At 47.3% G+C, this 71,027-nt stretch overlaps 3 protein-coding genes across 7 annotated transcripts in view; all 3 read left to right on the plus strand.

Annotated features, from left to right (window-relative positions):
• Positions 1-735: 735 nt before the first annotated feature.
• Positions 736-28,930, plus strand: FCAMR (Fc alpha and mu receptor). 2 transcript variants are annotated; one of them, XM_054477497.1, is made up of 9 exons: positions 736-849; positions 16,630-16,763; positions 19,186-19,254; positions 19,725-19,785; positions 20,980-21,123; positions 24,288-24,626; positions 25,616-26,453; positions 27,077-27,195; positions 28,193-28,930. In XM_054477497.1, the coding sequence occupies exons 1-9, from the start codon at positions 792-794 to the stop codon at positions 28,351-28,353; spliced, it is 1,923 nt and encodes a 640-aa protein (XP_054333472.1). In that variant the 5' UTR covers positions 736-791; the 3' UTR covers positions 28,354-28,930. The 2 variants fall into 2 exon arrangements, with proteins under 2 accessions (XP_054333472.1, XP_054333566.1); XM_054477591.1 differs by lacking the exon at positions 736-849 and adding an exon at positions 16,498-16,546 and having other exon boundaries at positions 28,193-28,911.
• Positions 28,931-40,454: 11,524 nt separating this feature from the next.
• PIGR (polymeric immunoglobulin receptor) lies at positions 40,455-58,388 on the plus strand. Its single transcript, XM_054477729.2, has 11 exons — positions 40,455-40,585; positions 46,336-46,431; positions 47,462-47,806; positions 49,190-49,846; positions 51,094-51,426; positions 52,170-52,496; positions 53,746-53,926; positions 54,327-54,448; positions 55,103-55,234; positions 55,350-55,408; positions 56,496-58,388. The coding sequence occupies exons 2-11, from the start codon at positions 46,389-46,391 to the stop codon at positions 56,589-56,591; spliced, it is 2,295 nt and encodes a 764-aa protein (XP_054333704.1). The 5' UTR covers positions 40,455-40,585; positions 46,336-46,388; the 3' UTR covers positions 56,592-58,388.
• Positions 58,389-66,307: 7,919 nt separating this feature from the next.
• FCMR (Fc mu receptor) overlaps positions 66,308-71,027 on the plus strand; it is a 17,785-nt gene continuing 13,065 nt past the window's right edge. For 3 of the 4 annotated variants that reach the window (XM_054478036.2, XM_054478109.2, XM_054478134.2), the window contains exon 1: positions 66,314-66,447. In XM_054478036.2, coding sequence (XP_054334011.1) covers positions 66,411-66,447 — 37 coding nt within the window. In that variant the 5' untranslated portion in view covers positions 66,314-66,410. Of the gene's footprint in view, positions 66,448-71,027 lie in introns of all 4 variants that reach the window. The other variant, XM_054477858.2, reaches the window with a different exon arrangement.

The raw sequence follows: 71,027 nt of genomic DNA on the forward strand, positions 1-71,027 counted from the left end.
AAACTACGTGGCTGGTATTTACACATAACTAATATGAAGGAAATTTGCTAAAGCAAAAAAAATCCACATTCTCTCTTGATTAACACAATTAGCTTAAGATTTTCCCTGTTCCATGTATTTGCCCATACGGATACCTAATGTTCACACAGTTATAACAAAGTTCTGAGGTTCTGTTTTTTTTTGCATTTTATAGTGGACTAATATTTTGATACATTAATCAAGGCTTCCATTTTTATTTTGGCTTCTGCTGTTGTGTTTCACATCTTAGCTCTGCCTAGACTGTCTCTGGAGGGTTGTTACAACAGAACCAAATAATAAAGCAATCAAATGTTGGGTTATGAATTTCACAATTGAGATCCAGGCCAAAGACAAAGGCATCTGGAAGTAAATGAACAGTCAGAGCCAGCTTTCCTCACCCCTAAAGCCTTGATAAAGTTGCCAACTAGGGCAGAGCTGTAGAGAATCAGAAAGAAGAGCAAGAGCATACCCTGGGGTCCATTCCCCACCCGGCCTGCACCCCCAGAACCCCACGGATATGGCCCAAACTCTCACCATGAAAAGAGCCTAGGGAAATGACAAGTGTCACAGAGGTTCTTCTACTTAGCACCATATGAGAGCAGCAAAGGCTACAGGTGACCCAGCTAGGACCTGAGGACCCAAGACAATCTCTCAGAACTCCCCGCAGCGCCAGGGTGATGTGATGATGCAGATGGAATGTGGCTAAGTCAGAGGCTGGCCTGAAAAACTTCTGTATTAGGGAACAGAGGACAATCCAGGTCCCGCATGGATCAATGGTCAAAGAGAAAGAAGTCAATAGACATCCCATCCTGGTGATGCCCGTCGGAGCAGGTAATGACAAACTACTAGGTACTACCCCAGGGAAAATGCAAGCAGTTGGGAATAGGGCGTGGCAACAGGACTTTGAATTGCCTGAGATTACCCAGAATCAGCATAACAGGACACACACTGGGGTGGACCACTAGTCAAAATGGGGCTTGAAAAGGAATGTAAATGTTACTATAGAAAATTAAAGAAAGTTACATTTTTGCTAGAACTGATTATGTACTCTAAGATTCACACTTGCTACAATTATATAAAATGTTTTCCATGTCTGAGAACACATTACTATTTTAGTTGACAATATCTCCATCAAGTGACAACACTGTATTTTATTTAGTCATTCTCCTATTGTTGAAAATTAAGATTGTTTCAATTGTTAAGTAAATATAAATACTACAACAAAATAATTATTCTGCAACATTTATTTGCCACCTACAATTATGCCAGACTCCAGACTAAGCATGCTGATTCAGAGGTGAAAAAAACACAATGTCCCATTGTCTGGTGGGAGAGTCAAATGTGTCTAATGATCATCACCATGTAACATGAATGTGATTATAAAAAGCATAGCTAACTTGTGCCTATTTTAAAATTATTTCCTTAGGATAAATTCCAAATACTGAGATTTTTGGATTATGTAGACAGATTGCTTTCTTTTCTTTTCTGTTGTATTGTATTGTATCGTATCGTGTCGTATCGTATCGTATCGTATCGTATCGTATCGTTTTTGAGATGGAGTCTCACTCCGTTGCCCAGGCTGGAGTGCAATGGCGCAAACTCGGCTCACTGCAACCTCCACTTCCCAGGTTCAAGTGATTCTCCTGCCTCAGGCTCCTGAGTAGCTGGGATTACAGGCATGCGCCACCACGCCGGGCTAATTTTTGTATTTTTAGTAGAGACGGGGTTTCACCATGTTGTTCAGGCTGGTCTCAAACTCCTGACCTCATGATCCGCCTGCTTGGGTCTCCCAAAGTGCTGGGATTACAGGCGTGAGCCACTGCGCTCAGATGACAAATTGCTTTCTTAAGGCATCAGTTTAATCTGCAATGAATAACAGTTTCTGTTATATAACCATGTAACATTCCTTGACTCATATGTGCTGGAAATATTTCCCAAGTCTTTTGTTTTCCTTTTTATATATTGTTGAGGGGCAAATTTTTAAAAAGTATTTTAATTTCTCTTTTCCTATGTTCTTTCTTATATGATTTTAAAACTTAGAAAATTACTCCTTTAGAGATAGGATACATATTTACTTCCATTTTCTGCTAGTTTTTAAAATAATTTGGTTTTTCTTCAATTGTTTAATCCATCTGGAATTTTTTTAGCAATTAATCAGAGCAATTTATTTTCTAAATTGCTAGCTAAGACTATTTTTCCTTTAATATTATTTGATGACATTTATCAAATACACAATTCTCACTGTAAAATAATAATATGTTTTCAGATATTAACCTGGTAAATCCTAGACTCTGATTAGCCTGTGACCCCCAAACGTTGAACTGATGGCATCCAGAGCTTCATGGGGAGGGGAGAACCATCAAATATAGGGGAGCTCTTATTTCATTTTCTAGGCTATCTTAAGAACGTTGAAAAAAAAAGTGAGAGGATTTTCAGCTAGCCAGAGAACTAATCATAGAACAGATTATTGACCATTGATCAGAGAAGAACATGAAATATGATGTTAGTGAAGCCCTCACCATAGAGGAAGGAAGAAGTTCCTTCTAATGCTGGGATTAGGATCTGGGTGAGTGAGGGGGAAAAGAGGGGCAAAGAGTGACCTGAAATGTTGTGGCTCCCTTTCTCACCCCAGGATGGAATATTAACAAGAGGTGTTATAGGGCAGGAGGGTGCATCCTGGATAAAACCACCCCCAAGATAAATTTGGGAGAGTCTAAGAACTTCAGGAGCTGCTGTCCTTCACAGACTGGGCAGAGCGTGAGGAAACCATAGACCTTGTGGAGAAACCCTCCACTGTGGGGGATGCTGCATCCAACATGATCCAAGAAAGGGGAACTAGCAATCACAGGCACGTGCTGAGGGCAGTCTTCAAGGGTCCCCACACAACAGCATATTGGAGAGAAAGCAATCTAGAGTTTTCTGGCACCCCACTGAGATGCATGATAGCTGAGAGAGTAGAAAAGACCCAAGTTCCTAAGGAAGCTCAGAGTATGGAGCTCTTGTCACCAGAGGCAATGGCAAGGACCCGTGTGTGTGCGTGGTGGGGGGCAGATGCCACTATGATGCCCATGGACCAGATCAAACCAGTGGCATCTTCATCACCAAGCAGAATGAGGGGCATTTCAGCAGAGGGTAGGAAGGACCAAGGACATCTGAGCAATACCACTGCACCCAGACACCATCCTGAGAAGGGGTAGGAGAGATCCCTTCAAGCTGTCTAGAATCTGAGCTTTGAATTAGCTGCTTTACCTAAAACAGATCTGAGCAATAGAGATTAACTTTCTATTAATTGGTACATTTAAAATGTCTTGGCAATGTCACCTCATCCCTGCTACCAACAGAAATTAGCACCCACACTAAACAATTATAAGACAAAAATTTTACTTTTATTTTTCCATATCTGAGTAATATGTCAATTTTGAAAGCACCAAACACACACACACACACACACACACACACACACACACAAAGAGAGAGAGAGAGAGTTAGGCCCTTTCTGAGCTTTTAGTTCCTTTATTGATTTAAAATGCATCCTTAAAGTCAGAACAAAGCTTTACATGTGTTTGGGGTATGTTGTGTTCAAAGACAATGTAGAAAGAGACTTTTTTCTTTTAGTAGGCATAGCTGGAAATTCATTCTTCTTTGTGCCAGAGGAATTCAGAACTCTTTCATGTATTGTTAACCTTGCACGAGGTGTGATGGCCACCATAGGTGACATAGGAAGCTTCATGCTGAGAGTAAATGTAGAAAAGTAGAACATTTTGGAAAACTCAGATTTATTCTTGGGAAAATCCTTGCAAATCCTGTTGTTCCCTTGCATTCCCCAGGGGTGACCATATGTTTGCCTGGGACAATCCCGATTTACACCTGCTGCCCCCGAACAATTATTAGAAGTGCCCCTTCATAGTGTCCTGATCTGAGGTCCCTGGTCACTCTAGTCATGGAGTCTTTCTGGCACAAGGTGGCAGCAGCTGCCACCTTGTACAGTTGAAAACGTACTGTAGCTTGTGGGCCCTTCCAGTATCTGAGACAGAGAAAAGGGTCCATTCATTAACCCAGGACAGGCTTCCAAATACAGCACCAAACTATGGAATGAGAGTACCTTAGAATGCAAGGACTTAGAATACAGGATCATCTGGCCACCCCCGCCATGAGGCAGGCCACACAACCCTTTCGGCAGCTATGGGAAAAGCCGTTCTCTGGATGGGTATTCTCTCAGCTGGTGAAGTTAGGCTTTTGTTCACAAATTTCAAGCAGCTCCTGGAGAGAAGGGAAGGGTCTGCTCCCTGCAGTTTCTGAGATCCTCACCTGCAAAGACCCTCATCCTTGTGCTGAATGTGCAGACTGCTTGGATATGTTCCTGGCCCATCAAGAAGGTGCTTGTTTTCCAGATGATTCTTCAATTGTCAGCTCTTCTCTCTCTTTATTTTTTTTTTTCTTGTTATGGGTTGAAATGTGCCAAAAAAGATATGGTGAAGTCCTAACCCCTAGTCCCTCAGAATGACCTTATTTGGAAATAAGATCATTGAAGATGTAATTAAGATAAGGTGACAGGGAGTACGGCAGGCCCTTAATCCCATATGATATCCTTATAAGAAAAGGAGTAGACAGAGACACATGGGGAAGATGGCCATGTGAAGCCAGAGGCAGAGACTGGATTGATGTTGCCATAAGCCAAGGAATGCCTGGAGATACCAGATGGTGGAAGAGGCAAGGATGGATCCTCCCCTAGATGCTTCAGAGGAACCATGGCCTTGCCAGCACCTTGATTTCAGACTTCTAGCTCCAGAGCTGTGAGAATAGATTTCTGCTGTTTTAAGCCACCCAGTTTATAGTGCTTAGTTATGACAGCCCTAGGAAACCAATGTGCTTCCCTCTCACACTTTCCGACCCCCATGCATTACTTATCCATTGCTGCATACCAAGACTACCATAGAGTCAGCAGCCTAGGACAACACACATTTCTCTCCTGCTTTCTTTTGGTCAACAGTCCTGGCACAGCTTTGGGTCCTCTGCAAGCCTTCAGTCAAGGTGTCAGCCAGGTCTGGGTTTGCATCTGAGAGCTCAACTGGGGAAAAATCCACTTCCAAGTTCACGTGATGATTGGTAGGATTCATGTCCCGGTGGATGACCAGACTGAAAGCCCCAGTTTCTTGCTGCCTGTGGGCCAAAGGCTGCCCTCCATTCCTTGCCACATGACTCTCTCCACTGAGCAGCTCACAACATGACAGCCAGCTTCAACAAAGCCAGCAAGGGACAGAATCTCCTTGCAAGAGATGGGCGTTACAATCTTCTCATTCTGTATTTAACCACAGAAGTGACTTCTCATCACCTTTGCTGTATTCTACTGGTTAAATGTAAGTCACAGGTCTCACCAACACCCAAGAAAGGGACTACACAGGGGCATAAACACCAGGAGGTGGGGACCACAGGAGCCACACCCCACAAGGAGGAAGGACAGCAAATTCCTCAGGGATTAGATTTTCAGGCTGAACTTCCAGGGGCTCAAGTCTCTCTGCTCTCTCCCCAGTCACTGTCTCCCCACACATCCAAGAGATGAAAGATTATTTTTTCCTCCCCTTTCAGAAACTAAGTGCAACTTCTCATTGCTCTGTGGAGTGACCCTTTTCCCAACTTTCCTCCTCTTTCCCTGGGACAGAGGCAGAGTGGAAAAGCTAAAACAGGCTGACCCAAGGCAAGGACAGGCTGTGTTCTGCCAGAGTCTGACGAGTGTTATCTTGCTTTGCAGGGCAGGGGAGGGAATGAACCACTGCTTATGCTCATCCACTTTTTCCTTGCCTCTGCTGGTCCGCTGCTGGGCTCCGGAGTCAGTCCCATTTTAGGGAACCCATAGTGCTCTCATAATAATCCTTGTCTCTCCATTTCCCCACCATCCTTTGCAGTTAAGTTGGGTCCATGTGACTAATTCAGGCTAATTAACAGTGGAAGTTTGGTGTGACAATTCTGGGATGAAGCCAGTGTACCCCCTCCCTCCCTTCCTTCCCTGACTCAGTAAATTTGGAGGCCAAGTGTTGAGAGGGCAGTGCCTCAAGACAGAGGGAGCTTGGTCCCTGAGAGGTGGTTTGGAGAGCCCTTGCCACCCGCCATGGGACTTCATTTGAGTGAGAAGTAAAGTCTGCGGTGCTAAGCCATTGAGATGTTAGGATTTGTCTACAGCATCAGCCCAGCGACAGGTAGCACAGCTTATCACATCTGTTTGAATTTCTTTATCAGCCCCCAGGCAAGCTGTTGCAAAGAAAAGCTCAGCTAAGCACAACTAAATCATCTCAAACCTGCACTGGGATAGAGAGATCTGCCAGGGCCATTTTTCATAGTGACACTGGTTCTTGGCTCTGTTCTTTACCCCCTTACATGCTATGTGACCTTAGAGAAATTATTTAGCCTCTGTGTCACAGTTTCCAGACCTGTAGTATAGGGTTCTACTAGTAATTTCTCATGAGAGTAAATGAGTAAAACCATTTAGATCAGTGGACTTGTTCCTGGCTCATCATTGCTTTCTCAGCTGGGGTGCAGGGGCACACTCTGTAAAGCCCAACTCCAACACTGTTAGCACAGGCCTCTGGGGCTTCTCCTCAGCCCACCTGTTACCAAAACAAGTCTCAATTTCATTTTGTCTTTCCCCAATTCCTTCTCTTTCAGGCTGTTACCTTCCTTTCCTTAACACTAGAGGGTGCTTCAGGTCAGGCGCCATCTAAAAACAGATTCTCACTCTGAGTCCAGTCAGAAGCTGGTGAGTGCTGGACAGTTGGCCAAACTTGGAGCGTATCACTTAGAACTGGGAGATGGGTTTCTCACCATCAGAATGGCCAGCTAACCTTAAGGTCACATAGCACATTCTCCAATTCCAGAATGATCCCAGATTGCTTCCTTAGAGCCCTATTCTTTCCCTTCCTAATACCCACCAATACTTCTAAATCACTTATATTGTATATACTTCTTGCTATGCTAATTGGCTTAATGTTCCTCTCCCCCAGCAGACTATCAATCAAGGGATTTGTCTGTTTTGTTCACTATCCCTTTCTAGCACCCAGCAAAGTGCCTGGTGCATAGTACCTTCTTGATAAATACTTGAAGACTCATTAAATTAATCCCCATATCTTTTCTCATTCTCTACCCCACCATCCCCTTGCTCCCCAACACCAGAGTAATCAACCTGACCTTGTGCTACTTATCACTGCCGTCCCAAACTTATCACCTTTGGTTATTGTCACTGTTTCTTAAAAGGTTTTCATTTTTCCAAATGTTTTCCTTCCAGTACCTTTTGTCTACCGCCACTAACCTGCTCAAAAAACCATTACCTACAGGCTCAATTCCCAGATGCTTTCAAGACACACTGACAAACAAATTCATCTAGAAGGAACAACTCAGATGGTGAGATGAGGCTGAACTTCCCTGAGGCTCCAGAATTCTTATCCATATGATAGGGATAGTAATACCGTCTGACTTATGGGTCATTGCAATGCATAAATAAGATCATGGCAGGCATGGGCATTGGCAGAAAATAGAAAATGTAATAAAGGATGGCTATTTGCATCAATAATATTCAATGATTTTAGTTCAAAGGAATGAGAAATGTTTAGATTGATAAAATAAAAACTTTAGCTGAATTAAATTTGAAGGAGTTTCACTGAGCAATGAGCGATTTGTGAATTGAGCAGCCTCCTGAGCCAGAATAGGCTCAGAGATTCCAGCACAGCCACATGGTGGAAGCCACATGGAGCAAGGGGATGGTGGGGTAGAGAATGAGAAAAGATAGGGGGATTAATTTAATGAGTCTTCAAGTATTTATCAAGAAGGTACTATGCACCAGGCACTTTGCTGGGTGCTAGAAAGGGATAGTGAACAAAACAGACAAATCCCTTGATTGATAGTCTGCTGGGGGAGAGGAACATTAAGCCAATTAGCATAGCAAGAAGTATATACAATATAAGTGATTTAGAAGTATTGGTGGGTATTAGGAAGGGAAAGAATAGGGCTCTAAGGAAGCAATCTGGGATCATTCTGGAATAGGAGAATGTGCTATGTGACCTTAAGGTTAGCTGGCCATTCTGATGGTGAGAAACCCATCTCCCAGTTCTAAGTGATACGCTCCAAGTTTGGCCAACTGTCCAGCACTCAGCTTCTGACTGGACTCAGAGTGAGAATCTGTTTTTAGATGGCGCCTGACTTGAAGCACCCTCTAGTGTTAAGGAAAGGAAGATAACAGCCTGAAAGAGAGGGAATTGGGGAAAGACAAAAGACAGAAATTGGGAAAAGGGGAAAGACAGAAAAAGGAAAGTGACATACAAGGAAACGGAAGTGAGTTACAGAAACAACTGGATTGGTTACAGCTCAGCGTTTGCCTTATTTGAACATGGTTCAAACAGTTGGCTACATTTAATTGGCCAAAAGTCGGTAATTAGCACAAGTGTAGGCTACTGTCTGTTTACACTTCCGCTTGTTAGAGTTCACAATGTACAGAGAAACCCTTAGGCCAAACTTAAAATACGTAAGGAGGCAGCTTTAGGCTAAACTTGATTTAACAAGGTGAACAAACAGAAGACTCTGGAGAACTATTTCAAAGGCTACTGAGAGAAGCAGGAGTAGATTTAATCCTGTATTTCTCCTTTCAGAAGATGTAAGTAGTGACAATAGGCAGGAATTAAAAGAAATTAGATTTTTCTCAATTAGAATTTCTTAAAAATTAGAAATATTTGAAAATGGAATTAACTTGAGTGAGTTCCCTGTCCCTGGAGATAACCAAACTAAGACTGAATGCCTACTTTTAAAAGAAGTCTCTGAAGATACTGTGTATTGAGTAGAGACTTGAATTAGGTCACTTCTAAGGTCTCCTACTTTGTGATACTATGATAATTTACGATTCCATGAGAACCCTTTCCTAATGTCTTTGGGCCATTAATTTCTCTCACTCTTTAGAGATTTTATTTTTTTGAATATGTGAGACCTGCTTTGGTATTTGAGTTTTCCTGTTCCTTCCCAATTAGGTACTAAATTTTTTGAGGACAGTAACCGTGTATATATGTCTTACTACATTCCCTAACATTCCTAGCATTGTAGTCTGTGGGTGCCTGATAAAGATTTGTTAAAGAGAAAGGAAGGGCTTCCTTTTAGAGAGGAAAACTCCAATGCCAAAGTAGGTGGAACTGCAAGATCCCTTTCTCTTCTCTCTTTCAATATGAAGCTCAGCTTCATGAATTGAACAGTTAGGGAGGAGATGACCCCAGGAACACTGGGGATCCTACGTGTCAGCTTTTGAAACACAGAGTGGAACTTCATCATTTCCTAGGGCATTCTTGTGTAGGATCCATTTTAAAAAGTGAGTGAAAGATTAAGGGTAATGATCTCTGAAGATAGTAAGATATTTTGCCTTCTTAATTAAGCAGTTTTGTCAATGTAGTGCTTAAACAGCACTTATTTATAACTTAAACAAACTTAAATCAAGATGAAATTCTTCATCATTATGGAGCCTGTCCCATTGCAGCAAATCTGGAGATTTGCTTCTTTCAGTATTTGGTAGGAATATGGTCCTTGAGTACCCCCTTGTTACTGGCTTCTGTGTGATTTCAGGAAAGTTGGGCAAGGCACACAACAATCTCTCTATAAAGGAAGGTTGGCTCTGCCCTTTCTATTTCATGGACACTTACAGGCTTAAGTTTAAAGATAATGGAGACATTTGGAGGGCACTCAGACTCTGAAACTTGGCTGGGAACGTGTGAGCAGACGAACTCCAAATGTTGTATTCCCAGATTCTTTTAAATCTGATCCTGCAGGATTTGCCCATCTGTTCCTATTAAGAGTTAACTACTCTCTCCCTTCCTCACTCTCCCTCCCCCACCTTACTTGAAGACAATACACAGGCCTCTCTCCATCATCTCTGTTCCTTGTAAGTAGGCTTATAACTAGGGGTATGTCATAGCATAACCCAATTGAGTATGTGCTGGGTCTGATAATGGAAGAAAAGACCTCAAATGAGCTGCTAGTCCTAGCCAGCCTACACCAGCAAAAATCAGAGGAGTTCATGCAGGACTGGATCCTGAAGATGCTGGATCAAGGAGCTGGGAGCATCAGGTAGGACAGGGAAGAGTTTACTGATTTGGGATCACTCTCCAGAGATACAGGATTTGACACTCTAGCAGGGACCCCAGGAGGTGATGTGACCTTCTTGCTCAAATGGCTTCTGAAAGCAGGGAGAAACTGATGGCCCAAGCTTGATGTGATTGAAATGCCAGCACTACCCCAGTAGACAGTAGATGTAGAAATAAAAAAGCTCAGGGAAGTTAGCATGCTAGAGTGGACACACCATGAGGCTGGAAGGCCTACCAGATGATTCCGTTCTGTGAGAAGGGCCAGAGACTATACCATTTACAAAACCCAAAAGAAATGATCTAGTGAGAAGGACAATAGCATGACTGAAAAGATCAGCTGGGAATCTCCTCAGTAAGCCAGGATTGATGATTGGAAAAGTAGGTAGAGAATTTTTTTTTTTTTTTTTTTTTTTTTTTTTGAGACAGAGTCTTGCTCTGTCACCCAGGCTGGAGTGCAGTGGTGCAATCTCAGCTCACTGCAACCTCCACCTCTCTGGTTCAAGCGATTCCCCTGCCTCAGCCTCCTGAGTAGCTGGGATTACAGGCGCACACCACCATGCCTGGCTAATTTTTTCTGTATTTTTAGTAGACATGGGGTTTTACCATGTTGGCCAGACTGGTCTTGAACTCCTGACCTCAGGCAATCCTCCCCTCTTGGCCTACCAAAGTGCTGGGATTACAGGCATGAGCCACCATGCCCAAACAGGTAGAGAATTTGACTCAATGATACCAATGGTGATGATAGGCCCAGAGCTAAAGAAGCCAGGTGGTGGCACTTAACTGCAGAAGCCAGGTGGATGAAGTTATTACAATGAGCAATGGGTTGGACTGGCAGCCAAGAAGGCCTGATCCACAGAGTTACGGAGATGATTAAAGGAACACAGTGCCCCTAGAGGCAAAATAGATACTCAACCGACAAGAGTGTTTCTTAGCTTAGACCACTAGAAGAAGTCAAGGATAGATAACAAGGAGTCTGAAAGCAGTAGCCCCAATACAATGTCATGATCCTTTGGCCTTTTCTGGATCTGAACCAGTTTTCAGACTTGGACTCAGTCAGGTCTCTGGGAGAAAGAACCCTGCAACACCCCAGCAAACATACAAAGTAACGATTCCATAAGCCCTTCCCAAAGGGACCCAGGATCATTTACCTGGGTAACTGTACCAAGCTGGCATGTTGCCCAGAGAATCAAAGCATCCTCATGGCTACTGTTCTAACTAGTGGGGCATGTGGGAGCAAGGTAATAAGTAAAGTCCTGGCCAAGGTCCAGCTTACACCCAGTGGTAATTTCTCCAGTCTCTGAATGTGTAATTGGGATTCATATACTTGCTACTTGGATCATTGGATCCTAGGCCTGTGGGCTCAGAACTATCACAGTAGGACCAAGTGAAGCATCTGAAACTGCCCCATCCCCAGCCAAGATAGTGAATATAAAACAATATCATGTGTTGGGGGTAATTCTGGATATTAGTATCACCCATGAGAATCGAAAGGATACAAGAATGGCAGTTCCCATGATATCTCAATTTAATTCAATAGTTGTCCCCTGCAGAAACCAAGTGGACCCTGCAGGATGACAGTAAAGGACCACACACTCAACCAAAGAGTAACCCCATTTTCAGCCACCGTGTCTGTCTACCTGCTACAAGCGGATTGGCAAAGCCTCAGGTACATGGCATGCAGCCTTGATTTGGTGAATGCATTCTTTGCTATTCCCTTCAGAGAAGAGAGTTAGAAACCAGCTGCATCTATACAGGTGAATAACAATACGTATTTATAGTTTTGCCCCAGGGTTATGTTAACTTCCCTGTCCTCTGTCATAATATAGTCCAAAGGAATCAACATCATCTAGATATCCTAAAAAATGTCACCTTGACCCATTATTTGATGCTCTCATGCTAGTCAGGCCACATGAACAAGAAGTGGCTATATTTTGGAGGCCTTCGTAAGACATGTGGATCAGAGGATGGAGGCGAACCTATGAAGACTCAGGGACCTGTCACATGGTAATATTTTTAGGAGTCCAGTGATAAAGATCCTGCCAAGAAACCCCATCCAAAGTAAAAGACAAGGTATTACATCTTGTACCTCCTACCACAGTGAAGGAAACAACACATCTGATAGTCCTCTTTGGTTCTGGAGACAGCATATTCCACAGCTGGAAATACTGCTCTGGCCTATACACCTAGCGGTATGAAAGGCTTCTACCTTTGAGTGGGGCCCAGAGCAGGAAAAGCCTCTGCAGCAGGCCCAGGCTTAGCTGTAAGCAGCCCTGCACTCACTAGTGTTAGAGGTCTAGGTGGTGGGAAAAGATGCTGTGCAGAGCTTATGGCAAGCCCTAGTGGAATAATCACTACCTAGTCACGTGGTCCCCTAAGACTCTTTTGCAAGGCCATGGCATCTGCAGGAGAGCATCACGTGCCTTTTGAAAAACAACTCCTGGTGTGATACTGAGTCCTAGTTGAGACACAGTACCTGAACACAGGATACCAAATGAGTATGCATCTGGAACTACCCATCATGAGCTAAGAGTTATTATACCCACCAAGTCATAAGGTCAGGCAATTCATCATGACTTATAAGTGCTTTAGCTGGGATCAAGCACAAGGACCTGAAAGCACAGCAAGCTGCATAAGCAGGCAGCCCAGACCCTCATAATAACTACCACTGTTGCACAAGTGCCCCTCCCCGGGCTCATAAGGGGCCACAAAAGAGCATACTTGGTAGCTAATGGCAGACAGGTGAAAAACCCAAGCTTGGTTTATAGATGAGTTGGTTTGGTTCAAGTCGAAAGTGGATAGCAGGTGTACTACAAGGAATGATCTTAAAAGACAGAGTCAGGAGAAAGTCCATCCAAGGGACAGAGCTTGGACAGTGCACCTGGTCATCTATTTTGTGTGAAAGGAAAAATGGCCTGATGTTAGAATACATACAGAGTGAAAGGTGGGGGTAGTGGAACATGGAGGGACAAGGGAGCAGGCAGGAAGTGTGAAGATCTTTGTATCATGTGCTAAAGCTCAGCAGAGAGAAGCCACCATGGAAGAACCACTAACTGCCAAGTTGACAGAATGGCTTGGCCTTCTGACATCAGCCAGCTTCAGCCATCAGCCACCCTGGTGCTAATGCAGTGGACACATTAAGGAAGGTGCACAGTCAGAAGGATAGAGGCTATGCATGGGCCCAGCAAGCAGTATAGGCTCCCACTAATCAACGCTGAGTTAGTTACTGTTGCTATCAAACATTCAACCTACCAACAACAGAGATGAACACCGAGCCCCTGCAAATAGCACCATTCTTCGAGGACACAGAGACCAATAGCCTCCTTAGTGGCAAGTTAACTTTTTTGGGGCCCCTTCCATCCTTCAAGGACCAGAGATTCATTATCACAGAAGAATGTGTATTCAAGATAGCATCCTAACCAAATAATCTTAACCAGTAAGAAACACATTCATTTCCATTTCCCGACTCAAGTCACTCCAGAAAGATTATGCTAAGAGGTGCTGATCATGTTTTCCAACAGCAATTCATACGAACATTCTAGAATGAGCTAGAGCTAAAGTCTTAGGCTAATGTGCTCCCATCTATGAAATAATCTCCTGGGATTCTTTACTCTGTGCTTTTGCCAACAGTCTGTACATGAACTTAAACTGTCTCAGCACTCAACTAACTGCCTTTGGAAAGCCTCCTGTGTTTAGGGGTTGAATATTTTTGAACTGCAAGCTTTGCTATCGGGTAAATGGTGGTTGAGGTTATAAAAGCTTGCTAAATGCCATTATAAAATGATTATTTGTGCTATACAAATACTTTCTTCCGTTGTCATTTGGAGGAGTGACAAGTCTCATAGTTCACCTTCCTTTGTGAATTTCTAAGTAAGTAATCAAGAACTTGTACGAAGGCAGATGTTTTTAAATAATGTTTTCTTCAATACTTGGTATTCTACCTGAGCTAGGAGGGACAATGTGACTTTCCAGCAGACAACAAGGGTATAAAAATCTTACAAAGTGGGTACAGTGAGCAGAAAGCTACCACAGCATATAAGGAGGAAGATAAGTCTTGACTACCAAGGAAAGGGACAGGATTGGGTGAGCCACGTGGGAACCTAAAGTACCTCTGTCCACTGCTCTTCATTACACATTAGAAAGCACATTTTGGAGAAGAAAGAGATCCATATGGATTGTTTTACAGCACAAGTAGCTTTCTTGGGTTAGCTTTCTGTTTGCTGGTTTTTACTCTCATGTGTGTATGTTTAACAAACAACGTCATGTGCTAACTGGGGGATTGGAGATGGGAGCTGGAGGACAGGGAATGGACAAAGCTCTTCCAGATTTGATGTCTGGTCAAAGCCTGATTCCAGAGTCTAGAGCCTAAAATCAGAAGGTTATAGTGTCATATATATATGTAAAGGAACCCCTGGGGCTTTGTGCTGGATAAGAAAATTCAATTGTACCCCCAAGAGAAGCAGCCAGTATGGAGTTTTCTCCTCCATAAAGCTTCAGAGAGGGACATCATGGCTCTGAGAAAGTGCTCTGGAAACTGGACCAGTGCATTACAATTAATTGTACTTTACTATAATTTTTGGTTTCTGTAATCAAAAATTCTTCAAAGTGTTCAGAAGTAGATAAAACAGAAAAATATGACCTTAAGGATGCAAATGGCAGCAACATTTACAAAATGGTAAAAATTTGACAAATGTTTACTTAAGAATATAAATTTAATTCAGAAGTGTCCCTAGACAAATTGATGAATTTTTTATCTTTCAAATGCCAAAATAATGGAAAGGAAAAGGAAGGGAGGGAGGGAGGGAGGGAGGGGACCCTTGAATAGATGAAAACCGTCGAAGGGATTTTTTTTTGAGAGTTCGATCATGATAAAACACCTGCTTCCTTTGCTACAAGCCAAGCTAATAATATTCTCAGCTAATGTTTAATGAAAATTAACTGCATGCTAAGAACTTTGAATTATATGGATTATCACATTTGATCCACATAATAACTTTATGAGATAGGTGCTATTTTCTCCTGTTTAACAGATTAGGAAAACTAGGTTTAAAGAGAAAAAGTAACCCGATCCATGTCATTTTCCCAGTGAAAAGTAGAACTGAGATCTTAACTGAGAGGAGGGGGGAGTCTGACTCCAGAGTCTATGTGATCAAACATGACACTATACTGCTCCAGGAGGAGGGGAAGGGGAGAATCTAGCCAGTCATTAGATACCTCTCTACCACCTACATGAAGGTCACTCATTTCTAGAAACCAGTCTCGGAAGGCAAGGCCACTGTATACAGTTCTTCAGGTTGTGCACTGCTCAAGAGCGTCATTACTAAGGAGATACCATTCACATTGTAGATGTATTTTAACTAATATGAGAGGCTATAGATGGAGGTGAAGATCTGGAGCTCTAGCACTGGAAGCTGCTGACCAAGTGCTGGGAGAGCAGCACACACAGCTCTGCACACAGTTACCAGCACACACTATGCACAATTGTCCTGTCACAGCCAAACTCCAAGTACCCCATAGAGTTGTTTCTCTTCCTCTTCTATTGCTTTCAATGACTCAATTTCTACCCTCAACCTGCCTTCAAATTTGGAAGGGGAAATGCATGGAGAATACATGCTGCCATCTATGGCTACGGCAAATTACACAACAATATACCAACTGAATTTATTCTTAAGGAAGAGTTGCCCTTTCTAATTGGCTCAGAGGTGCCATATTATCATATCTATCAGGAGTCCTAGTGAAGGTCCCTAATTACAGCTTGCAGCACCCCCCATCCCCTTGTGCCCATTCATTGTTGAGTGCTTCAGCTGTACAAGTCATTTTAATGTCAGTTTGAGACCAACAGAGATTGGAAGATCACATCTTTTACAAGGAAAAAAAAACCCATAAACTATTTTCCAAAGGGAAATATTGGGGTATTTTTCAAGTGTGTCATCTATTTGGGTAAGCCACACTTCTCAGTGTCCTCTTTCCATGAAGATCGTCTCATTTACTGTATTATGCTTTGTCAGGGATGTGAATTAGTAACCACCAGCTCATGCAACTCTGAAGTCAGAGACCCAAGCTGCCCAAAGTTCTTCTCTATGAGAGTTGGAGGGGCCAGGTCAGCTGGAGGGCACCAGCTGCCAGCCAAATGGCAGGGGAATTCCTCTCCTGAATTTTGAATTTTCCCTGCCCTCCTGCCCAAGTTGTTGCATCACTTGTCTGGGAGATTCCTGAATGGGCTGGTAAGCTGGGGCACCCTAAATAGTCTGAGACCCCTGAAGGGGGCACAAGAGGAGGAAGGACATGGACCAGTGTTTTCTTTCTTGAAGCTACTGTTACCACCCCTGGAAAAGTTCTTCAGGAATAAGTGACAGTAAGAACGACAAGGGATTAGGACTGGTTTCCTCTTATAAATAATAAAATCCAAAGGGAAGCCACTTGAGGTGAGTGGCAGAGCTACGCCTTGCACCCCGACCTTCCGTTGCTAGCTCCAGCTGCTTTCCAAAATACCACCTTGACTTCTCAGCCTCCAGGTTTAAAGAAGAGCAACTAGAAGACGTCCAAACACCTGCATCTCATAAGGAGAAGAAAAGTCCACCTGGATCTTGTTTCTGGACTGAGATGGATGGAGAGGCCACAGTGAAGCCCGGAGAACAAAAGGTGAAATGAGGCTTTCTCCTGGAGGTTGGGAACTTGCCTCTGAATGTGGGGGGTGAACTGCAGCCATAGCTGTCACACATGCTCCTCAGTGCCCTTCCCAGAGCAGGTGGGCTCCTTCCCAGGAGGCCAGGTAAGGGTTCTAGAGTCCAGAACATAGGGGCTCCCTCTCAGCTCCCTATTATTCTGCTCACACCCACCAGAGTGCATGGTTCCTTAGAAATCCTGGGTAATTTAGAACCAAAAAAACGTTAGAAAGAGAAGAAACACAGAGAACATGCAGTCAAAGCTCTTCTTTTTTAGAGGAGAGGAACACAACATTGGCCAAGTTATTGCAGCAACCTGAGGCTGCTGCAGCCCCTCCTCAGTCCTGGTTCTGTGCTCTCTCCTCTATACCACACTGACTCCTTCCCTTCTTATCTGCTGCCCAGGGGATGTGGGGAGGGGATAGGAGTGAACTGGGGCTCGGAGGGCCAGTAGGCATCTGGGAAGTCATGCAGCAGCCTGTGCTGAAGCTGAGGTGAGGTGCATGCACTTCCCAGCAGGACTAGAGGGACAAGAGAGTCCCCTCATGTGGTCTCATCCCCTAAAATGCAGTGTGCAGTAACAGAAGCCTGTGGCCCCAGGCTACTGAATTATGGCCCCCTGTCTCCTGGAGAAAGGATTTCTGAAGGTCATTGGCAGAGAGGGTGACTTGGAGACATTCCGTTGAATATTATCCTTCCAGCCTCCAATCAAAGCTGATAATTCCCTGGAAACATTTTATCTCATACTCCTGCTTCCTCATTGCCCCACGGAGCCAGCTTTTCTTCCTGAAGTCCAGAGATTGCTGCACCGGTGACTTCAGAGGAACTGGATGGTATGATGCAGAGACTTTGGCCCCAACATGTGCTGCATCAGCACTTAGTGCTTTAGAAAAATTCATCCGGGGGAGTCTAGGTGCCAGCCCCAGAATCAGCCAGGACTTGGTGAATATTAATCAAATTATGAGTTAGGTGCAGGAACACCCTGGGAGAGTCTCCAGGTGGTGACAGGAAGCTTTGTCAGGCAGGGAAAGGTCTGAGACTGCCATCGCAGTGCCCAAGCTAGGGGACTTGCTAGAGGGAAGGCACAGAAAGATGCATAAAGAGCCTATGGACTTTTAAAGATCTGGCCATTCTTGGGGCTCAAACTGGATAGAGCAAGGAAAGGCCTTAGTGGAGAGACCTGGGCAGAGCCAAGCTGAGGGGACAACTTGCCAAGTCTAGTTGCAGGAAAACAAGCTCAGGGCCACCCCATGGACTCTCTTCTCTTCTTTTGTCTTCTCTCTTCCCTTTTCCCTTCTTTCACCTCCTACCTCTCCTTTTCTCTCCCTGTTCTCCTACTTCCTCTGCCTTCTCTTTTCCCCTATTCCCTCTTTTCCTCTTTGTGATTCCCTCCTGCACAGCCTGTGTCCCAAACTGGCCAGTGGTTTTGCATGGCTTAAACTGTTTGGGGAGTGAGGGGGTTTCTGCCTATGGGCCAAACCATTAACTGTTAGCGCCTGTCCTTAACAGTAGTGAGGAACGTATTAGAGTAGAAAGAAAAACTCAATGGCTAACTTTAGTTTGCTTTTTAAAAAATCTATAGGTTCCAGAAACAGAAGCAATAGACAGATTCAAAGAGTAGATTTTTAATCCATCAAAAGGCATCCATGAATACCCTCTGGGGAATACAAGAGAAGTATAGTGTACAATCTCTGCTTTTTTGTTGTTGTTGTTGTTGAGACAGAGTCTTGCTCTGTCACCCAAGAGGGAGTGCAGTGGCACGGGCTCACTGCAACCTCTGCCTTCTGGGTTCAAGCAATTCTACTGCCTCAGTCTCCTCAGTAGCTGAGATTACAGGCACGTGCCACCACATCAGGCTAATTTTTGTATTTTTAGTAAAGATGGGGTTTCACCATGTTGGTCAGGCTGGTCTTGAACTCCTAACCTCGTGATCCACCCCGCCTCGGCCTCCCAAAGTGCTGGGATTACAGGCATGAGCCCCTGCGCCCGGCCACAATCTCTGTCTTTTTCATCAGCAAGCGGTAAAAGACCATTGAGTAGTGATCAGTGTGATGTCCATTAAGAGAGGAGGGTTACTGTTCACAATAGCTGTGCATTTCACATCTACAATGTGCTAGATCCCCTTTCAGAGCATGATGGTGGAGGGATGAAATACAAAGCCGTCCCCTCTGGAAACTCCCCAGGCCAGTGGGAGAGACCAGAATGGGGTGAAGGTCAGTGTGGATGGGGGGACAGAGAGGGCTTTCTAGAAGTTGTGGAGAAGAAACAGAATAGCACCCTAGTGCAGAGAGCTACTTGGTCTGAGATTTAATTTTTAACTCCTTGTTACTAACCAGAGGCATACTAACAGTGAAACAGAAATCTTCCCTTGAAAAAACCAATTCCCCTTCTGCAAACAGGAAGTGGTGAGGAGAGGAACAGAAGTGGACTACTCCAGGCTCATTGCTGGCACTTTACCACAATCTCACGTAAGTTGTGTCACAACAACCCCATGCAGATTCCTTCATTCTCCTGAAGAGGAATCAAATCCCTGAGGCTAACCTTCCAAGGTCCCACAATTCCAACTAGAGTTTGGACTTCAAACATGGCCTTTCCACTACACGGTGCTCCCCACAAACTCAGAGCTCCAGGCTGGCAAGTGGGTGCCCAGGCTAGAATCCTACAGAGGGAGTTTCACCTCTTCTGAACACAGAACCCTCAAGGGTAAGGGACATTTTGGCCTCGTGGACGTGACCAAAATGTGCATGCTTAGGAGTGTGAGGATAAAGTCATGCTTTCTCCGGGAGGGAAGTGCTTGTCTTACTCTCAGATATCTGCAACCCAGCCCCTGCGCCGAGCGAATCGAGATCCCAAAGCGAGAAGATGCTTGTTCTCTCAAGTCCCACCACCCTCACCCAGCTTCTCTCAGGCCTCTTTTCATTTAGAATGTTTTTTGCAGGTTGCCAACAGGAGGGCAGGATGGAAAATGCCCCTCTTCCTCATACTATGCCTGCTACAAGGTGAGTCCCAAACCCAGCCCAGGTTCAGGGCTTACAAAACCAGACCTGAGTCTTCCAGGCTCCCCTAAAAGTCCTCACAGGCTGGTATGGTAAAACTGTCCAGGTATAAACCATGCTCAGATGACAAATGGCTCCATCTCCACGCTGTAGTAGATTTTATTTTGATGGTAATAGGGAACCATTGAGGAATATAGTGAGTATGCGCCAAGAGTACCCAGTACCTCGAATCTAGTCCCAAGTAGATGCTTAATAAATAATGACTGAATAAATTAATGAATGAATGGGAATTCCATCATAATACCAAAAAAAGGATGAACAACTGGCTTAAAAACAAATCAGAGTTTTAATGAATCAAAGGTAGCCAATAAGGTCGGACGCATTGGCTCACACCTGTACTCCCAGCACTTTGGGAGGCCGAGGCAGGCAGATCACAAGGTCATGAGTTCGAGACCAGCCAGAGCAACATGGTGAAACCCTGTCTCTACTAAAAATACAAAAATTAGCCAGGCCTGGTGGCACGCACCTGTAGTTCCAGCTACTTGGGAGGCTGAGACAGAAGAATCGCTTGAACCCTGGAGGCAGAGGTTGCAGTGAGCTGAGATTGCGCCACTGCACTCCAGCCTGGGCAACAGAGCGAGACTCCATCTCAAAACAAAAACAAAAACAAAAAATGTAGCCAATATTTGAGTAAGCACTCTGCGTGATAAAATCACACCACCTCTTTAATCTCCTTCTGTCCCTTTTAAAATTTTTCAGTAAATGACAACTCAGGCAGGCCCATGATTTTTCTGCTAAGTAATGTCCTACATTAATTGCTTTAAGTCTCAAACATTCTAAATCTGATCATTTGAAGTTTCCAGTTAAATACTTTGGTCAGCAATTTAATCTTCATTTAAAGGTATACTCCCTCTTCTCCTCAAGGCCTGCAGTCCAGAAAGGGGGTGTGGTTGCTGCCTTCCCTCTCCTCCACCCCTCTCTCCTCCCCATCTAGGCAGCTGCTGCTTGAGACCCCAGCAAGGTGGTAGCAGTGGGAGGGAGAAGCTGCAGGAGGGCAGGCAGCTCTTACTTGATGGATGGCCTGGAGCTATCTGGCCTGGCAGGGGTTTGGAACTGGCTGTTTGCTTCTTCCTCTGTGGGTGCCTTTGTGGACACATGGATGGCCTCCTGATGACCCATCTCCTCCCTTTGCTGCAGGTTCTTCTTTCGCCCTTCCACAAAAAAGACCCCATCCGAGATGGCTGTGGGAGGGCTCTCTCCCCTCCAGGACCCATCTCCGGGCCATGGGAACACTCACGTCTTCCTCGCCCCTTTGCTGGCGGGAGGAGAGCTCCTTTGCAGGTACAACCCCTACTCTCCCTTTGTTTGACCATGGACCTCAGACCTCTCAGGTTCTCTCAGACCAAGTCAGGCTCCCTACAGCTATAGGCAGCCCTAGCCTCTCCTAATGGAAGCCATAGCAATAGACAATTGCTGAGTAACAATGAGGGGATGACAGCCAGGGCACCCACCTCCATGGATGGGCAGAGAGTTGGCATCAGGGCCCCCAGGTGGGCACACATTTACCCTAAAATGCTGGCCTGGTCTTGAATTCTTACGGTAGTTAATATAAAATTTCCCAAACCTTAATAATTATATATAACAAAGAGCTACTGATCAGTGATCTATCAAATGAATCCTTAAGGTATTGGTTCTTAACTTTGGTATTAATAAAAAATTACGTGTATTTGCAAGGGTTGATTAAGGACTCTTAATCAGCTTTCTACTGTGAAGTCAGACCACCCCATCCTGCTGATTAGTGGAACCGTGCTCCTCTCAAATGTGCCACATACAGATCAGGGGAATTCCTGAAATCTGGGGTATGCACACTTTATCAAGGCATCATCACTATTGTCCTGAAATGGTCTTTGTTTGTAATTGTGAATATTGCAAATATTCACAACTTGGTAAATTTAAATGGTAATTTAACTTTCCCATTAGTGGCATCGTTTGGGGTGTGTTGTTTAATGAAACATACAGTGAGTATCAGTACAGCCATAACATTTATGACCTCTACTGTTCCAGCAATTAGACCTGAATACACACATAATAGGCAGGGTAGGTTTCCTGGGCCTGTGCAGTCACACAGGACCCCATACTCAGTAGGTACTTGGCTTCATGCTCTGCTGTTGCCATGCTGAAATTCTTAATAACTTTTGAACAAGAAGTCCTGCATTTTCATTTTGCTGTGGCACCCACAAACTGCTTAACTCTTCCTGGCAATAGGATTATATTAGGCCATTTTTACGGTGCCAAAAAGAAATACCTGAGACTGGGTAATTTATAAAGAAAAGAAGTGTAATTTTGCTCATGGTTCTGCAGGCTGTACATTAAGCATGGTGCCAGTATCTGCTTGACTTCTGGTGAGGCTTTAGGGAGCGTTTGCTCATAGGGGAGGCACAACAGGAGCAGCACAGCACATGGCGTGAGAGGGAACAAGAGAAGGGGTCGGGGGAGGCCCCAGATCTCATGTGAACTGAGAAATAACTCATTTAGCACCAAGGGGATGGTGCTAAACCATTCATGACAGATCCTCCCCCACGACCCAATAACCTCCCACCAGGCCCCACCCTCAACACTGGGAATCACATTTCAGCATGAGATTTGGAGGGGACAAACATCCAAACCAAATCAAGGATATTAAACTGAACTTTCTGGGGTTCAGAGGTCCTAAAGACAGAACAAACTGATAGGTGCCAGGCATCCACATCCTACCGCAAGATGTCGAACCACGTGTACAGGGCTGTAGAAAGACACCATAGAGCTGGTCCCAGCAACAGCCCCGAGGGAAGCTGTCCAGGCCAAATGAGGGAGGGAGAGAATCATCAGTGGCTGCAGAGCTCACTGCGAGGGCTGTGTCGGAGAGATGTCCCTGTGTTGTGGTCCCCTCCACTTGTCCCAGGGGACAGGAGACATCACTTTCTCCTCACTTTAAGCTAAGTAAGAGAAGGAACTTCCAGAAAGCCACTCAACAAGCTTGCCCTTTGTCCCAGGTTTCTTCTGACGGCAGGACACAGGTGTACTTCCTGTGTTAAATGCAGGGCCTCCACCTAGAGGGCCACCCAGAGGGGACTATGACCACAGAGCAGGGCAGATAGCCAGAAGTCATAGGCTTGTGGGTGGTGGCCACTAACGGCCAGCAGAAGAACATGCAATTCTCATAAGGAGAGAACGACAGCCATATATGCTAAAAATACATCCGGTAGGCAAAAAAGAGGCAGCCTCGGTCATCTGCCATGCCCAGAAAGCACCAAAGGCAGATCACAACCGTCTCATTCACCTCTCCTCTCCCCACTCTGCCCAACCCTGGAGGGACCCCCAAACAGAAGCTTTGAACAGGAGAAGGGGTAGAGCAAAGCAAGAGACCCCAACCATGCCCCACTCCTCCATGACAGACTCCAAGCCCAGCTGGAGAAAGGAAAGGGTTTTGACTGGGCAAGAGATTGGAGTTGTGATCTTTCACTGGACTGGACTGGATGTATACGTTTAGACTAGGCGGGGCTTTTTATTATCCATGAGAAATTATGAAAGAAAGCTACTATACATGAGACTATGCCTGAGATTTCAGCAAGGATCAGAGATGTCCACGGAGAAGGTATAAAGAGGCAGTGAGAGAAAGAATAAACTTTGTTGCTGCTTGTACCCCATCACATCTAAATCATCCAGGAAGCTGGTCACATATGTGGTTCAACTACGAATTGTCCTTATGTCTGTTGCCAAGCAGACATATTCACAGTACTGCTCATCTGTGCTTACATGGTGGCATTTGATTGTTTCTGTTTCTATGGAAAAGTGACTAGTGTGAAAAATTTTGCAACCACTGGTCCAGACAGGTACCCACCAAGCAGAACGGGTTTCTTGTGTTTCAGGGCTCCCCGTCTTTTGCAGATGAAAAGTACACTGATATGTTCTTACTGCTTAGCATCTCTCTTTTACATTCCATGCAAACTAGAGCCCTTCTGCCAGGGAATCATCACTGTTGTCCTGAAAGGGTCCTTGTTTATAATTGTGAACATTTTTGTCTTTTAATGATAAATTACCATTTAATGTTATCATTGGCGGCATGGTTTGGACTGTGTTGCCTAAATCTACAGTGAGGAGTGACTGAGTGAGTGAGTGTCAGATGTTGCCTCAGCCCTCTTATGTGTGCTTAGATGGCATCTTTTTAAACATCTGCATTGGAGCACAGGGGAACCCAGGCTCTGGATGGACCAGGATAGCTCAGGATAAGTGTTAGCTTATCCGGGTGGGTAAGATTATGATTACATTTTCATCTTCCATACCTTGGGACAACATCTGACTTCCCAATGGCTGTGTTCTGCCATTTTTATATTGATTCTGCTCCATGTTCACAGTGGTATTTTCTGACTTGACCCCTAATTCTGGCAGAGTTCAGAGCTCGTGGCTCCCCAAACAGTGACTATGCTCACCACTTCCTCTCCTTTGACTTCCTTCTCTGTCTGCAGCTCCAAATGCATTGAAGGGCTCAAGGCTGGTGTCAGGGGAGCCTGGAGGAGCTGTCACCATCCAGTGCCATTATGCCCCCTCATCTGTCAACAGGCACCAGAGGAAGTACTGGTGCCGTCTGGGGCCCCCAAGATGGATCTGCCAGACCATTGTGTCCACCAACCACTACACTCACCATCGCTATCGTGACCGTGTGGCCCTCACAGACTTTCCACAAAGAGGCTTGTTTGTGGTGAGGCTGTCCCAACTGTCCCCAGATGACATCGGATGCTACCTCTGCGGCATTGGAAGTGAAAACAACATGCTGTTCTTAAGCATGAATCTGACCATCTCTGCAGGTATGAGCTGACGGCTGATGGGCCAAGCTTGGTGAAGCACGTTCTAGGAAGGAGAAAGTGGGAGAGAAGCCTCAGAGACCTAGAAGGGCTTGAAACATTAGGGAAGTGACAATGAAAAGCTGGGGCAAGGCAAAGACTTTAAGAAGTAGGCTTTCATTTCAGAAGAAGGCTGCCTTCTAAAGAAAGGGAGATTTCAGGAAAAACTTCCCCAGTGAATGCATGTACACTCTCCCACCCGAGTCCCCCAAATGTCATAAAATATATATTTGGAGATGACTCCAAGAATGGGATAACGTGGCTTCTTAGGATCCTGATAGCTGCATGTTCAGACATTCAGAGAAGCGGCAGCACTGCAGAGGAGGTGTGACATGCAGGACAGAAGAATTGCAACTGGGCTGTCCTTCACACAGACTCTTGCTGAGCCCCTCAGCAAACATCTGACAGCTTCCAGGCCTAGGCTCTCTGTAGCAGGTTCTGGTTGTTGATCCCAAGTCAGGCACCCAGAGCATAGGAAGGGCATCCAGGCTGTGAAAGGCCACTTGGCAGAGGAGACAGCATGACACGAGGCAGCCTGAAAGCAGGTTAATTCTATTAGATGCTGCTCTCCGGCCGCCTGCTGCAACTGGCTGCTCTGCTAGAAGTGGAGTGTTTCTTTTATCTTTTTTGAAGAGCAATACCTGCTGGGCGGTGGGCCTCTGGAGAAAACAGCTTGGGGATTCAAGACAGCTGGATAGAAAATATGTGGGCATGGGAGAAGAAAATAGGAGTATAACATGTCAGTGTCTGCCACAGATGAGAGAATGTTTGCCACAAACTGGAGAATGAAAAATTTTCCTATTTTTCATTTTATCCAACCTGTTGGTCAAAGACTGCATCTCTTAGTGAGGTTGCATTCCACTTAGCAGACATTTTAAACCTGGTGTCCTTTGCCAAATCCATTAGGTGGCCTGCCAGCCTTCCCATGTGGCCTCCCTCTGCTGTCCACACAGGTCCCTCCAGCACCCTCCCCACAGCCACTCCAGCTGCTGGGGAGCTCACCATGAGATCCTATGGAACAGCGTCTCCAGTGGCCAACAGATGGACCCCAGGAACCACCCAGACCTTAGGACAGGGGACAGCATGGGACACAGTTGCTTCAACTCCAGGAACCAGCATGACTACAGCTTCAGCTGAGGGAAGAGAAACCCCGGGAGCAACCAGGCTAGCAACTCCAGGGACAGGCAGCTGGGCAGAGGGTTCTGTCAAAGCACCAGCTCCCATTCCAGAGAGTCCAGCTTCAAAAGCACCAGCTCCCATTCCAGAGAGTCCAGCTTCAAAAAGCAGAAGCATGTCCAATACAACAGAAGGTGTTTGGGAGGGCACCAGAAGCTTGGTGACAAACAGGGCTAAAGCCAGCAAGGACAGGAGGGAAATAACAACTACCAAGGCTGATAGGCCAAGGGAGGACACAGAGGGGGTCCGGATAGCTCTTGATGCAGCCAAAAAGGTCCTAGGAACCATTAGGCCACCAGCTCTGGTCTCAGAAACTTTGGCCTGGGAAATCTTCCCACAAGCAACGCCGGTTTCTAAGCAACAATCTCTGAGCTCCATTGGAGAAACAACTCCAGCTGCAGGCATGTGGACCTTGGGAACTCCTGCTGCAGATGTGTGGATCTTGGGAACTCCAACTGCAGATGTGTGGACCAGCATGGAGGCAGCATCTGGGGAAGGAAGCTCTGCAGGGGACCTAGATGCTGCCACTGGAGACAGAGGTCCCCAAGTAACACTGAGCCAGGCCCCAGCAGTAGGACCCTGGAGACCCCCTGGCAAGGAGTCCTCCGTGAAGAGGTAATCCCAGGCACCTTCTCCTGGTTGGAGGGCCCCACATCTGCCTCATCCCTGGCATGCAAGGGAGGCCCCTCTCCCTCTGCTCACTTCTCTCCCTTTGTACCCACAAGAAAGTGACATACACATCAGATGCCCTCCCTCACTCAAGGGGCCTTGCTGTGAGAACACTCCCTGAGTATTTCCATGTGATTTTCAAGTGATATCTAAATGATGGAAAGACAATATTTAGGCTGGAACCTTCATTAGGACTTTCTGTTTTTAAAGATAAAGAATAGGCACTCCGGAGAGAGGGGGTGATGCACCGAAGCCACAAGGAAAGGCTGTGGCAGAGCCCAGTGCTGAGGCTGGAGTCGCTGGCTCCCACCTAGTCCTCTTTCTCACTGGGAGGCATTGCAGGGCCCACACACAGACGGGTGGAAGAGGGAAAAGGATTTGGGCTTAGAAGACTGAAGACAGAGATTCTAGTCCCAGCTCTGCCACTAACCCGCCATGGGAACCAGGGCTGCCCATTTGCTTTGGCCTCAGTTCCCCCATCTGTAAAATGAGGACGTGGGCAAATGGTCTTTAATCTTCTGCCCAGCTCCAAACTCCTCTCTCCTGTGCTCTTTCCATCCCCGCTCTAGTACTTTTCCAGAAGATGAAAGCAGCTCTCGGACCCTGGCTCCTGTCTCTACCATGCTGGCCCTGTTTATGCTTATGGCTCTGGTTCTATTGCAAAGGAAGCTCCGGAGAAGGAGGACCTGTGAGTTGAGTAGCCCCAAGGCAAGATAGAAGAGTTCTGGTTCCCACCTGACACCCTCAGGGCTGGGCAGGGATAGAGTCCTGCCAGGACTTTTCAATGTAGAAGGGCTAAATTCTAGGCTGAGCCATTTAACCACTCTTGGCCTTGGTTTCTTTTCTTTCTTTCTTTCTTTCCTCCTTTCTTTCTTTTTTTTTTTTTAGACAGAGTCTTGCTCTATCATCCAGGCTGGAGTGCAATGGTGCGATCTCGGCTCACTACAACCTCCACCTCCCAGATTAAAGCAATTTTCCTGCCTCAGCTTCCCAAGTAGCTAGGACTACAGGCGTGTACCATCATGCCTGGCTAATTTTTGTATTTTTAGTAGAGATGGGATTTCACCGTGTTGGCCAGAATGGTGTTGAACTCCTGACATCAAGTGATCCTTGGCCTCCCAAATTGCTGGGATTACAGGCGTGAGCCACCCTGCCCAAACTGCCTTGGTTTTTAATCAATAAAATTAGAAATTGTCTCTGTACTTATGTGTCAATGGCACCCCAGAGCATAAGGAGAAGCTCCTGGAGGATTACAAAGGCTGTGATGCCTATGTTAACCATAAGCCTCATAAACAACCCTCTCAGAAGAGAGCAGGAGTGCAGGGCCCAGACCTGGGATCAAACCTCGCATTTTCCCCCTTCTGCAAGGCCCTGCTAAAATTCTCTGAGAGCAACATGCCCAGGTTTAAGTACTCTTAAAGTAAGGGCTCTGTGATATGTAGACCTAGTGAAGAAAGGGTGAGATTTTCTGGCAGCAAATGGAGGAGGCTTAGGTTCTCAGACCCAGGCCCCAAAGTCCGAGCCCTATCAGGGGCTAGGCTGGCTTAGCCTAGCCAACTAGGGCTTCATTGCTTCTGTGTCAGAAAGTTCTTGAAAACTTGCAGTGGGTGGGAGTGGTTCTTAGGAAATCAAAGTCAGTGCTGTCCTTACCCAGAACCCTCACAGTCTGCTCTGTGTCTCTGCAGCTCAGGAGGCAGAAAGGGTCACCCTAATTCAGATGACACATTTTCTGGAAGTGAACCCCCAACCAGACCAGCTGCCCCATGTGGAAAGAAAGATGCTCCAGGATGACTCTCTTCCGGCTGGGGCCAGCCTGACTGCCCCAGAGAGAAATCCAGGACCCTGAGGGACAGAAAGATGAACTGCTCAGTTACCATGGGAGAAGGACCAAGGTCAAAGGCCTTCAGGACCCCAGCCTCTTTCCATCATCCTTCCTCCACCTGTGGGAAGAGAAGCTGATGCAGCCGGTGCTCCAGAACTCTTCTATCTTGCCTTGGGGCTACTCAACATGGAAGAAAGGCTGGCTGTCCTTGGGCCCAAGAAAGTCAAGTATTATCCACGTCCAAAGGTGACAAGATGACTCAAAGCAGACTTCAAGAACGGTGTACGAAACACTGGAAGAGGTCACCTAGGAAAAGCATGAAATTTCCATTCCTGAATGTTTGAAAATAGAAGAGGCTTCCAATCAGTGCGGAAAGTGACAAATCCTCTATCATCACTCCCAGCCCTTGCTGGGGGCCCCTTTTCTGACTACTGTTAGCATTCAGCCTCCCACTCACATTTAATTATATTTAAGTGTACCAGCCTTGCCTTCTCAAGTAGATTCTAAGCTCCTTTAGGGCAGTAATTGCATTTTATCTGTTCATGATGTCCCCCAGAGAACTTCCAACTCAGTAGGACCCCAATAAATACCTATGGCTGATTGACTGACTTGGGGGCTCAGTGGCCTCTAGGCACCCTTCCTCTGCAAGAACTCTGGGTCCCGCTGGGCTTCTGCCCCTCCTTTTGCGAGTCCCCTAGATGACCCCACAGGCAGCTGGTTTCTACACTGAGATCAAAAGGGCAAACACACATTCCTCACATCATCCCGCCCCATTTGGACCCAGGTTCATTGTGCCGTAGACCTTTTGACCCGGCCAAGATTTTCTGGGATTTTCCTACATTCATGGAGGAGCAGGGTATTTTCAGTAGATTCTCGCCTTCTTCATAAAGGCCTTCTTGTTCAGCTGCTTATAAATCCTCGATATGGAGGACTGTTGGTGAAGCTGGAAAATGGTTTTTGGGGGTGAGGTGGGAGACAAAAGAGAGGAATTTTATGTAGATTCTGCCCTGTAACTACATCACCTCATGCCTGTCAGGGAACTTTCGCTCCACCCTAGGCCCCACTGCCTTTCCAGGAATCACATCCACTCTTTTCTTTTGCCAGATCCGCTGGCAAACTGTCTGGGCTCCATTGTTGGATGGAACAGCCTGAGCGGTGGAGGCAGAAAGGAAAGATAGGCACCAATATCGAGTTGAGAATTGCCAGGTAGACATTTCCGGAAGGCTTAGTCCTGCCTTCTAAGCTGTCAGCACCACAGAAATACTTCAGTAATACCTCCTCATATCTGGTTTTGAACACAGACACTGTACCAGGAAAATCAAGGAGATGCCAGTTTCATGGCTTGTAAGAGAAACCTGTTGTTTTGGATAAGTAGGGAAGTTGCACACATCTAACTACATGGAATGGCAGAATTTCAGAGCTAACAGATCTTTAGAGATTAGTCTAACACCCTCATTCTAGAAGACAGGGACATGAGGCCCAGCAGGGTTAAGGGTACAGGTGGGGGGCGCTTGTTTAAAGTCACCCAGTTAACCCAGTTAGTTATAGCACTGTGAGGACTAGCAAAGAGAACTCGTGACCTTGGTTCAGGGCCTTTTTCACTTCACCATTGCTGAGCATTGTACCAAAGCAAAACTCACTGTCAAAAATCAAGGATACCACAGTCGTCCCTCGAGACTATTTTCCTGTTCACTTTCTCAATGACCTGCCCCAAATAATCCTGTAACGGAGATAGGACAGACATCACAGATCCCACTCATCCAATAAGGGAGCAGGCTCTGCAAGGTGTGTACTTCAGCAAAGGCCACTCGGAGCAGCCCACCTCCACAGCTATGTTCTGGATCTCTGTGCCCCTTGCTTGGATTTATGATCTAGGTATCTGGTCAGGTCCTTTCCTGTGTAAAGCTCTAAAGGCTCGCTTCTTTCTCTCTCTCTTAGGCTCGTGCATGGAAGGTTTCATGATCATTTCCAGGAATTGTTTCTCATTTGTGGCAGGGATGGGCCCAGCACCCAGACTGTTTCTAATGCTAGATTCTCAGGATGTGAAAAGGTGTTCTGAGGAAAAGGAGGTTTGGTAGATTAATGAAGTTTTGGCAATGCTGAGAAACCACAAACATTCTTCTATGCAAGATCTTTTGGAGCCTTTGCTATATGAAGGTGTATTGTGAAACACCTTGGGTTTTCACACCTGGGATGGGGACATTATGTGTGTTTCCCAGATGTGTTGGATTATTGTGTTTCACTGAAGCAGTCTCAAGGGGCTAGAGTTCCTCACATCACTGTTTGGAGAAGCCTGATGCACTAAACCAGGAGTTGGCCAACTCTTCAGTAAAGGGCCACATGGTAAATATTTTAGGCTTTGCAGGCTTTGTCTCTATGGCAACTACTCAGTTCTGCCATTGCAGCACAAAAGCAGCCAGGCAATCGAGAAACAAATGACCGCAGCTGTGTTCCAACAAAACTTTATTTCCCAAAACAGGAGGGAGGCTGGATTTGGCCCTTGAGCCAGAATATGCCAATCCCTGGATTAAGCCATGAAATTGTACAGGACTCTCTTGTTCCCACTCAGATCTGGAGATCAGATCCTATTCTTCCTCAGGGGCTTCCCTGACCACCTTTCTCCAGGACCTCTCCTTCCTCCGAACAGCTCTAATACTTTCATGGTGGAATTCAGCAGCTAGAATGTTCTGTCTGACTACCCCATCTTGGAGGAAGAAGGGGAGGGAGGAGACAACCAGCCCAGCAAAAGTGTTGGCCACGTGGCTAGAGCCAGGAGCGTTTCTAGCAGGGAGGCCGTTATAGGGAAAGTTAAGCTCCACCAGAGGTGGAGCTGGTAAGAGTTCAAAAGGCTAGGGCAGAGCCAGATTAGAGTCCCAGGGCCAAGAGTTTGGAGGGGGCAGAGATAAGATCTGAGTAAGAACTTTCAGGGAGAGAAGCGGGGAAGCCCCAAGTGTTCACAGCTCTCCTTTATGGACTAACTGATCCATGGAGTAGTCAGGAGGGTTGATTTAAAGGGCCAGAGGCCAAACTGGCAGAGGAGGCCACCTCCACCACTTGGTATTGTCAGTGCTTTTGTTTTTCATCTTATACCTCCGGCTGGCATGATGCCTATACCACTGAGATGAGGGGCAGGCAAACATCTATCTCTAGGCCAGAATCAGGGAAGCCTCCTTGGGGATTTCTAACTTAGGATTAGAATCTAATCGAGGATGCAGGGAGGCCATTGATTTTCACAAGATCAAGCAGATTCTCAGGTTAGGGAGCAATTCTGCAGTTCTCTTTACCCTGTTACTTATTAATGCTGCTACTGCTTGTTAATGTGTTTCTGCACAGCAGGCACTATCCTAGGTGTTTTCACATTGTGTAACGCAGTTATGGTAACATTTCTGTAAGGTAGGTGTGATCATTCCCATTTCACAGACGGGAAAACTGAGGACCAGATAAGTTAAGTTACTCTACTCAGGAAAGGGCACACTGGGACTTCATGCAAAGCACCCCACCTCCACAGCTGCATTCTCGATCTTTGTGTCCCCTGCCTTCCCCCTTGCTTGGATGTATAGTCTGAGTATCTGGTCAGGTCTCTTCCTGTGTAAAGCTCTAAAGGTTTGCTTCTTTCTTTCTCTCTCTCTCTTTCTCCCTCTCTCTCCCTTTCTCTCTCTCTCTTTCTTAGGCTTGTGCATGGAAGGTTTCATAATCATTTCCAGGAATTGGTTCTCTTTAGTTCCCTAACTAGTTTATTACAACCCTGGCCTAATGAGGCATTAAAAAAAAAAAAAAGGTTCAGAGAGCCGGAACTTGAGCTAAAAATTCAGGCACCAGCCCTGAGGTCCTTGCTGACATATGTATAAAAGGAGCTCAGATCTTTATTTGTGGGGATGTCCATCTGTCTCAGGTTACTCGGGGCAAATGCATGACTCTAAGCCAACTTCTGAGAGCTCTCTGCTAACAAGTTGGAGGTTTCTTCCTCTCCTCCAATAGCCCACTGTGGTCTGAGACATAAAGAAGCAGTTTAATAACAGCCTCAGTCAGACCCTAGAGGAAGATACCTCCACAGAGAGACCCATAACGCACTTCAGCCAAGTAGACACAGGTTATTTGATTGTGCTCCCCTGGTACAGATATCCCAGAGCTGAAAGCATGACTAATGTGGAATGGAGAATGGAGATGCTACTCAGAAAGAAACAAACTCTGCTTTCAGGGTCCAGCACCACCAAGCTCTTCATTTTTCATACGGTGACACAGCTTGGTTTACAGGTGCTGGCCTTCCCGGGCCAGCCTGCTCCCTTCACTGTCAGCAGTATGATGAGCTGTCATCCTACTGCCTACTCTCTAAGGGGCCAGCTGAAACCCATGTGGGCAGCAGAGAAGTGGCAGCCTTAAGAGAGAACCCCATGCTGCACCTCTAGAAGCATGTGGTGATCACCAGTGCCAATGCCCCCAGCCTGAAGACCACCGTTTGCCTCCTGGATGCATTGCATCAAAGACGTTGATTGAAGCCAGGCACCGTGGCTCATGCCTGTAATCCCAGCACTGTGGGAGCCCGAGGCAGGAGGATCACTTGATGCCAGGAGTTTCAGACCAGCCTGGGCAACATAGTGAGACCTCATCTCTACAAACAACAATGACAAAAAGACACACATTTGCTGAATAGGATCTGAACTCTTCTATGTTCTGCCTCTGCCACCTCTGGCCTTGTTCCCACTGCTCACTTACTTGCTACCTCTATCCAGATCTACCAGTTCTGCTGTGAGCATAGAGGGTCAAACAAAGGCTACTTCTTTCCCCGAGTGGCAAACTTCTGGCTTCCTAACCTTGAGTACTTTAGAAAAGAGGAAGAAAGCTAGGACTACTGTGTCCAAAGGTGTTTTCAGAATGCTCTAATTTGTCTGAAGATACTGTGTTTCATTTCAGACAAGAGTTCAAGAAAAAGAATTCAGAATGTGGCTTCTTTAGGGCCTGGCCTGGGAAGATCAGACTGATTAGTAAATGCAACTAATCTAAACATTTTATGGGGCCAGCACTTTCCTTCCCTACCTCTGCCAGTGGAGTACAGAAAACTACAAATTAATTACAGTATACATCACCAAAAAGAAACATACTCCCATTCTAGAGATGGGAACATTGAGGCTCAGATGAACACAGGCTGCAGGGGATTACAGGGGCTATTATCCCAATCGCTGCGTGTCAGGCAAGCCTTGGGCCAAGAGCCAGGTTCAGACCAGGAACAAGGAAACAGCAAGTCTTCACGAGGACCCCAGTGGCTTATGAGAGGGGCTGGGCCCTGTCACCTGACACTCCACCTATTGACTTTGGATGTCTACTCCAAAAATCTTCCTCCTTCCGCTTCTCCCTAGCCAGGGTGTGGAGGTAACAGCACATAGGACAATGGTTGGGTAACCTCAAAAAAGGTTTGCTCATATGTCCCTGCCTCTCAGTAACAGAGAATCAAAGCTCTTTGGAGTGTAGGGACTAGGCCCAAAGAAGAATTGAGAGAGCTTTTGGACCATGGCTGACTTTCCACTTCCAGGGCCTTTTTCTTTCTTTTTTTAAAAAATTATTTTTTTTTATTTATTTATTTTTGAGACAGACTCTCGCTCCCTCACCCAGGCTGGAGTGAAGTGGCACAATCTTGGCTCACTGCAACCTCCACCTCCGGGGTTCAAGCAGTCCTCCTACCTCAGCTACCTGAGTAGCTGGGATTACAGGAGCACACCAGCATGCCTGGTTAACTTTTGTATTTTTAGTAGAGTATTTTTCACCATGTTGGCCAGGCTGGTTTCGAACTCCTGGCCTCAAGTGATCGCCTCCCTTGGCCTCCTGAAGTGCTGGGATTACAGGTGTGGGCCACCACGCCCAGCCTCCAGGGCCTTTTATGTTCCACTTCACTCCCCACTCCCCACAGCAGGCCTCTCAGGGCTGGACACAGGCAATCTCAGGGGGCTCTTACCACAGTTTCCACCTTCACTCCTTCACCAGCCAAAATGAGAAAGGGTACCAACAACCTCCCCACTCTGGGAGCCCCAGAAGAAATGTTGTTTTCACTTTCTGACTGGGAGGCAGCTGAGCTAGGAAAACAGGTGAAGAATGGGACATCAGAGCAGTGACACAGGGAGGCAGGTGGTCAAGGAGAAGGAGGTGCCTCAGTGTGTTCACCAGGGAAAGTGAAAAGATTTGAGCATTGCATGCACACGTTTGGCCAGTGAGTCACCTCTCCAACACCAACTGAAGACTAGAGCTGCTAATCTGACAGCAGCCTTCCTTCTCTCTTCACGTTCCTGCACCCTACCACCCAGCTTGCCATCCTTCGACTTCCCTGATTAAGGTTGTTCTTAGAATTGACACAATGCTGCCCATTTGTAGATGCCATATGCCCCGAGCTCCTTAGGAAGGACCCTAGGAAGCCCCTAGAGAATCACTAATAGTCGGGGACTTTCTAATGAACTCTTCCCTCTCCCACCTGCCCCTTAATAGGGAGACTCACCTGGGAAAAGGTTTAGGCCTTTGAACATAAATCTGGGCTCAGAAACTCCCAGAAAACATGCCTAAATGCAGCCAACCAGAACATTCAAGTTCCAGCTCCCCTAACGGGATTCCAAGTAGTGGCTTCACAAGGAAGCATGTTGCCAGCCAGCAGCATTGCCAGCTGGGTAACAAGGGCAGTGGTCCCCACCCAATGCTCTTCTCCCCCAGCCCAAAAGGAAGAACTGAAACAGGAAGAATAAATGCTGTGCTCCTGCCACTGAGTGACAGCTAGGGTCAGCAAACACCATACCACTATCTGCTAATGGGAACAGGTAGCATGAATAATTCCAAACAGCCAGTATCCTCTAAAAAGCGGGGAGAGTCTATTTAGCTTTGGCAGATTCAGTCACAATTTTATTCTTCAGTGGTTGTTTCTAAAATGATTCTGTATTTTAGGCTAGATGAGGAATGCTGGATTGCAGGGCTGGCTGGCCTGGGATTAAACATTGACTCCAGACAGGGGTTAAACATTGACTCAGGTGAAGATCTGTACATAGGAGCAGAGAGTTGGCAGTAAACAGCATTTCCTCTGTCCCTCTTATCTCATTTTTATGGCAGAAGCCACACTCAAAGGAACCACCCATGTGGAGGGATTCCCGCTGAGCAGTGGAGAGTGAAGAAGGGCCATCTAGCTTCCGTTTCTCTGTTGGTGATTGTGTCAACCCATGGTCATGGAGCATCAAGCTAGTGACAACCTGAAGGGTTGGATTTGTGTGAGCCTGTGGGCTTGGTCATCTCCAATATTCTCTGGCTAAACCAAGGGTGTAAATGGATGTCCCTTGCTGTCTGTAGAAATATCATCCAAAAAATTCATCCTGACAGCAAAAGTTTTGGGAAGTGGAGGAAAATGCTTTCTGGAAAACCTTGGTTCTAGACCCATCTGTGTGATGACCTCCTGTGCAAACTGGAGCAAGTCATTTCACTTTTCTGTTCTTGGTCCTTCATCATTCAATGGAGAATCACTCTAGTTACTCCATCATGTTCTGGTACGTGCTCCTAGTAGTCTCCAAAACTGTCTTAGCAGACAGTGTCAGACACGTATGCATGTACACACACACACACACACACACACACACACACACTTGCCTTTTGCTGTCCCATTTATTTGATGCTGAATCATAAGCACCTATTAGATGCTAGTCACTGAACATATTATAGCTAATCTTTTTTTAGATTTTTATTTTGGGGAAGATAGGGTCTTGCTCTGTCACCCAGGCTGGAGTGCAATGGTGCAATCATACCTCATTTCAGACTGCAACTCCTGGGTTCAAGCAATCCTCCCACCTCAGCCTCCTAAGTAGCTGGGACTACAGGGGTGTGCCACCACACCTGGCTAATTTTTTTGTTCTTGTAGAGACGGGGTCTTGCTATCTGGCCCAGGCTAGTCTCCAACTCCTGACCTCAAGCGATCCTCCCAGCTTGGCCTCCCAAAGTGCTGGGACTAGAGGTGTGAACCACTGAACCTGGTCTATACTTAAACTTTATAACATACCTATACAGTAAGTATAATTTTCCCCAGAGACATTAAATAATTTGTTCAAGTTTCCCTGGCTGGCAGGTGGTAAGGCTTGGATGTGAACCCAGGGCATCAAGGTCCAGAGCCCCTGCTCTTTCCCCGAGGCTACACAGGCTCTCTATGCTTGCTACCTCCTGGCTTGTGTTGTTCCTTGACAGTATTGCATGTGAGTGATGACTCCTCAATTGGACTACTTGCCCTTGGGGAACAGGGGTGCACTCTCCTGCATGTCTCAAATCTCCCTGGACCTTGAGCTTGTCATGGTCGGTAGGCTGAGAAATAACCACCACCCCCCTTCCCCAAGGTTTGTCTATGTCTCAATCTCTGGATCCCAGAAATGTGACCTTATTTGGAAAAGAGTCTTTGTAGATGTGATGAAGTTCAGGATCTTGAGATGAGGACATCGTCTTTGATTAGCTGGGTGGGCCCTAAATGCCATCCATATAACAGAGAAACAGAGAGTTATCTGAGACATACACAGAAGCCAATGTGACTATGAAGGCAGAGGTTGGAGTGACACAGCTACGTGCCAAAGAACACCAAAGAATGTCAGCAGCAACCAGAAGCTAGAAGAGGCAAGCAATGGATTGTCATCTAGAGCCTGGAGGGTGGTCCTGCTGGCATCTTGATTTCAGGCTTCTGGTCTCCAGAACAGAAAGAGCATACATTTCTGTTTTCTTAAGCCACTAAAGTTGTGTTAATTTGTTATAGCAGCTGTTGGAAACTAATACAATGCTCAACCAAAACATAGAATCCTAGAACTGAAAGAGCCTTGGGAACAATTTGGCACTGTCCTCTGATGGAACAAACAATCCTGCAGACCTACAGGATGAAGTGATCTGGCAAAGGTCACTCAGCAATTAGAGGCAGAATCAGGAACAAAACAAAGGTGTTCCACAGTGACTTATGCTGAGTCCCAGAGTCAGGAAAGTCCATTGAGAAGCTGTTCTTCTGCTGGTATATTTTCCTGTATGATTACTTTAAAAGAAGCGGGGAGGGTTGAGCAGATGAAGTGTTGTATAAGTTTGGAAAGTATAATCACTGCTGTTACCATCATTATTATCAATTTGGGCAATAGACTCTTTTGGCCTGTCCGTCCTCCCCCAGGGCTGGGAAATAGGACTATTTTAGGGCCACTGGGTTCCAGATGGGGAAACCACAGGGTGAGAGGGGAAGCAAGTGAGTCCAATCACACCACCGGCATGTGGCTGAGCCCAAAATAGGATGTAGGATTTTTGACTCCCTGCCTCTTCCCGGGGCTCTACTTCTCATTTTCTCCTTTCTGTAAACTGGATCAGTAGGATCAGTGGGCTCCAGGTATGTGGGGTGTGTGTGTGTGTGTACGTGTGTGTGTCTGGCATGGGTCAGCTAAGACAGTTTTGGAGACTATTGAAAACATGCAGCAGGACATGATCTAATAAATTACCCACCATCATGAAACAGCAAAGCAGGGAAGGAAATCTGCAACCTGTCCTCCGCCCCCACTAAGGCAGCATGAGAAGAAATGATTTAATGAGTGTTCTCCCCTTCCTCCCTGCAAGCCTTCACTCGTCAAATTTCTACACTAGTGTTCTGTGAACCTGCCTTGACTTCTACTCCAGCCCGGACAACTGGATGCAACTTATTTCTTGCTTTGGGAAGGAAGAAACAAACCCTACAAATATTTTGACTATTGAGTTCAAATGGAGAGAGGTATAAATCGGGAACCCTTTGAAAGGAGCCATAATCTGACAGAACCAGGCTTGTCTCATCTCTGGACCTGCATATCTTGTCTCCCCGCACATCCTCCTGCTAGACATTAACCCCAGAACTGGGGAGGAGAAAGACTGCTGACGAGTAAGAAGGAGAGCTTAGTTACTGATGTGTCTTGGGGCCCTCCCACCCACCGCCATGGGGCAGAGTCCAGGCTACAGTAGGGGAGAGGGGATTAACAATGATAGAGATATCCAGGTGGGCTTGGAAATTCCAGATTGAGGGGCCCTCACCTTTGCCCATCCTGTATAGAACTTTGGTGGTCCACAGTCTTGCTGATATCCATTTTACCCCCAATTATATGGGAACACTGGCACACAGAAGGCTACAAGAGTGTTGGGGGAAAATGTGACTCTGCTGCACAGGATCTCCCAAAGGCCTCAGGAGTCTGCGATCAGCCAAGCTCACCCTGCACCCACAAGGTGGGCAAGGAGAGGATGAGGGCCTGGAAGACCCACCCCAGGGAGCTCAGTGTATGCACTAGGAGGGCAGAGTGTGGACCACAGAACCCTCAGGATGAGCAGGGATAAAGCCCACTGACCAAGCAGGGCAAGTCACATCTCAGTAGACAAAACTATTTCCTTCTGGAGCCCAAGGCCAGCACAGCATCGTGACAAAGCAAGACCAAAATAATAACGGGCCACCCCTTTTCACTGCCTCAGCAGTAACATTGACCACCCCCTCACCCAAGACCACTCTCTCCAGACTGGACCCCAGAGGAGAGAAGGGAGACAAAAAGGAGCAGAACTCCACAATGAGGCTAAATTTTAAATCTGGAGGGAAGTGACTGAGAGATTACTGAATTGGGCTGAGCTTGCCTAGAAGTGACTAGGTAACTTGTTTTCTTTTAGCAGTCAGATTATGGGTTTAGGGTTTGAAATTAAGCTGCATCTGGACGACATCATCCTCAGCAAACTAACACAGAAACAGAAAACCAAACACCACATGTTCTCACTCATAAGTGGGAGCTGAACAATGAGAACACACGGACACAGGGAGGGGAACATCACACACCCAGGCCTATTGCGGGTGGGGGGTGGGGGGAGGGAGAGCATCAGGACTAATAGCTAATGCATGTGGGGCTTAATACCTAGGTGATGGGTTGATGGGTGCAGCAAACCACCATGGCACACGTTTACCTGTGTCACAAACCTGCACGTTCTGCACATGTAATCCCAGCACCTAAAACAAAATAAAAAAAGAAAATCCAAATTTGCAAACCACAAAAAAAGAAAGAAATTAAGCTACATAAAGAAATTATGGGGTTTTTTTGCTTGCCATTGAAATCTGTGATTGTGTGTTAACACCCACAAGTGAGCCAGTGGTTAGCTAAAATAAGACCCAGGGCTCTGGCTGCCTTGTGTTTCTCCAGGGCTCTATTTCTCTATTTTTCCTTCCCTTTCTGGTGTTTGGCCTATAGGACTCTGTAGGGAGACCCTGGGTCAGCCCTGCACAGGTAGGATGGGGCAGCATTTCTGTGGGGGTTTGCAGTGAGGGGTGGGGGGGCCATACACGTGTGTGTTGGGGAGTGGGCTTCACTTTTGTCACAGGACTGCCACGATCATTTGGGGAACACCCGGGAGTCCCAACCAGGTCATGTCTTGGCATGGACTAACTGAGATAGGGAAGGAGGTGCTACTTCAGCTCAGCAGGTCAGCACCCTCTTTGCTATGGAGCCAAGCCCGGGTCCTAACAAGACTCTGAGGTCAGCCATGTTCAGGGGAGCCCAGAAGCAGCGAGTCTTTCATGACTCCGGGGAGTGAAATAGGAAGGGCCACAGTCCTGCCAGTTCCTGGAGCTCTGGGACTGGTAAAAGGGCCTTGGCAGGAGGTGTATAAAGGGCATTTTTGTCCAGGCTAAGTAACCTAGGGAGTCGGAGGGGATTCCCGAGCAACTGGGGATATGAGACCAAGGACTACGACAGCCACTCCTGCCACCTGTATGCCCCATCAGATGATGTCAACTTCAAATCAAACATTGGGCCAGGTATTTTAGAGCTAATATCTGGCTATATCCTCTACCTGTAGATTTGGTATTACCATCCCTCTTTTCCAGATGAAAAGAAATAGGAAGGTGACTTGCCAAAGGTCTTGTAGCTAGAAAGTGACAGAACAGCATCTTCACACTTGACTTTCTGTCCCTCATCCTGAAGCTGCAATGATGGAGGATTCCCAAGTAACAGAGTCTCCCCAAGGTCAAAGGAAACCAAATGGAGCCAGCCAGGAAGGCCAAAATGAAAGGAAAGCAAGGGATCTGTGAGAGTCACGTGACCCTGGCTGGCCACGGTGCCTGTGGGAGAGTGGCCCTTTAAGAGCCCAGGTGTGGGTCAAACACTGAGCAGAGTTTCAGTTTTGGCAGCAGCGTCCAGTGCCCTGCCAGTAGCTCCTAGAGAGGTAGGGGTTACCAACTGGCCAGCAGGCTGTGTCCCTGAAGTCAGATCAACGGGAGAGAAGGAAGTGGCTAAAAGTAAGTGTTACTGCTCTGGGATCCCCAGAGGGGATGCTATCTTGAAAGGGCTCGGGACGATAGCTCAGGTAACCCCCTCCATTCCCAACTCCCAGTCTCCTAGATGGTGGGGTGAGAAGGACAAGGAGGCAGACTGTGTGACTGTGTGTGGCTGGGGAGTAAGAGTGCATATCCCAGTGGGATGAGTAGGGATGCACGTGTGTGGAAGCCCCCCATCCTTTTCTGAGAAATACCAGCAGGTGGGAAGGGACCTCTGTGGTCAGCATATGTAGTTCTACTCTTTCAGCTTGGTCTGTGCCTGGATTTCCTAACTCCTCACCGTTGATTAACTGTGTGGCCTTAGGCAAGCCACCTAACCCCTCTGATCCTCAGTTTCTTAATCTGTAAAACAAAGATAGAAATAACACCTACCATTCAGGATCAATGTGGGTTCAAATGAGAAAACACAGGTGAAATAGCTTTGTAACCTCTAGAATGAAATAGGAATTGTTTCATATTTTTCAGTTTAGTTTAATTAATCAAGGATTTATTGAACACCAGACAGACCTGGAATTAGATAATGCGCATAAAGTATGGCACCTAGCAAGTCCTCTTCCAGTCTTTGAGGTTTCCCACTTGTGGCCTTCTGGCAAAGGCACGTTCAGCTCCTTTTTCTGGGCTTCCAAGAACCTCTGAAATCCTTTCCAATTCCACCTCGCTTTGCTCTAGCAGATTCCTGCCATGCGAAACATAAGTGTGTGTCATCGCATCATCCTGCCCTTCCCAGAGGTAGAAAAAATGAGGTCCTCACAGGATCACTGAGTGAGGTGGAGCTGAGCCCCACAGGCAGCATGCTCAACTCCTGCTGCTCCTCCTGGTTCTGCAGCCAGCAGATCTCAGACATGGGCTTCCCCTCCCTTTGCCCATCCTGACAGCAGCCCAAGCCAGCAGTGGGACCATCTGGCACAAGGGCAGCAGCTGGTCAAGCTCCGTCCCTGACCCCCAGTTCCCTTTGTGCAATTGCCACGGTGCCTGGGGCCATTGAAACTGCTCCTATTTTGGGCCATCACTTTCCCCCTTCACTAGGGGAATTATAGATCCTTTAACATCTGGAGAGGAGATGCCAATTTCAGGAGTTTAGGTAGAAGGCAGCTGTCTGGTGCCTGGACATAGGTCTTCCCAGAGCCAGATTTGGAATTCTCTCTCCATCCTTCTCCCACCTCTGGATGTGCTAATGTAGCAGAAAGAACACTGAGCCAGGAGTTAGGAAAGCAACTCTCTCTGCCTATCTCCTAGTGCCTCTAGACCTCCGTGGCTTTAGGTGATAAAAAATGGGGTCACACAGGCTTCTGTTTAGTAAACCCCCTTGCCCTGGGCTTTCACAGCTTCATCTCATTCTCCCCTGATAAAAATGAGGAGGTAGGCAGGGTTGGTTTTGTGATGCCATTCCCTAGTTGAGGAAACCAAGACACCATGAGTCTATGTGAGCGGTGTAAAGTCACCAGTAAGTTTGAACGATGAGGTTTTGGTACAGCCATTTTGATGTGGTCATGAGGACATTTTGATGTCACCTAAAAAGCAAACTATCCAACTTAAAAAAAAATACCTATGCATTGTGCTCAGCAGAGACCTTCATCTATGTCTTGCCCTCTCTCTGGAGGGGCTGGGGCTGGAGTCCCAATGTCACTGGCATCGACACAGTATGGTGGAGTGGAAAGAGGCTTTGGCGTCAACATGCCTGGTTATATGCATGGTTATGTAACATATCCTACATATGGCAGGTGCTAAATAAATAGCAGCTAATATTTTCCAGGAAGAAATTTCTCTGTTGGCACCTACCCCTGGGTCCAGGTGTCTCTTCATTTTTTAATTTTTTATTTTTTTGAGATGGAATCTTGCTCTGTCACCCAGGCTGGAATGCAGTGGCGTGATCTTGGCTTACTGCAACCTCCACCTCCCAGGTTCAAGCGATTCTCCTGACTCAGCCTCCTGAGTAGCTGGCATTACAGACCTGTGCCACCACACCCAGCTAATTTTTGCACTTTTAGTAGAGATGGGGTTTTACCATGTTGGCCAAGCTGGTCTTGAACTCCTGACCTCATGATCCGCCCACCTCAGCCTCCCAAAGTGCTGGGATTACAGGCATGAGCCACCACACCCGGCCCCAGGTGTCTCTTTATAAGAACTGCCTTTTCCATGAAAGGCAGAGAGGAAAGAACTGAACAAATTCTCAGTTTGCTAAGATTGAATATCCTGCTTCTTCCTCTCTCCACTGCTTCCTCTCAATAGGAAGACCCTCTGAGGTACAGCAGAGTGGCTAAGGGCCTATGCTCTTGATCTAGAATCCCATCTAAGTCACTTACCAACTGTGCAACCTTGGGCAAATGTCTCACCTCTCTGTGCCTCAATTATCTCACTCATGAAATGGGGTTGCCCATTTTGTCCTATCTCCTAGAGTGGCTGTAAAAATGAAACACATTAACACATGTAAAGCACCTGGAAAGGACTCAGTGTACGTTCTTCTAGCCTAGCCCATAGTGCTTGTCTCCTCTCTTATCCACATGAGTCCAACCTAAGTAGCTCACTCTCTATCTTTCTATCCTCAAAGGATGCCCAGCAAGCAGACTTCTACTCTCATACCAAGTTCAGGGGAGCTTTCTTCCTCTGAAAAAGAGGGAAACCTAAGATTAGATGGACAAAGGTTTGGACTCCACACCATGAGAGATGAAGTGTAGTCACTTTAACTGAATAGGAGCTAGTTAAATACATTTTATAAAAAGAAAAACTATTCTTCAGCACAGCTTACACTCCTGCCCCAATCCACAATTATGGGGACATACGTTACACATATGTTGGGATACTAACTTAGTAAACTGAAAATGTTCTAGCACATCCTAGCCTCAGCAGTGAAAAAACAGCTGCTAGTTTAAGGACCAGAAAACGTGCCCTCATGCATGATATAATATCATATATATATAACCCAATAAAGCAGGTCCCTCTGCTGATTTAAAGAGTGATAATGGGGTAGTGACCTCAAATTCGGATTCTGCTGTGGGTCTTGGGGTCAAGAATCCCTATAACCCTTAGATTTCCAACCTGTGTCATGAGGATAACAACATCTACCTCTTGGGTTGTTGTGCTGATGGATGAAGTCATACAAGAAAAGAACCTAGCAAAGCATTCGGCACATAGCAGGTGCCCAATATTATGTTCTTTTTCTTCCTTCCTTAAGCAAATCCTTTAAATCCAACCCCAGCCACCCTGGGGTTGGGGGGTCTCCCTGAGATTTGAATCCCCCAGGTTTGGAAGAAAGTCTCTGGTTTTGAGAGGAAGGGGTCTCTAATGATTCTGAAAGCTCGGGGTCCTTTCAACTGCTACTAGAGAAATTGTGCTTCAAGTTTTAGCTTTGGGCAAAGAAGAGCTCCTGTTCCTGAGAACAGGGGTATCCGCTCCTGCCAATCATCCCGTCTAGGCCTGGACTGTGTGCATCCCGCCGATGTTGCCATCTGCCCGACCTGCCTGTGCATGCCTGATGCTCTCATCCCTGGCTTGAGACCATGCAGAGGGTAATGGGTGCACACACATGTCCCCTCTCTACACGAACATGCACAGCCACCCAAACATGTCACAAAATGAGAAGTCTGGGACAGAGGTCAGGGTCTTCACCTTGGAGAAGCTGGCATCTGACTCTCTGCAACCCGGGCCAAGTCCAGAGGAGGGCTGCATCCCCCAGCTCAGCTTGTGGGAAGACCACTCCTGTCTCACACAAATATTAGGCAGCTTGCTTATCTAGAGGTGAGGACAAGAACAAGAAGCAAGGACAGCTGCTGCTGGTGTGGGTTCTTAAAAGCAGGCAGCATTTTGTCCTCCCACCTGTGACTGCACCCACCCTGTGCCAGCACAAGTAGCAAATGGTAGATCTCTCAGGACTTTGCAGCCAGCCCGTGCCAACTGTTCCTGAGACTTCCTGGCCTCCTGAAAGCTGCTCCCACCTGGGAGCATCTCCCGTGGCAGCTTGCAGTGCCCACGCAGGTGATGACATCCCAGCTAGCGTCCCCTGATTGCTTCCATGTTGGAGCTTACTGGTATTTGGCCAAGGCCCCACTCCAGGGATTAATCATTGACCTGGTAAGAAAGGTCTGGGGCAATTAACCGTACTCAAGAGAGCCTCAACGTTGCCATCTGACATCCATATTTGTTCCCACTCCCTCCCTTTACTCTTCCAAAGAACTGCGGAAACAAAATACCTTTATATTCACAAGGAAATAAAAGGTTCCTTGCTGGGAAATTCCCCTGCAACAAAGAAATAACCAAGATAAACAACTCTATTGCCTTTGGCTCAAGCTGGTGAAGGGAGTCTGGGAGCAGGAGCAGGGGCCAGGGTGGTGAGGGAGGTCTGGGAGATAACGCCCAGCTTCCTCCTGCTTACAGCGTCCTTATCTTTATGGGCACTCATTACTGCCCAAACTTACGATCATTTAACACTCTCTTTGTCAAGACAACTCCAAAGTTTAAAGTCTGTCAAAGTCTGGGAAAGTGAAGACTTCTCTCTCCTCCTCTAGGCTGTAGTTGGGGTCTTGATGATAGCTGCTGTCAGGCAGGCCCCTGGGACCCTCAACTCTCCTCAGCCCTGGGCTGTGTCCACGGTGGTGACAAAGTCCACACCGGCTGCTCTGTCTGAGTGGTCTGATCTTCGATTCTTCATCTTTGCCTGCCAGGCCTTACCAGGCAGGATTACAAAGACCCTAACACCTAAGTTTTTAACTCCAATTCCATAACCAAGTTGCTGGGAAACGTAAGCCTATCATTCAGCATCTCAAGATCTCAATGTTTTATCCATAAAATGGTTGTGATTATACCCGTCTGTCTTATTTCAAGGGAACATATAAAGCTCAGATGAAATAATGTAAATGATAGTGCTTTCATAAGCAACAGGGTCTCTACAGATAACACAAATAAGCATAAGGTAAAAGCATGCTCTTGTATTTGGGGTGCAATACAGTAGTGGAGAGGTTAAGCACATGGGCTTTGCAGTCAGACAAAGGTGGGCCCAGATCTTCCCCGACCCCCATTCTGTGTACCCCCCACACACTTAACCCCATGTGCCCTTGAGGAAAGTACTTAACCTTGAAGCCTTCATTTCCTCCCATGTGAATGTGGATAAGGATACTAACCTTATAGGGCTGATATCAAGTCTGTATGAGATAATACACACAAATTATTCAACACAGTGTCTAAGACAGAATAAGGGAGCAATCAATGGGGTTAGGACCATCATCATTACATTTACAGCCTTAATAATCATGACACTTCCTCTGTGGGTCTCAGTTTCCTCATCTGAACACACCATGAAATATGTCAGCCCGCTTCACCTCCCAGGAATGTAGGGAGGGCAGCTGAAACAGAAAGATGGGGGCCACATATTGGTAGGAACCAATCACCCAGCAAGCCGTTCCTGAGATCTTACAGTGTGCCTGACACTGTGTCTCATGGGCAGGGAAACAGAACAAATGACACAATATCTCTATCCCAAAGGAGCTTGCAGCTTAGTTGAGAAGACAAAAGCTACTTATAGCTATTAAGGAAATACAAGTGTTGAAGGATGGTAAGACTTTGAGTTGTTATGGAAAAGGTGGAGGCACTGATTCATTCAACAGGATTTATGTCAGTTGCTGGAGATATAAAGCCAAACAGATGTCGCAGAAACTCTAAGGTCAACTAGTCTTGGAAGACAAGGGGCGCTTCATCTCCTTGTAATTATTGTTTTTCAGCATTGCACACGAGAAGTCAGCCTGAGTGGTGCGGTGCTCAGGACCCACCAGCAATGCTGCTCTTCGTGCTCACCTGCCTGCTGGCGGTCTTCCCAGGTGTGTCTCTCAGGTCCCAACTCCCCAAGCTCTACCCCTTCAGCCTGCCCGACTCCAGGGTTCACCTCCCTGGGGACACTAAAATCAGACTCATGCCCAGGGATGTCCCTCTCAAAGTTGGCACTCCCTTGAGGAAGAGTCATATAGAGACGACGCTGAAAGGCCATGTCTGTGAGCGTTGGAAATCAGGGACAGTAATGGCACTTCCTAATCTCAAGGCCAGGGGTCTGTGAAAGACCGTCTCTGAGAATAACAAAGACCTTAACTTCAACCAAGCATCTCTATGACCCGCTGTGAAATCTGAGGGAAATCACTTATCCTTCCTGGTTCTCAATATTTTTATCTGGGGGAAAAAAAAAAAAAGAAAAGAAAATCATCTACAAAGTGCTTTTAGAAATATAAGGAAATAACACATGGCAAGTGCAAACATGTAACACCTTACGAAAGTGGTGTTATTGTTTGAAAAAACAATGGATGGCTGGATGCTGGCTCACAGCTGTAATGCCAGCACTTTGGGAGGCTGAGGCGGGTGGATTGCTTGAGGTCAGTAGTTCAAGACCAGCCTGGCCAACATGGAGAAACCTTGTCTCTACTAAATAGAAACCAAAATTAGCCAGCATGCGCCTGTAGTCCCAGCTACTTGGGAGGCTGAGGCATGAGAATCGTTTGAACCTGGGAAGCAGAGGTTGCAGTGAGCCGAGATCGTGCCATTGCACACCAGCCTGGGCGACAGAGAGAGACTTTGTCTCAAAACAATAAAAATATATAAAATAAAAAACAAGGGTTATCAAAAATTTGTCATTCCCTTATCTTTGAAATGGTTATCATTAATGAATTACAATTAGAATTTAATCATGATTAAAACAGTCACTTTATTTAATCTCAGCAATTTTCCAGCTGTGATATATGATAAATTATCAACCGAGGGCCTATGTGTCAGGTAGAAAACCACATCTCCTCATAGTGGATTATCTGGAACAGGCTTTACCTCCCAAGGGCTTCAGAAAGCCTCTCTCTTCTGTACCTACAGCCATCTCCACGAAGAGTCCCATATTTGGTCCCGAGGAGGTGAATAGTGTGGAAGGTAACTCAGTGTCCATCACGTGCTACTACCCACCCACCTCTGTCAACCGGCACACCCGGAAGTACTGGTGCCGGCAGGGAGCCAGCGGCCGCTGCATAACCCTCATTTCCTCGGAGGGCTACGTCTCCAACAACTATGCAGGCAGGGCTAACCTCACCAACTTCCCGGAGAACGGCACATTTGTGGTGAACATTGCCCAGCTGAGCCGGGATGACTCCGGGCGCTACAAGTGTGGCCTGGGCATCAATATTCGAGGCCTGTCCTTTGATGTCAGCCTGGAGGTCAGCCAGGGTAAGGATCCAGGCTCCTTGGGCTTCTGGGGGAAAGTTGGAGGGAATTCTCTAAGGTGCATGGAGGGCTGGAGGAGAAACTTCCTGACAAGGATGTGTAGCCGGGTTGGGGGTCAGAAGGCGCCCCTCTCCCCAGGCAAAGACTTGTTAGAACAGGAGAAGGAGACAGATAAGGGCCTACTTGGGGGTGATGAGTGAACCCTTCTAGGACTTGGTGGCCTATAACATTTTAGGCTTTCTGGAGACCCCAGCTTAGAAGGGTATCAGAAGGACAAGTTTTCTCGTGTTTGCTACAGGTAGAAAGGGAAATCTGACATCAAGCTAAGGAGATAGAAAAGGTAGGGAGAGATTTACAGGGATCCTTAAATTCCTATCATTAATGCACCTTTCCATCAAGGTTTGGGCCGCCAAAAGGCTTCTTGTAAAATGCATGTTTTTTTTTTTAACCCGGGAACCCTTAGTCTTTCGGTATTGTCAGGATAAATTAGATTATTAGTTCTTGACCAAAGACCAAGATCCTGAAAGGATGGGTTGCTAACAAGCCTATTCTAGTTGGAGAAAGAGAAAAAAAAAAAAGCTCTTTCTGACAAGGGTTTAACAATGAGGCCATTTTAGATAGTCAAGGGCAACTCAAAAGAGAGGTCTTATGGAGGAAAGAAATTCAGGGGGACTCCCAAAGACATGTTTTGCTCCTTTGGAATATGCATACTATTGTCTGTGGACTAAATGAGGAGGTCATTCAGGTGGGGATCGAGATTCAAAACCACAGAATCTTTAGAGGTGAAGAGGGCTTAGAGTTCACCCTAACCGGACACTTAGAAGAACATGCTGATGATGGGTATGCAGCCTCTGATTAAGCACTTTAGCAGAAACTCACTGCTCCCCGAGACAGCCCATTTCACATTTAGACTGTTGTAATTTTTAGAAACTTCTATTGTATGCGTTGAAATCCATCACCCTACATTTACATTCATTCTGTTCATTTCAGCACACAGTAATTTGGCCACCTACTACCCAGAGGCATTGTGCTTGTCACAGCAGAGGGGTCAAACATGAGAAAAACATGTTCCTGCCTTCAAGGAACTTCCAGCCCATGGAGAACATAATTAACCATACACCAGATTGGATGTAATAAGTGATGCAGATACATCAAGAAAGCACAGGGCAGGGAGAGATTAGTGTCAGCTTGGGAAAGGTTTCATGGAGGAGACAGCTGTCAAGCTGGGCCTTGGAAGATATATTCCGACAGTGTTCCTCTGGGAAGGAGGGCATTCCAGGTTACAAGTCCACCCACACCCTAACTAGGAATAGCAAATAGTCCTATGTTGCAAGAAAGTAGAATCACAACTTACCCGCCCCCTACCTTGCACCCCTCATCCTGCAGATCCTGGGCTCCTAAATGACACTAAAGTCTACACAGTGGACGTGGGCAGAACGGTGACCATCAACTGCCCTTTCAAGACTGAGAATGCTCCAAAGACGAAGTCTTTGTATAAGCAGATAGGCCTGTCCCCTGTGCTGGTCATTGACTCTGCTGGTTATGTGAATCCCAACTATATGGGAAGAATACACCTTGATGTTCAGGGTACTGGCCAGTTAGTGTTCAGCGTTGTCATCAACCGACTCAGGCTCAGTGATGCTGGTCAGTATCTCTGCCAGGCCGGGTCTGGTTCCACTAGTAATAAGAAGAATGCTGACCTCCAAGTGCTAAAGCCCGAGCCCCAGCTGGTTTATGAAGACCTGAGGGGCTCAGTGACCTTCCACTGTGCCCTGGGCCTTGAGGTGGCAAACGTGGCCAAATTTCTGTGCCGAGAGAGCAGTGAGGAAAACTGCGATGTGGTCATCAACACCCTGGGGAAGAGGGCCCCAGCCTTTGAGGGCAGGATCCTGCTCAACCCCCAGGACAAGGATGGCTCATTCAGTGTGGTGATCACGGGCCTGAGGAAGGAGGATGCAGGGCGCTACCTGTGTGGAGCCCACTCGGATGGTCAGCTGCAGGAAGGCTCGCCCATCCAGGCCTGGCAACTCTTCGTCAATGAAGGTAAGACCCTAGAGAGGGAGAGGGAGTAGGTGGGGCAGTCTCGCAGGTGAGAGCCAAGCTCAGCTCCCTCTGAGTGTATGCATCAATAGTCATCCATCAGCCAACAGCATCCACTCAATGACCAGCCCCGAACTGGAGGCTGCGTGGGCTGCTGCACAGGACAGCGAGAAAAAGCAGCCTCTGCCTGGTGGCAGCTCCTAATTACTCTTCTGTTATCAAAGTCCTTTTGATGGCTGTCCCTGCTTAACAAGCAAGAGGTGAGTAAAGCTCTTGATTGAGGCAGGACTTATAGACTGTGTTTCAGGGCTGTGGCAGGCTCTGCAGGGGCCCTCTGCCCCCTCCCCTGGCCCCTGAACAAGATGGGTGCCTCATCCCTCACATTCAGATGGAAAAAGGATTGGCTTATCTTAGTCTCAATGCGTTCCCAGGAGTGCCCCAGCCTCTAAATGTTTCACTGTTACATTTCGTAGGGTTATTTGTGAATTTCAGCACTATCTGGCCCACTTAGCCCTACTCTAGCAAGCCATCAGCATGGTGAAAGAATTAAATCCCAGCTCCGTCTCACCCCAGAGCACCCTGCATAGAGTTGCCCTCGTGAGAAGCAGCAAACCAGTACTTGCAGTTCCAAGTATCTGTGCTTGTGACTTTTTTTTTTTAAAGGGGCTTATATTCCCTGCATGCCATGTCCATATCCAGCTCTGGGTCTTCACCAGGACCCCCTGCATCTTTGGTCGCCTGGTTCTCTCTGGACCTCAGCTTTAGCTGCCTGAGGTCCAGGCAATTAAGCTCACCTTTGCTACATACTTTATATTTTACATCATACCATCCTAAATATATTTTCTTGATTTGGGCATAATCCATTGGGCCACTTTTGTGGAAAACACTTGTTAGTGTACTAAATAGACAAAAACCTACACAGAGGGAGACTTTGTAAGAAGCCAAAGAAGAAGAGCTGATATTCTCTCCTTCAACTCCTTCCATTCTCTGCTCAGAATAAGATGGGGGAAAAGAACAACATGTCCAGGCTGATGGGGAGACTCCATGCCCTCGGAGTCTGGCCCTGGTGGCTCCAGCTGCAGGCTCTGTGACATTAGGAAAGTTCCTTTTCATTTTCTGAGGAGGGTAAGGTGATGCGTGTAAACTTCACTCCCCATCCTGGCTGAGATCCCGGGAAGAAGTCTTCTCAGGCCATGCAAGTCTCTTCCTGCGTGGCCATCCTCCCATCCCATCTCTGTCTGTGCTTCCAGAGTCCACGATTCCCCACAGCCCCACTGTGGTGAAGGGGGTGGCAGGAGGCTCTGTGGCCGTGCTCTGCCCCTACGACCCTAAGGAAAGCAAAAGCATCAAGTACTGGTGTCTCTGGGAAGGGGCCCAGAATGGCCGCTGCTCCCTGCTGGTGGAGAGCCAGGGGCAGGTTAAGGAGCAGTACGAGGGCCGCCTCTCCCTGCTGGAGGAGCCAGGCAACGGCACCTTCACTGTCATCCTTAACCAGCTCACCAGCCAGGACGCCGGCTTCTACTGGTGTCTGACCAACGGTGATACTCGCTGGAGGACCACCGTGGAGATCAAGATTATCGAAGGTAAGAGTTGAACAGGGAGGGAGAAAGCTCTAAGACCTCTCCAGCCAGCAGCAGCATCCCCAACCACTCTTCCTCCTTTTTCACCTGCCTCCACCCTGATGGGCCAGACCTCAGGAGGGAGCCCACCTATCCAGAGGTCACATTTTCATGCCTATAACACACACCTTACACTCTGAATTACCATACGTGGTACCTCCTACTACCAAGAAAATGGGCTTCTTTCGCAGTGTGCAGGCATCAGCTGAAGTCAAGGATTGCAGATACCTCTTTGTATTGAGTCTAGAAGAGAAGGAAGAGTGAGGAAAGCAAACTGAAGTCCATGTGCGAAGATCTATGGTCTATGGTAGACTCTGGATTGATCATGGTGCTCATCAATAATAATTATTACCTAGGCACACAATTACATTTCTTATGTAGTCAGAATAACATACTTATTTCTAATGCTATCCAAAGAGGAAATGTAGACTGAGCATGGTGGTGCATGCCTATAATCCCAGCACCTTGGGAAGCCAAGACAGGAAGATTGCTTGAGCCCAGGAGATGGAGGCTGCTGTGAGCTATGATTGCACCACTACCCTCCAGCCTGGGTGACAGAGACCCTGTCTCAAAAACAAAAACCAAAACAAAAAGTATATATATGTATATATATGACATGTGGACAAAAGTTCCCACCAGAGTCATTTCCCTGCAGCATCTCCAAGTACCAACTTCTGTGTTTATTTCTACCTCCCTCCCTCCTCCAGGAGAACCAAACCTCAAAGTACCAGGGAATGTCACGGCTGTGCTGGGACAGACTCTCAAGGTCCCCTGCCACTTCCCGTGCAAATTCTCCTCGTACGAGAAATACTGGTGCAAGTGGAATAACACGGGCTGCCAGGCCCTGCCCAGCCAAGACAAAGGCCCCAGCAAGGCCTCCGTGAACTGTGACGAGAACAGCCGGCTTGTCTCCCTGACCCTGAACCCGGTGACCAGGGCTGACGAGGGCTGGTACTGGTGTGGAGTGAAGCAGGGCCACTTCTATGGAGAGACTGCAGCCGTCTATGTGGCAGTTGAAGAGAGGAAGGCAGCGGGTGAGTCTCCAAGGACAGGGCCTGCACCCCTCAGACCCAGAGGCAGGACTTCCTGAAGGCCCCTGCCTAAGAGCTTCTCAATCAGTGCTGGCCCCTGTGTTTGGCTGTAAGAGGCTGAAAGTGGAGGGTGGGAAGGGAGGGGACATTTAGGTCCTATATAGCCTCATTGAGCCCTTCAAAAGGGACATCTCGAATAAACATACCAACTAGGTAAAAATAGTGGGTTTGCTATTTAACCTGGGCATTAAGACAACTCCCAGCTGAATGTGGTGGCTCACACCTGTAATCCCAGCACTTTGGGAGGCCGAGGTAGGCAGATCACTTGAGGCCAGGAGTTCAACACCAGCCTGGCCGACATGGAGAAAACTCGTCTCTACTAAAAATACAAAAATTAGCTGGGCATGGTGGTGTAATCTCAGCTATTTGGGTGGCTGAGGCATGAGAATTGCTTGAACCCAAGAGGCGGGGGTTGCAGTGAACCGAGATCGTGCCACCACACTCTAGCCTAGGCAACAGAGCTAGATTCCATTTCAAAAAAAAAAGACAAGTCCCATAGTCGCCACTTCAACCTAGATTGAAGTCTCTTCTATATCTGGAAATATTATTCTCTGTATAGAAGAATAATATGCATACATCACTGTCATATGCAATATGTTCATCCCCCTTCCCCCTGCCAAAGCTTGCCCTCAAAAGAGAGCCAGATACCTTCATTTACAAGGTCTGATCAAGAAAATTAGGAAACATCTAGTAAATCTGCATTTCAAGTCCCCTTTTAAAATTTCACATGAAATGTTTTAGCCCTAATAAGGGTATTTTGTAGTCCCTCAAGAAATCCTATTGTGTCTGGACCCTGCCGATGGGACTCACTGAGGGGCCCATCACCAGGCTACCTCCAGGGGGCAGCACTATCATACCCAGCTGGGCAGTCAGGAAGCCTGGGGCAGCATCTCAGAGCCTTGAAAATCTCCCGGGCATAAGTGATGGGTCAGCCTTTATGCACAGCTGATCTACGACAGGAAGCCTTGAAGGTCTCCACCATACTTTTGGTAGTAATGGGGCAGAGATCATCTGTGACAGCTGAAGAAGGCCAGCACAGCTGTTTCTAATGTCATCCTGGGTCCTACGCCAACAGCCTTGAGATCGAACCCTGACGCTGTGATTCCTCATGAAGGTTCCCCAGACTCCTTCGCCTTGAGGAGTAAGAGCATAGAGAAAAACCACAACCCAGGCCCACTCTTCCCTGCTGCAGGGTCCCGCGATGTCAGCCTAGCGAAAGCAGATGCTGCTCCTGATGAGAAGGTGCTAGACTCTGGTGTTCGGGAGATTGAGAACAAAGCCATTCAGGATCCCAGGCTTTTTGCAGAGGAAAAGGCGGTGGCAGATACAGGAGATCAAGCCGGTGGGAGCAGAGCATCTGTGGATTCCGGCAGGTGAGGAAGGATTCAAGGCTCCCCACTCGGAGAACACCCCAGAGCCGAGCACCTGAGGCTGGGCCACCAGGTCCAAGGAGGAAAACCCGTTTGTCTCTTGAGCACTGGGGCAGCCCTTACTACCTCTGCTTATATGTGGGAGGGTCCCGTGGTACCCTCTGCCCTTCTCCCATGGCTGGGGTAACTTCAGTTCAATCTTCCAGGCCTGGGATGCAACAAGGCCCAGTGCGTGCCTTTGCCAGTCTGGGAAGGCTTCTTAGAAGAACAGAGCTAGGGAGCTGCATCAGTAGGATGGGGTGGATAAACCTGGGAGGAAAAAGTACCGAGCCAATTTTGCCAGCACATCCTCAGGCCCCCAGATCTCGCTTCCAGGGATGAACTAACTTAAGCCTTCTTCCAGCTCTGAGGAACAAGGTGGGAGCTCCAGAGCGCTGGTCTCCACCCTGGTGCCCCTGGGCCTGGTGCTGGCAGTGGGAGCCGTGGCTGTGGGGGTGGCCAGAGCCCGGCACAGGAAGAATGTCGGTGAGTCCCTGGGATACTCCCTGCCTCCCACCTCCAACCTGAGCCCTCAGTCCTGAATCATCCACCCATAGAGGAAGCTGCTGTGTCTCTTCTTTTTCATGGGCTAAAACAAAGGATCCCGAGAAAGCAGGATGGGGAAAGATAAACCCACACATACTCGAAACTGAAATTCAAAGCTGCTGTCCAAATACTAACTCTGGAAAATCATCTCCAATTACCCAGGATCTAGGTTCAGAAGCAGGGCTGCCAGGAAGAGGAGATTGGGTTTCAGAAGATCCTGGGCTTGGACTAATTGAATAACTAATAAGCCGTGTGACGTTGGGCCATCCTTATGCCATGCCTCAGTTTCCTCATGGCTCAAGTCAAGGATGATAATCATGACCTCACGCTGATGTGAGGACCAAAGGAGATGCTGTGCATTGAAAGGTCCCAGAGTGACAAACAAAGATCAGGGATTACCAAGTCCTGATTACCCAGGAAAAGGGACTGGGGAGGAGACTCGGATCATTTCCATCCCCCTGGGTCATAGTCAGAGCTGCACCACCTCAGCTGTCCTGCAGGGCTACAGTGGATCCGCCCAGAGAGAAGCAGCCCAGCCTGGCCTTCTAGGTCCCAGCCCCTGTCCCTACACCAACTCCTCTTCCTCCCTGACAGACCGAGTTTCAATCAGAAGCTACAGGACAGACATTAGCATGTCAGACTTTGAGAACTCCAGGGAATTTGGAGCCAATGACAACATGGGAGCCTCTTCGATCACTCAGGAGACATCCCTTGGAGGAAAAGATGGTATGACCCTCACTCAAGGGAATGCTTAGCCCCTGGGGAGAGTAAGAATTGGTCCCACATCTGGGTTGGGAAAAGGAGGCTAGTAAGGGCTAACCTACCCTCTTTCTTCACACAGAGTTTGTTGCCACCACTGAGAGCACCACAGAGACCAGAGAACCCAAGAAGGCAAAAAGGGTGAGGAGGAAGAAGGAAGCCCCACTATGTGACAAGGAAATGCAGCATGAGGGGCTGCAGTTAGACTTCAGGAAGAACTACCTCAACATGGGGGCCGATCCCAGAATAGGGAGGATGGTATAAATAGTGCTCAGGAGTCCTCAGGACTTTTTGAGGAAGAACTATATCTTACTGGTTGTGGGATGCTGATGTGGATAAGGCCCAGGAAGGAGCTGAGTTATATGATTAGGCTGTAAAACTGCAGGAGAGAGGCAGGCCGGGAGATGAGGAGAGCAGGTGCATAAAAGATGGGAAGCTACAATGCCAAATGCTGGTGATTAAATGGATGCTCTTCCTGGGTTGGGGGACCCAAGGACCTCAGGCCACCCATCCTCCCTTGAGGGTTTGCTCAGGACCAGCTTTTTGCCTGGGCCTAGGAGACATTTGCTTGCGGTGGGCAGTTTGAGGCTAGAAGACCTTGATCACTTCTCTTGAAGCCCCACCAGAGGCAACTCCTGCCTTTGGGTGCCATATACCATCCCCTCAATCTTCCCTAGGACTCAGGGGACCCAGAAAAATAATATCTCATGCCTTTAATCCCGAGATGATAGTTTTTGTTGTTGTTGCTGTTGTTGTTTTCATCATATCTACTTTTTCTTGAAATATCTCTGGCATTTAGCAAAGTTAGAACGAGTTATTCCTGGGGCAGCCTTCCCCTTTAACTTTGTGGTGCCAAAAAGCTACCTCTCTGGGCTGGTAGAGAAAGAAAAACACACACCACTGTGGTTGACCCCAGCCTAGGCCACCTTGCCCGTGGACTGTGTGGGCAGCTTCTGGGGACAGGCCCGAGCAACAGAGGCGGTTCCGCTCCATGTGTCAGAAGGAGGTAGTGAGACAGACGGAGATATTTTTAGAGGCTGCAACTTTCCATTTCTCAAAATGCGTCCTTCTTGGTGAGCATGGGGGCTGGGATGAGAACAGTGGGCCCCACAGGCTTGTGTTGCTTGGACCAAGATCATGAATTCAGGACATTAAGCACCTCCCCTCCCCTGACTCCACCCATTAAGCCAGTGCCCCCAACACTGACGCCTCTCCTCTTGCCCCTTAGTCATCCAAGGAGGAAGCTGAGATGGCCTACAAAGACTTCCTGCTCCAGTCCAGCACCGTGGCCGCCGAGGCCCAGGATAGCCCCCAGGAAGCCTAGACGGTGTTGCCACCTGCTCCCTGCACCCATGACAATCACCTTCAGAATCATGTCGATCCTGGGGCCCTCAGCTCCTGGGGACCCCACTCCCTGCTCTAACACCTGCCTAGGTTTTTCCTACTGTCCTCAGAGGCGTGCTGGTCCCCTCCTCAGTGATATCGAAGCCTGGCCTAATTATTCCTACTGGGGATGAGGGTGGCGCGAGGAGGTCCCACTTGCAACTTCTTTCTGTTGAGAGAACCTCAGGTACGGAGAAGAATAGAGGTCCTCATGGGTCCCTTGAAGGAAGAGGGACCGGGGTGGGAGAGCTGATTGCAGAAAGGAGAGACGTGTAGCGCCCCTCTGCACCCTTATCATGGGATGTCAACAGAATTTTTCCTCCACTCCATCTCTCCCTCCCGTCCTTCATCTCTTCTTTCCTTCCATCAAAAGATGTATTTGAATACATACTAGAATTCAGGTGCTCTGCTAGATGCTGTGACAGGTATGCCACCAACACTGCTCACAGCCTTTCTGAGGACACCAGTGAAAGAAGCCACAGCTCTTCTTGGCGTATTTACACTCACTGAGTCTTAACTTTTCGCCAGGTGTGCTCACCTCTGCCCCTATTGGGAGAGGTCATAAAATGTCTTGAGTTCTAAGGCTTTAGGGGTCATGTATGATGAGCATACACACAGGTAATTATAAACCCACATTCTTACCATTTTACACATGAGAAAATTGAGGTTTGGAAGAGTGAAGCATTTTTCTTTTTCTTTTTTTTTTTTTTTGAAATGGAGTCTCGCATTGTCGCCCAGGCTGGAGTGCAGTGGCGCGATCTCGGCTCACTGCAACCTCCGCTTCCCAGATTGACACCATTCTCCTGCCTCAGCCTCCCAAGTAGCTGGGACTACAGGCGCCTGCCACCACACCTGGCTAATTTTTTGTATTTTTAGTAGAGACAGGGTTTCACCGTGTTAGCCAGGATGGTCTCGATCTCCTGACCTCGTGATCTGCCCACCTCGGCCTCCCAAAGTGCTGGGATTACAGGCGTGAGCCACAGTGCCTGGCCTCTTTTTTTCTTTTCTTTTTTTTTGAGACAAAGTCTCACTGTGTCACCCAGACTGGAATGCAGTGACACAATCTCGGCTTACTGAAACCTCCGCCTTCCAGGTTCAAGCGATTCTCGTGCCTCAGCCTTTCAAGTAGCTGGGAATACAGACATGGGCTACCACGTCTGGCTAATTTTTTTGTATTTTTGTATTTTTTTTTTGTAGAGACAGGGTTTCTCCATGTTGACCGGACTGGTCTTGAACTCCTGGCCTCAAGTGATCCACCCGCCTCAGCCTCTCAAAGTGCTGGGATTATAGGCATGAGCCACTGAGCCTGGCCCTGAAGTGTTTTTCTCAAAGGCCGCCAGTGAGATAAACCAGATTTGGCATCTCCTGTCCTGGGCCAGGGATCTCTCTACAAGAGCCCCTGCCCCTCTGTTGGAGGCACAGTTTTAGAATAAGGAGGAGGAGGGAGAAGAGAAAATGTAAAGGAGAGAGATCTTTCCCAGGCCCCATTTCTGTCACTCACGTGTACCTAAGATAAAAGAATGGCCAAACCCTCACAACCCCTGATGTTTGAAGAGTTCCAAGTTGAAGGGAAACAAAGAAGTGTTTGATGGTGCCAGAGAAGGGCTGCTCTCCAGAAAGCTAAAATTTAATTTCTTTTTTCCTCTGAGTTCTGTACTTCAACCAGCCTACAAGCTGGCATTTGCTAACAAATCAGAAATATGACAATTAATAATTAAAGACTGTGATTGCCGCCAAAGAGGCTCACACCATATTTGTACCCAATACATTCCGTCTCCCAGACAGCCCCTTCAGAGCTTGTCTTTTCTTTTTCTTTTCCTTTTTCTTTTTTTTTTTTTTTTTTAAAGACAGGGCACTCTGTTGCCCAGGCTGGAATACAGTGGTGCAATCATGGCTCACTGCAGCCTCGACCTCCTGGTTTCAAGTGATCCTCCCACCTCAGCCTCCAGAGTAGCTGGGACTACAGGCATCTGCCACCACACTGGCTAACTTTGTATTTTTTTGTAGAGACAGAATTTCGCCATGTTGCTTATGTGGGTGTTGAATTCCTGGGCTCAATTGATCCTCCCACCTCTGCCTCCCAAAGTACTGGGATCACAGACGTGAGCCACTGCATCTGGCTGCCTTTTGCTTTGGTCCCAATTTTAGGCATCCTGGGACCCCCTTGTCTGTTAAGATCATTCCTAGGTTCTGGTGCTAAACCATGTCATATCCTATAAGGGCTGCCCAAGCTGTCTGTTGGCAGCTAGCCCCCCATCACACCCCTAGACTCTTCCACAGGGCTTTTGTGTGTGGATAGTTCTCTCTGCAAGAGAGTTCTCCCCAGTCGGCCATCCTGCCTGATGTGAACCTTTGCTTCCACCCAGGCCTTAAACATAATGCTGTGGATGCTATAAGCTTCCAAAGCCTAACTTTTCCTGGGACTCAGACTTCAGGCCTCCTTTGGTGTCCCCTCCAGCCCCACTAACTGCAGTACTCAGTCTCAGTTCCCAGGCCCTGACCTGGGTCAGAGCCTTGGGCTTCTATCTAGCCAGAAGAGGGGGGCATCAGAAATGTTTTTTTCTCTCTTCTGTGATGGGGATGCATACCTTCTGGAATGACAGCAAATCATTCCAGGAAGATCAAAATGACAGCTGTGTCAGAACCTACCACTGTCTTACCCTTCCAGGAAGCTGTTCTCTGACTCACCAAAGGGCCATGTTTATGGTAGAGGATTAAGATGCAACTTCTGTATGCATTGCAATAACCAGCGAGCCAGTCCTGAGCTTGTGTAGCCTATCCCAGCCCTTTGAAGTAAAGGTCAAGAAATGTCACGAAAGCCAAAAGCAATCTTATATTATTCCTAAATGATATTGTCAGTAAGGCCCAAAGTCCATCTGCTCCTCGTGTAGCACGAGAAACCCTTTTAAATAAGGAAGCTGGCTCATAGGTTCCGGTGGACATGAGTTTGGAGAGGATATGATTCAGCTTAGTACAGGGGAGTGACAATAAACTGCACGATTGATGATGATAAACCAATTAGCAATGGTTTGAATGCTGTGGCCACAAGCATTCAAGGAACTGTTTAAACATTTGATGACAAGGAAATCTTCCCCAAGTTCTTGAATTATCTTAATGTTTATTCTTTTTAAAGTCCAATATGTAAAGACGGGACTATTATTAAGGCCCAACAGGACTATTATGAAGGCCCAACTATTATTAATGCTCAACCACTGCTGGGCATTATTAAGGCCTAACAATGGTTAGGATTTTTTTTTTTTTTTTTTTTTTTTTTTGTAGAGACAGGGTCTTGTTTGTTGCCCAGGCTGGCCTGGAACTCCTGGCCTCAAGCAATCCTTCTGCCTCTGCCTCCCAAAGCATGGGGACGACAGGCGTGAGCCACTGCACCCAGCCAGGAACTTGTTTATAGCAATTGATTTTGTTTTGTAAAACTAAAAAATAGATCTCTGATTTAGATTTTTCCAAAACTCAAGACAGAACATCTCTCCTAAGAACATTAAACAGCAGCGAGAGGAACTGACTGTGCTATGGTCTATGAAACCGCTCCCTCAGGCAGAGAAACAAGTAGAGTTTCCCACCCCATCCCTCCCAGCTTTCCTAAAATAATTATCTCTACTAAGGAGTCTGTGCAACAAAAATAAGAGATCATCTCAAAAAGGCTACATGTCTAAGTGGACAGTGGACACGCTGAGAGGCAAGCTGTGAGACTGAGACCAAAGGTCCCAGCAGGCTGTGGAGCAAGGCAGGCATGGAGAGAGGATCATCGGTATAGGAGCCAAGCAGCTCTGGAGTGTCTCTTCCAAGGTTGATTCTTAAAAGGGCAGCCAAGCCACTCTCCCTAGAGCCAAAAATCTTTGTCCTAGATACAGGGACATGAATATCCTAAAATCCAGGTTGTTGCTGTTATGTCACATTGAAGTTGATCCAAAAGTCCTGCATATTTGGAGTTTTAACCTCAGAACTCCAATAGGAATATGGCCATAGTCAGGAAAGAAATCTTAGTCACCAAAATCCTACCATTTATTATCTTTAAAAAAGTCACATGGCTGGGTGCGGTGGCTCACACCTGTAATCCCAGCACTTTGGGAAGCCGAGGCGGGCAGATCACAAGGTCAGGAGATCGAGACCATCCTGGCCAACATGGTGAAACCCCGTCTCTACTAAAAATACAAAAATTAGCTGGGCGTGGTGGTGGGCACCTGTAATCCCAGCTACTTGGGAGGCTGAGGCACAAGAATCACCTGAACCCGGGAGGCAGAGGTTGCAGTGAGCCGAGATCGTGCCACTGCACTCCAGCCTGGGGACAAAGTGAGACTCTGTCAAAAAAAAAAAAAGTCACAAATGGGCTTATTGTTGTAAAGGTAAATGCTCCAAGGCCCTACTGCTGTGGAGTGGCTCGCTCTGGGACAGGCAAGCCTGGGGTCCTGCAGTGCTTGGAAGGACGGGACAACAGGGTCCCTGAGTCAGGTACCTCTACCTGGGGTGGGGGCTTGTTCTTGGTGAGTCCACCAGACAAGGAGATTCTTGTGGTCTGTCATTGCAGAGAACAGCGTTGGGTCATGGAGAGGACCACCTGAGGATGGAGGCCCTCAGTTTGGGAAGGCCCAGAAAATGGCCCTTGTAACCTGGCCATGCAGAGGTCAAAGCAGAGAAAAGCAATAACCAAGCAGAACCCATGACAACAACCTCCACCCAGTGGCAGTGGCTCATCTCCACTGCACTCTGACCACATCGCAGGCTGTGTGCTGAGTCCCTTGTAACACTTGCCTCATGTGATCCTCACAACAGCCTTACAAGAAACGTTCTTCATAGCCCATCTGTAACATAGGGAGGATGGCAGAGCCTAAGCTAAAAGGTCATCATACAGAGTGAATGAACACACCTCAAGGACTTACACTTTCCATTGTATCTGGCATTATTTATTCCCTCCACCCACTGTCAGGGGGCTGTGAATGTTTTCCATCAGGTTCACCCCTTCTGGCCCCTAGAGGGTGTTGGGCCATTGGCTCCCTTGCCCCATGGTGTGCTCCAGCCTGGCAGACACTCCCCTGGGAGTAGGAGTGCCAGGGCACGATGGTAGCCCTGTGAGTCAGAAAGGAGAAATTGAGCTTAGACGAGAAAAAAAGAGAGAAGAAAATAAGGATGTAAGAATTGTAAACTTCACAATTTCACCAGCGGTCAGTCTTCCCTTGGGCCCCAACCCCCATGACCCAGCGGCAACAGCTGAAGGTAGATAGAACAAGCCCAGTTCTGGGGGTTTTGATCCCCTCAAACTCCAAACATTCGCCTCCTGCCCAGCCGTCCTCACACCCCTAACTCTTAGTCTTGTAACCTAATGGGATGTTTTCAGGGTTTCACTTGGGCCACACATGATGCAAAAAGCTCTCCTACCCACTCCCATCCCACACACCTTCCGCCCTGCCCGGCAGGCCCCAGCCTCAGCACAGCCAAACCCTGATCTTCACAGACATACACACACACTCACACTCCACAGAGCACACACAGAGCCACACACCACACACACACACTCATAACCACACACCACACACTCATAACCACACACCACACACTCACACACTCCACAGAGCACACACACTCTCATGGATGTACACCACACACACACACATAGCCAGACACCACACACACACTCCACAGAGCACACACACACTCATGGATGCACACCACACACACACACATAACCACACACCACACACACTAGACAGAGCACACACACACTCATAGCCACACACCACACACACGCTCCACAAAGCACACACACACTCATAGCCACACACCACACACTCACACACTCCACAGTGCACACACACACTCATAGCCACACACCACACACTCACACACTCTACAGAGCACACACACACTCATGGACACACACCACACACACAATCACACACACATAACCACACACCATACACACACACTAGACAGAGCACACACACACTCATGGACACACACCACACACACAATCACACACACATAACCACACACCATACACACACACTAGACAGGGCACACACACACTCATAACCACACACCACACACTCACACACTCATAACCAGACACACATTAGACAGAGCATAGAGCGTGCACACACACTCATAGCCACACACCACGCACTGACACACACTCATAACTACATACCACATACAACACAGTACACACACACTCATAGCCACACACCACACATTTACACACACTCATAGCCACACACCACACATTCACTCACTCCACAGAGCACACACACACTCATGGACACACACCACACACACAATGCACACACATAATCACACACCACACACAGACTAGACAGAGCACACACACTCATAGCCACACACCACACACACACTCCACAGAGCACACACACACACTCATAGCCACACACACACACACTCAACCAGACACCACACACACACTCAACCAGACACCACACACACACTACACAGAGCACATGCACGCTCCTGAACACACACCACACACACTCACACACACATAACCACACATCACACACACACTAGACAGAGCACACACACACACTTATAGCCACACACCACACACTGACACACACACTCATAACCACATACCACACACACAACACAGAGCACACACACCTAGCCACACACCACACACTCCACAGAGCACACACACACTCAGCCACACACCACACATTCACACACACTCATAGCCACACACCACACATTCACACTCACACACTTATAACCACACACCACACATTCACACTTACATATGACACACAGTGCACACTCATACAGCCACACTAGAGCCAAAAATATTTGTACTGAATACAGGGACATTAGTATTTTAAAATCCAAGTTTTGCTGATATATCACGTTCACACACTCACACATGCCAAACGGCACACACTGACACACTCAGTGTCACACACCACACATTCACACTTATATACGACACACAGCGCACACTCGTACTCATAGCCACACTAGAGCCAAAAATGTTTGTCCTAAATACAAGGACATTAGTATTTTAAAATTCAAGTTTTTGCTGATATATCACATTCACACACTCACACAGTCCACACGCACACACTCACATACTCATAGCCACACACTACATTCACAATCATACACTACACACAGCACAAACACATATTCATAGGCACACACCACATTCACACTCACACACTACACACAGCACACTCATGTACTCATAGCCACACACCGCACACTCACACTCACACACTCATAGCCGCATACCACACACTCACACACTCATAGCCACATACCACACACTCACACACACTCATAGCCACATACCACACATTCACACTCACACACTACACACAGCACAAACTCACATTCATAGCCCAGCCACACTAGAGCCAAAAACTTTTGTCCTAGATACGGGGACATGAATATTCTAAAATCCAAGTTTTTGTTGATGTATCACATTCATACACTCATACACTCCACATAGTACACACTCACACGTTCATAGCCACACACCACGCAGTCACACTCACACACTCCACACAGCACACTCATAGCCACACACCACACATTCACACACACTACACACAGCACACACTCAGCCACACACCACACATTCACACACTCACATACCATGCACAGGGCACACTCACACACTCACAGCCACACACCACACATTCACACACACACTACACACATCACACACAGCCACACATCCTACATTCACACACATACTACACAGCACACACACTCATAGCCACACATCATGCATTCACACAGACACACTACACATAACACACTCACACTCTCATAGCCACACACTACATGTTCACACTCACTACACACACTCACACTGTAGCCACACACCACACACACACCACACACATGTATCACACAATATACGTTGCACCCTCACACACCACACCTCAGTCACACACCACACATACTTCACACGCTCAAACATCAGAGTCATACACTCACACATTCATTCATACATATATTCATACTCACACACTCTTGCCCCCACACACATCACGTTCATTCACTCATATTCTCCTTCTCTGTCTCTCCAAGACAGCCCCAGGCCTCAAGCCCAGCACATGGTGGAGCCCAGCTGTGTGACAGCTCTGGGGCATTGGGAAGAGCCCGCTAAGTAGGGAAGGGTGGGGCTAATCCCAGCTGGGAGCTCTGGCACTAAGGAGAGGCCCGAGGCTGCCCTCTGCCATCTTGGCCCATTTCAGGGCTGGAGGACATTACAACCACAGTTGCTCCGGGCCAGGGGAGATTCAGATAGGGATGGGGCAGGGCAGGCTGCCCACCCCCACACACACTTCCTCTGCACCTGCTCTGAGCCTCACATTCAACTTCCACTGCGGATGTTGTTGTTTTAGAGAACATGTGACAAATCTGCCGTGTGGGGGCGAGCAGGGAGTGGCTGACACAACCACTGTGGAGCCTGGCTCTGTCAGTCACATCCCCCCAGAAACAGAGTATAGCCCGGATCCTCCAGGGGCACAAGAGGTCCTTGCACCTGGGGTTGGGGCCCTGAGAACTGACCTCTAGGGATGAAACTTCCAGGAACACAGCCCTGAGAATCCCCACATAAGTAATACCCTTGCGCAGCTCACAGTGAAGGCTTCTTAAAGCACTTCCATGCCTGTGAGTTCTGCTGGGCCTCAGAAAAGCCATGTGAGGTGGGCAGGGTAGGCAATCCCTACTTTATCAAGGAAAAAACCGAGGCCCAGGGAAATTTGCCCAAAGCTAGAAAGTGCCAAGCCAGGACAAGACCTGAAGTCTTCTGACTTGCATCCAAAACTCTTCCCAAGATGCCCTGTGGCCTCAGCATCTCTCTCCATCAGTCATGGGCCTTACCCTTGGGCCCTTGGGGTCCTGAAGGAGAGCTCTACCAGGGTGCTGTAACTTCAGGCAAAGTGGCTGCATGACCTGTCACACCCCAGTTCTGGCATTGCCTTGGTGGTCACTGGACAGAGGCCTGGGCCCTTGCCACAGGGCAGCACCTTGTGGGGACACTTTGGGGAGATTAAGGGTGAAGGTTGGCTGAGGTGCTGAGGAGCTATGGTGAAGTCCCCAGGAACTGTGTTCTGCAGGAGGGAATGCCAGGGATCATCTAGTCCCAGCTTCCTTTATTTCCTAGATGAAGAAATTCAGGCTCAGAGAAAAGTAATGGATTGCTCAAAGTCCATAGTTAGTATCCCCACATAGTAGGTGCTCAAAAACATTTGTAAAGATGAGTTAACTGGTGACTGGTAAGGACCACAGTCAGCATCTTCTGACTTCAGGCCCAAGCATATGCCCATACAGCCTTTCTCAGGTGGGGAAAATTGGTAATAAGGCTCTTTTACCCTGAAGGCAGAATGAAAGCAAATGACCCCAGCACGGAAGCCAATGAGTATACATAAAGCACGGGAGGCCCTGCTAAGAAAAAGCACCAAGACAAAGGAATATCAGGCCTGGTCACTGCTAATGTCTGGAGGAACTTCTTAGATGCCTTTTGAACAGGGTGACCCTTTCTTACTCCGCACAACATGTTTTCTCAGCTCCTGACTTCCGCTGTGGTTTGTCAGCACTCTCTTTTTAGCCTAAGAATAGTTAGCAAACAAGGGAGGTTGTCATTTCCTCATCATCAAGCTTTGTTCCTCGTGGGGGCTAGAAATCTCTTTCCAGCTCCAGATTGTGAAGGGTTCTTGAGTAAGCAGCGTGTCTCCGTCCCTCTCTCTAGGGGCTCTTGGAGGGACCTTGCACTCTAGAAGGAACAATGGACTTCTGGCTTTGGCCACTTTACTTCCTGCCAGGTAAGTACTGTGGGGAAACACTTCAGACCTCTGAATGAGGATTGAATTGGCCACAAGTAGAAGAATTGCCTGGTAGCTCTAGCTCTGATGTTTCTGGATGGATTCAGTTGCGAACCAACACCTAGGGCAGGACAAGAATGGAGGCCACGTGAGGTGTTGGATGCCCTCCTCACTCCACGCTAATGCTCCTTTCTCCACTCCAGACACTCTCCTGTTTTAGTCAGGCGTTAACTATATCACCCAGGCTGGAGTGCAGTGGTGTGATCATGGCTCACTGCAGTCTTGTACTCCTGGGCTCGAGTGATCCTACCATCCCAGACTCTCTAGTAGCTAGGACTACAAGTGCATGCCACCATGCCCAGCTAATTTTTAATTTTTTTGTAGAGATGGGGTCTTGCTGTTTTGCCCAGGATGGTCTTGAACTTGTGGCCTTAAGTGATCCTCCTGGCTCAGCTTCACAAAGCGCTGGGATTATAGGTGTGAGCCACTGTGCCCAGCCAGGTGTTAACTCTTAAGAGCTGAAGGTGTCATCTCTCCTAAACATATTAGCCTATTAATATGGGATCTTAAAGCAAGTGTCTCCGTACTTCTTTCTTCATACCTCTACACTCTTTCTATAGATCTTTTTCAGTCCCGAATTTCCAACTTTCAACCCTAAATGAAAATTCTGTAATCCATTCAGTAGCTCTAATCTATTTCCTGAATTCCATATCTCAACTTACAACTGTCTCCTGGTCAACCTCTACTTCAATATTCCACCAAGATTTGAAATGTAAACTGCGTAACCTTACCTCAAATTCTTCATTGATCACCATCCAAACCAGCTATTTCACCTGTCTGAAGTATCTCTAATCATCAGCCACAAAATGCCAGAATGGCTAATTACCACCTCTTCCCATGTATCCTCATTCAGACCTTGATCCAGTCAATGGCCAAATCATTGCAGTTTCTAGATCCATGTCTACTGGGATAAGAAGCAGCAGCAATTGATACTAGGAAGGTAACAGAGGAAATGGACGGGAAAAGAACACACAATCCCCTCTTAACTATCTTTCCCACTTCCTCTAACTCAGAATGCCTGCAGTGCCAGATTGATTTTCTTAAACTTGACTTCTAATCACAGGATTACCTCTCCCAAGAACCTCTAATGACTCCTACTGCCTACTGAAGTCAATATACACTCCTCCCTGTACCCCCTTTCATACTCTGAGCCAACCATACTCCCCAACACTTTCCTAACCTCCGGCCAACAGGACTCCTCATTGAACACAAGCCACACACTCCTGCCACCATGTCTTTGCCCACGCTGTGCCTTCTGCCAGGAACACCCTTCCTCTCACCTTCACCTTTTTTTTCTTTTTTTTTTTTTTTTTTTTTTTTTTGAGACAGAGTCTCTCTCTGTTGCCCTGACTGGAGTGCAGTGGTGCAATCTCATCACACTGCAACCTCCGCCTCCTGGGTTCAAGCGATTCTCCTGCCTCAGCTTCCCAAGTAGCTGGGATTACAGGTGTGCGCTATCGTGACCAGCTAAATTTTGTATTTTTAGTAGAGACAGGGTTTTCCCATGTTGGCCAGGCTGGTCTTGAACTCCTGACCTCAGATGATCCACCCGCCTCGGCCTCCCAAAGTGCTGGGATTCCAGGCTTGAGCCACTGCACCTGGCCACCTTCACTTTTTATGGGTTCTTCAAAGTCCATCTCAAACTTCACCTCCTTATTGTAGACATTCCTGAGCCCCCTCTTCTGAGCCCAATAGCTGCCTTGTATTATGTTCAATGTGTGTCCATCTTAATTTGGTTTATTCAGTGATAAGTTCCTTGTGGGTTAAAGTGGCTTCCTATTGATGTTTGCTTTCTTTGCGATGTCTTGAGTATGAAAGAAACTCAGATATTTGTTAAGCTGAAGATTGAAAATCTCTAAAAGTCCAGCGGAATGGAGTTTACATGAAACATCAAACACTGTGAGAGGTAGTAGGACATAGGAGGGCATGGTGGATGGTTGACTAAACTTAGGCCTGAGGAGGAAGAGAGGATTTGGTGGGGAGTGGAAGACCTAAAGGCATGAAGGGTCCTCAAATTGCACCACTTCAGTCTGTCCAGAGAAGTACCCTCATTCTTGCTGCGCCAAAAGGGATCCTGCTATGGGCTCCACCCTTCTCCAGTCATGCCCATGCCCACAGGGTGAGCAGTTTGCAGGCCAGGGGGATGCACATGCCCCAAGCCCACACCCAACCCCACTTTTTTTTGAGACAGGATCTCACTCCCGTCACCCAGGCTGGAATGCAGTGGTGTGATCACGACTCACTGCAACCTCAACTTCCCAGACTCAAGTGATCCTCCCACATCAGCCTCCTGAGTAGCTGGGACTACAGGCACATGCCACCTCTCCTGGCTAATTTTTGTATTTTTAATAGAGATAGGGTCTCACCATGTTGCCCAGGCTGGTCTCAAACTCCTGGACTCAAGTGATCAGCCTGCCTCTGCCTCCCAAAGTGCTGGGATTACAGGCCTGAGCCACCATGCCCTACCGAAACTCTCTCTTTTAGAACTAGAATTCCCTGTCCACATGACTCTGGGCCCCCTTTCAATGATGGTGCAAGCTTCTATCCCGGGTCTTCCTCTTGAGGTTGACCCCTGGCCTATAAAAGGTGGCCATGGGTGGCTATTTGGGAAGAAGGTGGGGGTGGACGAAGACTGTACTTGCAAGCTGGGGTATCTACTATGTATATACCAGGACCCTTGTGCTGTGGGCAAGAGGAAGGAATGAGAGGCTGGGGGCAGAAGCTTGGGGTTGTTTTCCCTGCATGGCCACGGAGTAGAGTGGACATCCAAGGAGGGTGCATTAGTCAAGCTAGGGAAGTAAAGCAAATTTTATTTAACAGTTCATTAGCTTGATTTATAACTTAAAAATATTCAGATATATAGTATTTGGGCCTTAATTTGTACTCCTACTCCAGGTCCTGCAAATGCTGGAGTGGGTCTCCCTAGGGCCCAGCGCATGAGGCACAAACTGTAGACCACTTTGCCTGGAGCCCTGTGTAGAGCTCTATAATAAAGCAAGGCAGTGTCATGCAGTGTGAGCTTTCAAACATTCTTACCTTGACTAATGATAATAATAATACATACATACATACATACATTTGATGCTGGGACCCAGCATACACAGACACACACACACAGACACACACACACACTTAAAATTTATTTTTGATTCTTTAACGTGAAGATGAGTTCTAGGCTTCAGCAGATGGGTGGATGATGGGGTCATTGGAAGAGTATGTGAAGGTCAGGTTTTGGAAGAGAAATCAGCTCTTTCTCGGCTGTCCTAAGTTTGGCATATATCTTACACATTCAAGTAGGGTCCAAGTGGAGATGTCAGAGCAAGTCTGGAGCTCAGAGGAAGACTGGAGATCACATTTTGGTGGAATCTATAGCATTAGCCTTAAAAGCCATGGGAGTCAATGAGCGAGTGAGGGGAGAGAGGGAGGCAGGACAGAGAAAAGAACAGGTCCAAGGCACAGGGCCTGGGCTAGCCCAGGATGGAGAGGTAGGAGAGAAGGAGAGGAAGAATGCAGGCTGACAGGGAGCCACCGTTGAGGGTATGCACTAAGGAAGCCACACCAAGGGTGTGTTTCAAGCTGGGCCGGCTCCATTCTGTCAACCACTGCTGAGAGGATGAGGGGAAATGAAGACAAAGAGGTGACCATTACATGTTGCAACAGGAGAATTTCAGTGACTTGACAAGAGCAGTTTCAGTGGAATACTGGACACAAAATTCTGATAGAAGTGGATTGAAGAGAAATTGGGAGGTATGGAAGTGAATTTGATTTAGCGAATTTGATGACTGATTTGAGAAAGAGAATAAAGAGGTGTGTTGGCAGGTGAAGGGGAGGCAAAGGTCAACTGAGGGGTTTCTAAAGATGGGCAAAGCCAGGCATGGAGACTCATGCCTGTAATTCCAACACTTTGGGAGGCTGAGGTGGGTGGATCATTTGAGCCTGGGATTCAAGACCAGCCTGGGTGAAAGCCCATCTCTAAAAAAAAAAAAAATTCGCCACGCATGGTGGCAGGCACCTGTAATCCCAGCTACTCAGGAGGCTGAAGTGGGAGCCTCAATTGAGCCCAGGAAGTGGAGGCTGCAGTGAGCCAAGACTGCACCACTGCACCCCAGCCTGGGTGACAGAGAAAGACCCTGTCTTAAAAAAAGAAAGAGAAGAAAAGATGGGCAATAGCAGGACATGTGTGTAAGCTATGGCAATGCTAGATGAGAAGGCCATTTTTCTCCAACAGGATCATTGCAGACAAGAAGTTCTAAAACAGGTGAGAATGATGGACTCAGGATACAGGTGGAGGGGCTGGCCTTTGAAAGGAGGTAGACACTTCATTCTTTGTGACAGGCTGCAGGCCTGGACACACCCAGGTTACTATATTTGGAAATAAGAAGCTGAGTGGGTTGTTTCTCATCCTTCAAAAAAAAAATCCATGCCCCGTTTGATAAACATAAAAATCACAGGCCAGCTCTCCTCTTCCCGAGATCTGCTCTTATTTGAATTGACTAGGTCCTCATCTGCACTTCCACCTG

This window comes from Pongo pygmaeus, chromosome 1, assembly GCF_028885625.2.
Source record: "Pongo pygmaeus isolate AG05252 chromosome 1, NHGRI_mPonPyg2-v2.0_pri, whole genome shotgun sequence".
Classification (NCBI taxonomy): Eukaryota; Metazoa; Chordata; class Mammalia; order Primates; family Hominidae; genus Pongo; species Pongo pygmaeus.

Bases quoted from the DNA above. Each gene is read 5' to 3' on its own strand.
- FCAMR (XM_054477497.1), top strand. From the start codon at position 792: ATGGTCAAAGAGAAAGAAGTCAATAGACATCCCATCCTGGTGATGCCC. The intron at 19,255-19,724 runs GTAAGTTGTGTC...TGTTTTTTGCAG, and splicing joins GCACTTTACCACAATCTCAC to GTTGCCAACAGGAGGGCAGG. The intron at 21,124-24,287 runs GTACAACCCCTA...CTCTGTCTGCAG, and splicing joins GGAGGAGAGCTCCTTTGCAG to CTCCAAATGCATTGAAGGGC.
- PIGR (XM_054477729.2), top strand. From the start codon at position 46,389: ATGCTGCTCTTCGTGCTCACCTGCCTGCTGGCGGTCTTCCCAG. The intron at 46,432-47,461 runs GTGTGTCTCTCA...CTGTACCTACAG, and splicing joins CCTGCTGGCGGTCTTCCCAG to CCATCTCCACGAAGAGTCCC. The intron at 52,497-53,745 runs GTGAGTCTCCAA...TCCCTGCTGCAG, and splicing joins TGAAGAGAGGAAGGCAGCGG to GGTCCCGCGATGTCAGCCTA.